Consider the following 70,841-nt stretch of genomic DNA (forward strand, 5'->3'; position numbering starts at 1 on the left):
AAAGTAACTAAGATTGGGAATTTTTAATGTATAGTTACTTTATAATTCATCATACTTTTAACGAGTATTTAAAGTCGTATCCTACCCGTTCGGCTAACGACCCTCCACCGATCAAGGAAGCGGTGGGTGAGAGTGGACACCCATTAAGTCACCATTTTATAGGCAACAACCTTATACCCCCCTTATAGACCGGCTTCGTGAATGAGGCCTACTAACGGTAAGAATGACATATTCTTATACATATCTATATAATAAAATTATAATAAAATTATAATAATAGTATAAGTGTTGATTTTTAAACCTTTTAAAAATCTAAGGTTTAATTTGGAATTAAAGTATTAGAGTGTAAGACTTTTCAAATTCCAAAACTTGAGAGCAAGATTTGAAACTATTCCAAGTCTCTTCAATTTGTAACTTATGAGTTTTAATGGTTCATAAAAATGAAGACTCTTCATTTTATGAAACCTCTTTAGTTCTTTAATCATAATTAAAAGAAGTGACTTTTGGTTATCCATAACTTGAGGACAAGTTATGGACACCATCATAGCCATTAAGATCATGAATTAAACACACATGGTGGTTACACATAATTCCTATGATCTTCTAAAAACTCATAAGAACACAAATTCATGTCAAGCAATTTCAAGAAATCATATAAACATATACAATACTTGAAAATTGATAAAAGTCATGTAAAATGGGTTAACATAATCATTATCATTTTGAAAAACAGATTTTACAAGTCCAAAACAGATTGGGATAATGATCTTAATCCATTTCCAGCAACAAAACTCGAAAAAACTGCCCAGCACGCTCCTACTCGCCGAGTGCACTATTCTACTCGGCGAGTAGAATGAATTTGTTCATGGACTCGGCGAGTCCTCCCCATGGACTCGGCGAGTCCAGTCGTCAGAATGCAGAATTTTCGGTTTTTAAGCAGTTTTGCATCAAGTATACAGAAAACAATCCTAGGCTCTGATACCACTTGTGGGTTTTTGAGCATTCTAACACTTCCTAAGTGTACATGCAACCCTAATAACCTTGAATCTATGTTTTCACTATATACATGCAAATTTCCTTTTCAAGGTTATTTCCTAACTAGCATGGCAAGGGGATTACATAAAACATAAAACTAGTAGAAATACATACCTTGTTGTTGCTTGGATTCCTTCAAGACTTTGTGAGCCTAGCACCCCAAATGTTGTGCCTCAAATGCTTCACACAACACCACAAGACTTGGAATAACTTGAGAGAATACTTCTAGCACTCAAAATCGGTTATGCCCTCTCTAGTAACACTATGTCCACTAGGTCACCATTTTGCTAGCCATAGGGTTCCTTTTATAGTGTTGTCACAATTAGGGTTTACACATGAATGCCCTTAATTGTCATGACTCTTGATTTCCCATGACCCATGGGTTTGTAACTCCCATGGACTATCCATGGAGCTCCATATGGTTATAACCAAACCCATAAACCATGGATCATTAATCCACCATAAAAGAATTGATGATTGTCATAATCAACCCTATATATTTAATTAGTCTCACTTTGATCACTGGATTAATACTAGATTAATACTTGACCAATACTAATTAAATAATACTATTATTAATATATTAGAACTTATAATATATTAATAATCATAAGTGCCTTATTCTCTCATTTAGCCTATCCAAGTATTGCAATGCCATGCAACCCAAATGGACCATGCCGGGTCGGGTCAAGTACATACCAAATAAAGTTATGGACTTAGACACTATATCCAACAAGATCGACGGACAAAGTGAGAGGACTATCCAAACTTTGGAAGATATGTTGCGAGCCTGTGTGATCGACTTTGGTAAGGCGTGGGATACCCACTTACCCCTGGTCGAATTCTCATACAACAACAGTTATCACACGAACATCAAGGCTGCTCCATTTGAAGCCCTCTACGGCCGAAAGTGCAGATCCCCTCTGTGCTGGGCTGAGGTGGGTGACGCACAACTAGCTAAAGGACGAGTTCCTGACAGCGCTCTCACAGGTCCGGAAATCATTCGGGAAACAACAGAGAAGATCATGCGGATTCGTGAACGATTGAAAGCCTCTAGAGACCGACAGAAAAGCTACGCAGACAAACGAAGGAAACCATTGGAATTCCAGGTGGGAGACCGAGTCCTTTTAAAAGTCTCACCCTGGAAGGGCTTAATACGCTTTGGAAAGCGTGGAAAGCTGAATCCAAGATACATAGGGCCTTTCGAGATTCTCGCTAGAATCGGCCCCGTAGCTTACAAACTCAACCTACCCCGCGAGCTCAGTAACGTACATCCTACCTTCCACGTCTCGAACTTGAAAAAGTGCCTATCCGATGAGACTCTTCTAATTCCACTCGACGAGATCGAGATCAACGAGAGCCTCAATTTCGTGGAAGAACCTGTAGAAATCATGGACCGAGAGGTTAAGCGAACGAAACAAAGCCGCATCCCAATCGTAAAGGTTCGCTGGAACGCCAAGCGAGGACCGGAATTCACATGGGAGCGCGAGGATAAAATGAAACTTAAATACCCTCATGTTTTTACTTAGTTAATTGTATTAACTCAGTTGCTTGAACTCTAATTTCGGGACGAAATTCCCTCTAACGGGGGGATGATGTGACAACCTGAAATTTCCAACCTGTACAAATCCTTCATTTTATCAAAATAGCATCGTTTTGCTATTTTATTATGAAGTTTTGGGTCTATATAAGTGTTTTAGGCTTAATTCAATCGAGATACGAGTCTTGGGAAGGGTTAGAGTGGGTAAAACATCACAAAATCGGGCCAAACACACCTTGCAAGGTGTGTGCGGCCAGCCAGCCGCACACAGCCGACCACACACCCTCCCAGCCTCACTCTCTAGCCTATATAAAGGACCCCAAGTCAACCTCACACCCTTTTCACACTCCTTGAAGCTGGAACATTTCTCTCTCAAGAGTTCTTCAAGTTTTCCTCTCCAATCATCAAAACAAGTAAGTAAACACCCTTAGATCTTTACTACACCACGTTAGAAAGTCTTTGCCTCGAGTTTGATCCATGAAATCATCATTTTAGATGATCTTCATGTGTGGACGGCCGCACACACATCACGTGTGACCGCACACACATCTTTTGGTCCTAAAATGGGCTTAAACACTCACCCAAAGCTTAGCATCGAACAAAACACCTCCTTAGGATCATCACAAAGCCTTGGAAAATCGATTTGGACACATTTGTAGGAGTGTGTACGGCCGCACACAGGCCTGGCCGTACACACCTGACCACACACGCCATGTGCAACCGCACACACCCTTTTAAAGGTCCAAAATGGCCCCAAACTCCCAATCCGGTTATGCAATGGTCTAAACACCTTCACTAGAACACCCCAAAGGCTTGGAACCACGTTTTTGACACACTCCATAGTGAGTGTGCGGCCGCACACAGGCTTGGCCACACACTCTGGCCGCACACACACAAAATCCATGTTTTTGTGGCCTTACACTCCAATATAGGACCATACACCCTTATGTGCAACCATATGGGTTGGTAACACTTAATTCTAAGTGTTTTCATGTCCTTAAGACATGTCCCTATCACCATTAGTGGTTATATCTACTAGTGTATTCATATAAATGTTGTTACATGGAAAATAGGACTCGTTTGTGCTCAAGATTTCAATTGACACCCGACGATCCTATATCGACCTTTCATTTGAGTTACTCACTGCAGGTGAGTTCATACCCCTAATTAACCTTTTTGAATGAATTTAAATGCTTTTATGGGGGGGAATACAAGTTGAACCATTCTAGTTATTGCTCTAACCACATGTGATTTACAACTAGAACAAACAAAAGGATTTCCTATTACTTTCAAATGGTTATCAAACTTATGGATTTTCAAGCATTTCAAACCTTCTATTAAAACTTTTAAAGGCTAAAAATGTTTTCAAACTCTTTTAACATGTCTTATTTTCAAACCCATATCTATGCTAATATATTTATATAAATAAGATTTGAAGGACTTAGGACAAATAGCTCACCCGATTTCATGTTCCTTGTTTGGTTGTGGACTTAGGGTATTCTGTTATTTGTCCGACTGTCGTTGAATTCTTAGTTATATATCGTATATATTGGTGTTGGCTATAAAAGTCTTCACTTCAGTTCCGTACCTTTGTATAGCAAAGGCTTGCAAACAAACATTACTATATAACTATAATCGGTATAGTTAAGGGTTACTACTCATTACTACTATTCCAATGACACTACCAGAGTCGGTACAGTTAAGAGTCAATACATGTTATATACTATACAAAGAGAACACTATACATTATACAAAGAGAATACTATACAAAGAAAATCTATATACTATTACAGAGAAAACATCATTATACAATGGCATACTATACAACATATGATTTCTCTAATTAGAATGTGACATACTGTCTCTCGATACGACACTTCATTGTGCTATCACCGTGTAACCAGAGTCTCCTGGAGGGAGAGCGGGCATTATGTGTATAGATCAATACGGGACAGACGCTCCCACATCCCGACTGCTAGCTACAGTCCGAGCCGACTAGGCCCAGGGGTGACAATATGTCACCATACTACGTGTGACCTGGAGGGTCATCAGTTTTTCATCCGTCAATCAGCATGGTTACATACGAGTTCACATTCAAACCTTAAATTAACTAATAAGTATTTTAAGGCAAAAATGGACTTTGCAAGGCGTACCGCCTGGAGTCTACATATATCTACTTTGGACTTTGCGAGGCGTACCGCCTGGAGTCTACATATATCTACTTTGGACTTTGCGAGGCGTACCGCCTGGAGTCTACATATATCTACTTTGGACTTTGCGAGGCGCACCGCCTGGAGTCTACATATATCTACTTTGGACTTTGCGAGGCGTACCGCCTGGAGTCTACATATATCTACTTTGGACTTTGCGAGGCGCACCGCCTGGAGTCTACATATATCTACTTAGACTTTTCGAGGCGTATTGTTCACTCAGTACCACCTGGAGTCTGTATTTTCATTACTTTGTGACTTTGTCACGTACTCGTTTCAGTAAACTATATTGTTATACTAATAGTTTTCACTGGGGGAAAAACCCTTACATTTACGAAAGAACAAACAAACAAGCAATTGGGTCTTGGTAGAAGACTACTTTTACTAGGAAACATAGGGTTTTCTAGGGAGTATACTATTTCCAAAACACTTGAAACCAATTACTACACTACATTGTTGCTAACATTTTTATACAAGCAATGGCACTAAATAATTATGAACTCACCAGCTTTATGATGATACTCGCTTTCAAAATAACTTGTATTCTCAGGTCATCAGTAGACAGGTACAGATGAAGCTTTTGAGAAGATGGAGCATACAAGACTCATCTTTTATTTTGATTATACTTTTGGTGTCTTACAAACTATACAAAACACGCTTGTATTACAATTATTATACTAATGCAATGGATGTTGTTGCTTGTCTTTACTATTATGCATTGTTATGATAGTGTACATGACGTCCTCCACCCCAGAAGGTTTCCGCCGTTCTCGGTTCTGGGGTGTGACAACCGAAAGAAGGGCAAATCAACTCAGCCCTCTTCCAAGAACCAACAGGTTGTGGCTGTTCGTGTTGCTACAACTCATGTTGCCCCGGTACCAGCAAAGCCATATACAGGGAGCCTACCCAAGTGCACTAAGTGCAATTTCCATCACAACGGCCCCTGCCGAGAACTGCACTGCACCAACTGCGACCGGAAGGGCCATACTGTCCGATTTTGCAAAGCACCACCCAAACCCATCACCCAGGTCCCCGGTACAGGAGTAAGCCAGGCCTGCTACGGGTGTGGCGAGACAGGTCACTTCAAAAGAAACTGTCCTAAAGCTGGGAATGCGGGAGGAGCAGGGAGACTACTTGCTATTGGCCACAATGAAGCAGTAGCAGACCCCACAGTAGTCACGGGTACGTTTCTGCTCGATAACTCATATGCATGTATCCTATTTGATAGTGGGGCAGAGAGGAGCTTCGTGAACCAAAAATTTAAACACTTACTTAATCAAGCACCGCAAGCACTAAAAGAAACCTTCGTCGTAGAAATGGCTAACGGAAAGACAGAGAGTTCTAGCGAGATTTACATAGGTTGTACCCTCACACTAGATAATCATTCATTTTCAATCGACCTCATACTCATGGCAATCAAGAGTTTCGACGTCATTGTGGGCATGGACTGGTTGACTCTTTATCGCACCGATATTCTGTGTTTCGAGAAAGTAGTCCGTCTAAACCTACCGAATAACGAAACCTTGTTGATCTACGGAGACAAACCCAATACAAATCTTTGTATCATCTCGTGCATGCAAGCCCAGAAATACCTACGAAAGGAATACCGTGCGTTCCTTGCTCATATAGTCGATGTGAACCAGAAAACAAAAGACCTAAAAAACCTCCCCGTAGTACGCGACTTCCCCGACGTTTTTCCAGAAGAACTACTGGGTTTACCTCCCCAACGTCAAGTCGAATTCAGGATCGACTTAGTTCCAGGGGCTATCCCCGTAGCCAAATCGCCCTATCGTCTAGCACCTGCAGAGATGCAAGAACTGTCCGGTCAACTTAACGAACTGCTCAGCAAGGGCTTTATAAGACCAAGCTTCTCATCCTGGGGAGCACCGGTCTTATTCGTGAAGAAGAAAGACGGATCGTTCCGTATGTGCATTGACTACAGAGAACTTAACAAGCTTACGGTCAAAAATCGTTACCCTCTTCCTCGCATAGACGATTTATTCGACCAGCTGCAAGGGGCGAGCTACTTTTCTAAGATTGATCTGAGATCCAGGTATCACCAGTTACGAGTGCTTGAGGAGGATGTTCCGAAGACAGCCTTCCGAACTCGTTACGGACACTACGAGTTTGTAGTGATGCCATTCGGATTGACTAATGCGCATGCAGTGTTCATGGACTTAATGAATAGGGTATGTCGTCCTTACTTGGATCAGTTCGTCATCGTTTTCATCGATGACATACTTATCTACTCTCGAAGTAAGGAGGAACATAGTGATCATCTACGACAAGTCCTAGGAACCTTACGATCGGAGAAGCTCTATGCGAAGTTCTCTAAATGCGAATTTTGGATCCGCATAGTCGAATTCTTAGGTCATGTGGTTAGCGAAGAAGGAATCCACGTGGACCCTTCCAAAATTAAAGCCATCGAGAACTAGTCAGCACCGAAGACGCCTACAGAAATTCGTCAATTTCTAGGCCTTGCTGGCTACTATCGCAGATTCATACAGAACTTCTCGCGAATTGCAAAACCTCTTACGACATTGACCCAGAAAGGTGTGGCCTTTGACTGGAAAGAGAAACAAGAGAAGGCGTTCCAAACACTGAAGCGAGCCTTATGCACCGTACTGATACTATCCCTCCCCGAAGGGATAGAAGACTCCGTAGTATATTGCGATGCATCCAACCAGGGGCTCGGCTGTGTTCTGATGCAACGAGGTAAGGTCATCGCCTATGCCTCAAGGCAGCTGAAGACACACGAGGTCAACTACACCATACACGATCTCGAATTAGGAGCAGTTGTGTTTGCCCTGAAGATCTAGAGACACTACCTGTATGGTACGAAAAGTACTATCTTTACAGACCACAAAAGCCTACAACATATATTCAACCAGAAGGAGCTCAATATGAGACAACGACGGTGGGTCAAACTACTCAATGACTAAGAATGCGAAATTCGTTATCATCTGGGTAAAGCCAACGTAGTAGCAGACGCCCTAAGTCGGAAAGAATATTCTGGTCGAAGAGTCAAGTCATTAGAAATGACTATCCATTCGCATCTGTCCACACAAATTAAGGAGGCTCAGCTCGAAGCCTTGAAACCTGAAAATGTGGCGGGTGAATCCCTGCGAGGGATGGATAAGAACTTGGAAGTCAAGGGTAGCGGAGCTTTATATCTCATGGACCGGACCTGGACACCGAGACACGGTGGCTTCAGAGACTTGGTCATGACCGAAGCGCACAACACTCGTTATTCCGTCCACCCAGGTTCAGATAAGATGTATCTGGATCTTAAAAAGTTATACTGGTGGCCTAGCATGAAAGCAGAGATCGCTACCTTCGTGAGTAAATGCCTTACTTGCGCCAAGGTCAAGGTTGAATAACAGAAACCCTCAGGTCTACTACAGCAACCAGAGATACCAGAGTGGAAGTGGGAACGGATCACAATGGACTTCATAACCAAGTTACCCAAGACAACGGGTGGACTTGATACCATTTGGGTCATCGTCGACAGATTGACCAAGTCCGCGTACTTCCTACCCATCAAAGAGACCGACAAGATGGAGAAGCTTACAAGAACATACATTAGGGAGATCGTACAACTGCATGGTGTTCCTATATCTATTATCTCCGATAGAGATAGTAGATTCACTTCGAGGTTCTGGCAGTCACTACAAAGCTCCTTAGGAACGAGGCTGGACATGAGTACAGCCTACCATCCACAGACCGACGGACAAAGTGAGAGAACTATCCAAACCTTGGAAGATATGTTGTGAGCCTGTGTGATCGACTTTGGGAAGGCATGGGATACTCATTTACCCCTTGCCGAGTTTTCCTACAACAACAGTTATCACACGAGCATAAAGGCTGCTCCATTTGAAGCCCTCTATGGTCGGAAGTGCAGATCCCCTATGTGCTGGGCTGAGGTGGGTGACACTCAGTTAGCTAAAGGATGAGTTCCTGACAGCACCCTCACGGGTCCGGAGATGATTCGGGAAACGACAGAGAAGATCGTTCAGATTCGTGAACGATTGAAAGCCTCTAGAGACCGACAGAAAAGCTACGCAGACAAAAGAAGGAAACCTTTGGAATTCCAGGTAGGAGCCCGAGTTCTTTTGAAAGTCTCACCCTGGAAAGGCTTGATACGCTTCGGAAAGCGTGGAAAGCTAAATCCAAGATACATAGGGCCTTTCGAGATTCTCGCTAGAATCGGCCCAGTAGCTTACAAACTCAACTTACCTTGCGAACTCAGTAACGCACATTCTACTTTCCACGTCTCAAACTTGAAAAAGTGTCTGTCCGACGAGACTCTTGTAATCCCACTCGACGAGATCAAGATCAACGAGAGCCTCAACTTCATGGAAGAACCTGTAGAGATCATGGACCGAGAGGTCAAGCAAACGAAGCAAAGCTGTATCCCGATAGTGAAGGTTCGCTGGAACGCCAAGCGAGGACCTGAATTCACTTGGGAGCGCGAGGATCAAATGAAACTGAAATATCCTTATCTTTTTACTTAGTTATTTGTAACTACTTATTTGCTTAAACTCCAATTTCGGGACGAAATTCCCTCTAACGGGGGGATGATGTGACAACTCGAAATTTCTATCTTGTACAACCATTCACTTCAACCTAAGTCAGACTTATTTCTGCTAACTGTTAGCACTGTTTAGAGCCTGTTTGAGTGTTCTAAAGCCTAGTACCTTCAAGAGGTAAATATAGGAAGTATACTCTAGAGTTCAATGTGCAACATTTAAGTCTCAAAACTCCAAGAGTTTGGAGTTTACGGCCATAAAATGGAGTTTACGGCCGTAAAATCTAAGGTATAAATATGACACTTAGTAATTTTTAGTCATTTTTACCATTTTCAAGCCTAGAAGTCATTCTCTCTCAAGTATCATCCGATTTTTCACTAAGATCTTCAACTTTGTAAGTGTTTCTTTCCTTGATTAGTTGATATCCTTCAATATCTAGTGATTGTACATGATTTCATCCATGAAATCTCTTCATTTTGATAGATCTTCAAGTGTTCTTCATTTCACAAAGAACACCAAGAACACACACTAGTGTTCTTGGACCTTAAACACCCTTACAAGCTTCTATATTGTAAGTACTCTTGCCTTAGCTCTTTATATGCTTGAATCACTTAGTTTACACCTAGAAAACATCAAGAAAACAAGATCAAAAGGTGTTTACGGCCAAGGCAATCTCCTTGGGCCGTAAACCCTAATTAAGGGTGCAAATGAGCCCTAATCCCTTCCAAAGCCTTGGAACCAAGTCTAGAATACTTCCAATAAGAGTATAGGACCTTAAACAACAAAAGAATCAAGAGCACATGGTGTTTACGGCCAAGGCAATCATCTTGGGCCGTAAACCCTAAAAAGTGGTGCATTTGTGCCACTATTCCTTCCTAAGGCTTAGACTTGATCATAGAACACTTCATTATGACTTGAAAGACCTTATAACACAACTTGGTACAAAATACCATGAGTTTACGGCCATAAACTCATGGGGAAATTACCCTTGGGCCGTAAACTCATGTGATGCATCCGTGTTGGCCATAAACTCTAATGAGAGGCCATACTTCCCTTAGATGCAACCCTTTGGTACTTCTAGCACTTGAATTAAAGTGTTTTCCATGTCCTAGGGTGTCTTCATTTGCTTAATTAGTTGTTAATTGACTAATTAGATACATATATGTGTCATTATATGTTAAATAGGATCTGTGTGTGTGCTCAAGTCCTCACTTGACACTTAGCATCCTATCCAGCACTTCCATCCAAACCACTCACTACAGGTGAGTTCATATCCCTTAATCAACCTTTGAAACGATTTTAAATACTTTTATGGGGGGAATACAAGTTGAAACATTCTAGTTATTATATTAATCACATGTGATTAATAACTAGAACGAACAAAAAGATTTTCTATTACTTTCAAATTGTTATCAAACTTATGGATTTCAAACACTTCAAAACATTTTATTAAACTCTTTTAAATGCTAAATCCTTATCAAACTCTTTTAAACTTATATTATTGTCAAACTTATGTCTATACAGATATATTTATATAAGTAAGATTTGAAGGACTTAGGACTGATAGCTCACTTTATTTCCTGTTCCTTGTTTGGTTGTGGACTTAGAGTATCCTGTTATTTGTCCAAATGGTGTTGATGTTGGGTTTTGAGCATTCTAACACTCCTATGGTGTACATGCAACCCTATAAACCTTGGATCTATGTTTTCTCTATTATACATGCAAATATTAACTATTCCAAGGTTTCATCCTAACTAGCATATTATGAAGCACCTATACTACAAAGTTCTAGTTAGATGACATACCTTTTGATGTAGCTTGATGTCTTCAAGCTTTAAGAGCTTAGCCCCAATAGTGTGCAAGCCTCAAATGGAATCACAAATCACCAAAACTCCTTGGAAGAACTTGAGAGAATATGTATACACACTAAAATCGGCCCACTCTTATTTTCACACACTTGTGCCAATTTTGTGAACCAAGGACCCCTTTATATATTATGGAGGATTAGGGTTACATCCATGTAAACCCTAATACCCATGACCTTTCATTTACATAGGATCCATGGGTTAAAAGCTCCATGGACCATCCATGAAATCTTAGCTCAACCTAAATGAACTTGGCCCATTCCATATATATAAGAGTCCATATTTAATTAGTTCTTTTTGATCACTTAATTAATTCTAAATTAATTCTTGATCAATACTAATTAAATAATATGATTCCATATTAATATATTAGAACTTATAATATATTAATATAAATCATAAATATACTATTCTCAAAAGACTATCCATATAAATTGTGCCGGTGAAGTGCAACCCAAATGGACCATGCCGGGTCGGGTCAAGTACATACCAAATATAGTTATGGACTTAGACATTAATACAACAGTCTCCCACTTGGATAAGTCTAAAACTATTATTGAGTATGACTTCAAAACCTAACTGGCAATCGTAGCTCTTAAAGCCGCTGTCGAACTCTGACCTTGTCAATGACTTGTCCATTAGATAAGGGATCATATATTCCTCCATTCTAGATATTATATGGACTGAGACATGGATTATAATCATTCTCTCTGTCCATTTGTTGTTTCCCAATTTTCGATTTATGATGACTGACTGATTGAACAAATCAAATCCGTCCTGGCTTGGCCAAGCACTCACATGTGTCATCGCTAAATCATCGAGGGGCCCACAGATATCGCTTTTATCCCGAAGGTAAAAGGAATGGATAAACTTCGACTCATATGGCTTGTTCTACTACTTGTTGAATCATACATAAAGGCACGTTTTATAACATCGAGTTACCAAATGCGTTTTCGTGCAATCAATGTATAACCAACTCATAGTAACAACTCATATCTCTAGGTTTGAAGAATATAAGATATTATCGTCTCATGATCACTCGTGATAAAATCCATGAAGTGATTCAAATGAGCGCGGGTTGAATCCAATACTCAGAACTTATGAGCACTCATGAGTGTTGTAGCACCACTTTGTCCACCAACTTGGACCTCTACAAACCAACCCATGACAGTCTTGAATCATATCTACTTCCAACATATGACCGACTATGGATGGTTTGAATAACTTAATCATTCAAGAAGAGCGACTTAGTTATTCTGGAAGTCAAAACATGCAAAGTGAAACACAAGAATAAATGAATCAAATATGGTATCAAACCCTATGAATATAAATAAACACTTTTATTTATCACCATACTGATTACTCATTATTCATTGTTTCGGTTTTATCAACTTTATACTTGAATTAAAAACACTAGTTGTCCCATGCTCCAAGCATGTACACTATGTTTTTCTTAAACAATAGCTTTGCCATACACCAAGTATGCACTCTATGTTTGTCTATGATCCTTACTTTATGAAATAAACCAATTGAACATAATTTCAATGATTCTAATTTCACACTCCCAAATCCTTATCGAAAAATGTGAGAATTTCAAATTCCTATCATTTATCGAAATCTGTTTAGATTTTAAACTTATATGCACTGACCCTCCTGTAATGAATATATACAAAGTCACAAAGACTTGTCAACAGTCATTATAAGGTATTCCAATGGAGATCAACTCCATGGAAACTAAGTCTCATATTCAAAGTACATTGCTTTGGACATGCTTCTTGCATTAAGTTTTCTAATCTTACATAGATAACTTCCACCTATGGAGACAACTCCATATTCTCATTTTGACTATCACTTCTGAATAAGAGATGCCTCTTTTCAGAATATGTCAATATGGTCCTTCCAAAATTAGCACTATACTTCCAACTGTCCCTGAGCAACCAATCTTTGGTAAACCTCAGATTGTCCTCGACAATTGCTTAATCATTTTAGTCATATCCAATTCTAGACCTTTTCCCTTCTTAATGCCTCTAGGCATTTGGAAAAATTTAGAAATGACAAATATTATAGCACATGCAATCGATCATGTACCCAAAGCAAATGGTACAAGATTCATGATGTCTCACATAAAGACATGATTCTAGACCAGTCTTTTGCTACAATATTTTTATTTGCCATGTTTTCAAAATTTGACTATGAAGAGGGATGCCGTAATCATAATCGAATTTTGAGAACGCAATATATAGAATTTCCTTAAGTAGAACCAATCCAACATGAAATTCATATATATATTCTTGACTAAAGATGATTAAGGTCTCAATCTAAGCCTTTAGAACTGAAATGAAGTATATCCTCTCCCTTAATTATAGCAAAACAACTTTTTCAATCCCTGCAGCCTCACGAATTGAAACTTTTGTTTTCTATAATTAACATTGCTAACTTGCAACACTAACAATAATTATCATGCTCCCACTAACATGATGATTATTAGCATAACACTTATGCTCCCACTAGCTTTGACATGTACTCAGAAAATAGCTGGACTTCTAGAAATCAATACTTTATTGACTTTCTTACCAAAGTTCAGATTTCTGATACGAGATGCTTTGATAAAACTTTATCAAAATCATACACCTTTCCTTAGATAGCATGCATGTGTGTCTAAACAATTTCAGAACTATGAAAAGGGATGTCGTAATCATAGTCTCAATTGTTTAGACCTTTTGCCATCTGCTTCAAATCTACTTGGTGGAAGTGTTTCTTCACCATCATTTTCATGAATCGGAGAGAAACCTTATGACCCTTAGATTTTATGGTGTATGTGTTCTTATCCATGTGAATCGTCAAAACCATAGTCACAAGACAAGGATAATGACAAATCCAAACTCATATGGACTGAACTTATGCAATCTTAACTTCTTGCCACCTGGCAGTACAGGGCCTGCCATTGCTTCCAAGTTGTTATGCAACCAATTGAGAACTTTCAGAACTCCTATGCAAAGCCAACTTTAACTGGAATGGGCACAGAATATGTCAACACGATATGTTATAAACCTCAAGTCGTGTGCTTATGAAGAACCTCAGGTTTTATTCTTGATTAGTTATTGAAATTCTTTTTAGGATCTTTAAGACTCCCACTATCCTCTTGACATATAAGACTATCTTGCCAAATATTCAAGAGATAGTGCGGATTCTTTATCAAGACAAACACTTCACACAATTGGCCTTAGTTGGTCTTTGTTTTATCCAAAACATCACAACTTACCAATTTCAAATGTACAAGAGTAGGACACTTTTACTCTTACATTTGACAAGTGTTTTAAACCTTTCTTTAAGATATGTCACTCAAGTTATAATCTTGGAGTATGACTCTAAGAATTGTTTTGGAACGAAGTATCACTCATCTTCCTGATCTAACCATTTCAACAATCCATGACTCCTCTTCTTAGTCATAAGAATGCACTAAGATGACCTTTAGAGGACTAATTGTGATATGATTTCTAAATCATTAAGATGATCACAAACATGATACTAAAGTACTCTCCCATCTTTTCAGATTTGAGAAACTTTTATCTTTCTGCCTAATTTGATTCTTCCCATTCGTTCTGCCATACATTGAGACTTTTCCAATGTTTCAGAATTATACTTAAACTTGTAAGTATAACCATATTTACTAAACTTTAGTAAATCAAATAGTCTTAACGAGCTTTGTGGTGGACATGACCAGTGCACAAGAATGTGTACTCGATCCCTTTAGTCCTTCACTTGACTCACACATACATGTGAACAAGTAATTAGTCTTGATTTTCCAATGCTTGAAAGTTCTCATTCATCATACTATTCAACTTGCATGATTCCAAGTTTCGGTCCAATTGAAACTTGGGTGATGAGGAACTTTCCTGATTTGGTAAATTTAGACACTACCACAAATGAAAGAATCAAATCCATTTTCCAATATTGCTGTCAGTGGAATCATATAAGCAACAATTTTCCACAAATGCCATTGTAAGGATACTTCAAATAAATAAAATTAAACAATTTTCTTTTATTTTAAAACTTTGCGGAAAAACTTATCCTTACAATCCACATGGAAACTTGTTGTTATCTATTCCTTAGCAATATATCATAACTTCTTAAGCAACTGCACAAAATTCTGATGCGATCGAAATCCACCTTCGCGATCAGAATCAGCATATACTTCCTTTAAGATTTCTCTCTATTCTTTGATTCTTAAAACATCAACATGTGACCCAGTCACATCATGTAATGAGGATCTCAGAATAGAACTTAACAGAGTTAGATAATGGGCTTTACCTGATGTAGAGTCAAACTTATTGACTTTAACATCCTTAGGTAAATTTGGCAGCTTTGCAATCAACGCCCCTTCCTTTGGCAAAATAAACATATGGACCCTTTGGTAATGGGACTATCTCAGACTTAGCCTTTCTTTTTACCATTTGGTCAACCGGGTTGACACTGTCCATAAAGTTTTTGGGAAGTTGATCTTCTAATCAAATTTGCTTTACTATCGTTCCAAATCATTGCTGATTCAGCAGCACCAAGCAAATAGATATGATCATTAAGGTTCATGTCATAGTCTGTTTCATAGTAGTCCCAAAGGAACTCACTATGTGACTTAGAAAGTGATTGAACATCCAACTTTCTCAAGACTTTGACACCCAACTCTCCCGTCTTGTCAATATGTGACTTCATCTCTAAGATGTGATCACACATAGACCTTGCTTGCCATTAGGGCTTGAGTGACCTTGAACTTGTGGGTTAGGGAGAATAATTGGAGGAGGTGGAGGAAGAGAAGTATGACTTCCATGAGCCAAACTCGGGAAGTCATATTCATTAGGAAAGCTTGATTTGGGAAGATCATTGTTGTCTAAACCAGACATCAACAATGGGAGAAATTCACGTAAAGTTGAATTAAGTCCTTAATATAACACCCAATATGATATATTAAGGCTAGGACCCAACAAACTATTTTATAACTTGGAAGAGGGATGCCATAATCCAAGCTATAAAATATTTGAAGGTAGGTGAATGACGATTCACCAATTTCCACCAAGATAAACAAAATGTATTATTAGGTTTTAATTGGTTTTGAAACTCCTAGATTCTTTTGAGATTCATTGAACTTTTCAAAGGCATGTTTTAATCTCGAGTGTGCCCTTCAGGTTTTGTGACTGGGATGCCGAGGATCACAAAACAAGGTGTGAATAACCATGCAAATATACTTGGTACCCTTAATATTTACCCCTCAATCGATGTGCCGGTTAACCACACATGCTCCACCGATACTATGATAAACATTAAGTTACCCTTTGCCTACCTTGTTAAATCAAGCTAGTGTGTCGGTTAACCACACACGCTCCACTAACTGACTTAAGCAAAGTGCAAAGTGTAATTTCATGGGTTAGCACCAAATTCACATTTTCCTAAGTAACTAAGATTGGGTATTATTAAGAGTTCAGTTACTTAGTATTTATCATTAATACTTTTAATGAAGGGAGAATTATAGTCCTTGTCCTAACCGTTCGGCTAACGACCCTCCATCGGTCAAGGAAGCGGTGGGTGAGAGTAGACACCCATTAAACTGCCACTTTATAGGCAGTAACCTTATACCCCCCTTATAGACCGGCTTCGTGAATGAGGCCTACTATTGGTAAGACGACTTGCTCTTATACATATAATATATTAAACTTTTAATATTATAATAGTATAAGGGTGTATTTTAGACATTTAAAATACTTGGTGGTTTAATCTATTAATTAAACTAAACTTTTAATTTAATTAAACTCAAACCATATCTTTATTTATGGATTTAATAATACTCTTTTAATTAAACACTTTAATTAACTATTAATAAAGTCCATAAGAGTTAATTTGAATTATTCAATAAAACATCATAATTCCAATTATTAAATTCAAAATTAAAACCATTTAATTAATTGTTTAAGTTATGAACCCAAGAGTTTTAGAATTCAATTCTTTTTTTTCATAAAAAGCTTTTTCCAAATTCCAAAACTTGAGGGCAAGTTTTGTAACTCTTGAAAACCTTTGGATTCCATAACTTATGGAGTTAAATACTTGTTTTATGATGAAACTTTTCATGTTCCATAACTTAAGAACAAGTTATGGAATTCTTTAAAACATTAACTCCAAATTTTGTAACTCCATAAAAACTTTAAATCAATTTTTTTTAAAAAAAAAAACTTTCATATCCATAACTTATGGAGGTTTCAAAACACTTAAGATCACAACTTTAAAAAAAAACTTTTGAGCTCCAAAATTTTATGACAAAATTTGTAACTCCTTAAAACATTTAGATCAAACTTTTAAAACTAATAAAATAATCATATCATTTTATCTTTTACTAAATTTGACCTAATTCAACTCATATAGCAAATGATTCAAATTTTACAAATAATTAGTTTTTCACACAACAAGTAATTATCTTAAAATTTGACAAACGTTATGTTTTTTTTTCCTTTTTTTTCAACTTGAAAATAAAACATTTGCATCAATATAACAGAAAACAACCCATGGCTCTGATACCACTGTTGGGTTTTGAGCATTCTAACACTCCTATGGTGTACATGCAACCCTATAAACCTTGGATCTATGTTTTCTCTATTATACATGCAAATATTAACTATTCCAAGGTTTCATCCTAACTAGCATATTATGAAGCACCTATACTACAAAGTGTTAGTTAGATGACATACCTTTTGATGTAGCTTGATGTCTTCAAGCTTTAAGAGCTTAGCCCCAATAGTGTGCAAGCCTCAAATGGAATCACAAATCACCAAAACACCTTGGAAGAACTTGAGAGAATATGTATGCACACTAAAATCGGCCCACTCTTATTTTCACACACTTGTGCCAATTTTGTGAGCCAAGGACCCCTTTATATATTATGGAGGATTAGGGTTACATCCATGTAAACCCTAATACCCATGACCTTTCATTTACATAGGATCCATGGGTTAAAAGCTCCATGGACCATCCATGAAAGCTTAGCCCAACCTAAATGAACTTGGCCCATTCCATATATATAAGAGTCCATATTTAATTAGTTCTTTTTGATCACTTAATTAATTCTAAATTAATTCTTGATCAATACTAATTAAATAATATGATTCCATATTAATATATTAGAACTTATAATATATTAAGATAAATCATAAATATACTATTCTCAAAAGACTATCCATATAAATTATGCCGGTGAAGTGCAACCCAAATGGACCATGTCGGGTCGGGTCAAGTACATACCAAATATAGTTATGGACTTAGACATTAATCCAACAGTTGAAACCTTAGTTATATATATCATATATATGTGTTTAGATATAAAAGCTTTTACTTCAGTTCAGTACCTTTGGGTAGCAAAGGCATACAAACAACATTACTAGTAAACTATAATACGTATAGTTTAAGAGATTACTACTCACTATTATTAGTACAACGAAGCATACAAGAGTCTGTACATTTACAAGTCATTACAAACATACTATAACGAAATACAATACATACTAGTCACTATACAAGAGAATATACTATACACTAGTACAGAGAGAACATTACTACACTATGACTTACTATACAAACATTAGAATACGATAACTAGAATGTGACACACTATTTTCGGATACAACAAAACCGTGTTGTATCATTTAGTAACCAGAGTCTCCTGGAGGGAGAGCGGGCATTGTGTGTATAGATCTATACGGGACAGACACTCCCACACCCCGACTGCTAGCTACAGTCCCAGCCGATAAGGCCAAGGGGTGACAAAATGTCGCCTCACTACATATGACACCGGAGGGTCATCAATTATTCAGTCGTCGATCAGTATGGTTACATACGAGTTCACATTTAAGCCTTTAATTAACCAAATAAAGATTTAAGACTACTTTAGACTCCCCGAGGGGTATTATACATTTAATACTACCTGGAGTCTGAGTTTTATCACTTTATAGCCAACAGTGTTACTGCTGAGGTAAAACATTATTTTCCCTATTACAGTTACTTTGTGATCTTCTCACATATTCATAAATGTTTAAACTATATTTAGGTAATAATAGTCATACTTGGGAAAATACACACTTTTACACGAAACAAACATACAGAACATTGATGCCTTGGTAGAAGGCCACTTTTAGTAGAAAATATAGGATTTTCTAGGAGATACAATTATTCACTACAAACATTTACATTGAAAACTTACAAACATTTTCTTCAAACTTACAAACATTTTCATACAAGCAATGACACTAAATACTTATGAACTCACCAGCTTTAATGCTAATAAACTCCTTCAAAATAACTTGTATTCTCAGGTCATTAGTAGACAGGTACCGATGAATCTTTTGAGAAGATGGAGCACATTCAAGACTCATCTTTTATTTTGATTCATATTTTTGGTGTCTTATAAATTATACAGAACACGCTTGTATTAAAATTATTCTATTAATGCAATGGATGTTGTTGCTTGTTTACTATTATGCATTGTTATGATACTGTACATGACGTCCTCCGCCCCAGAATGTTTCCGCAATTCCGGTTTTAGGGTGTGACAGATTCCTTCATATCTTCATAAAGTTATCAAGAACATTCATAAGGATCTTCAAATCTCCTTATTTTCACCAAGAACACCAAGAGCACCCAAGAACACGTTCAAATAATTCCTAGAATTTTTGTGAGTATTTCTTACATAATTTAGTGTTGTCTAACACTTTAAATTATTATTTAAATTATTTCATTAATTTAAATACGATATCGTGTATAAATATTATTAGGATACGGCTACTTTCACGTATTCTAACCCGAGGATCCTTTGCAATCACTTCGCGTCCGAACTAGCACATACATTCGAGGTGAGTTCATACCCCTACGTTTTCACTATTTTTCAATGTTTTTAGAGGGGGGGGGGGAATACAAGTAAAACACAAGAACTCTTGTGTTAACATTTAAATGATTTCAAACGATTTCGAACCATGCCAAGCTATTTCAACTGATTCAAACTATTTTGAACTGTTTCAAATTACTTCAATTATTTTATACGTTTGTTTTCCAAAAATACATGTTTATATATATATGCTTATATATATATATATATATATATATATATATATATATATATATATATATATATATATATATGTATATATATATATATAAAGCTTGTTAGATAAAACTTTAACCCTTTTATAACATGTCGAGCAAAAGGGTATTTTCACAAACCTTTTATTTTCGCTTTATATACACTGTTAAATTGCAAGGGCTTTCAATTCATTACAGAACATACACATAAACTATAATAGGTATAGTTTGGGAAGCACTACACTATTGTACTAAATTCAATAACACTAAACAAAAACAAGTATATATAAACTATAATAGGTATAGTTTGGGAAGCACTACACTATTGTACTAAATTCAAGAACACTATAAAGAAACAAGTATATAAACTATAATAGGTATAGTCTATGGAACACTACTCTATCTCGCTATTTCAAGGATACACTATTTCGCTAGTTCAATGATACACTACTAAGATATTTATTTAAGTATAATTATTTTGCAATACAAGTACATTACTAAAGGGAATGCATACAATTTTTCAAGTACAAAAGAACACTAGTACACTATACGTAAACTAGTTAATACAGGGTTGTGAGGCACTACTTCGTTGTACCCATCAGGGTACAGGTTAAAGTCCTATAAATTATAACCAGAGTTTCCTTGAGGAAGAGCGTGAATTTGTCTACAGATCTATACGGGACTGAGAATCCCGCACCTCAACTGTTAGCGACAGTTAGGCTAGCAGGCCTGGGGTCACGAATGGTATCTCATTCCGACACTTGAAGAACGTCGTGCAGGCCACTATTCATTTTAGCATGGTTATAAGAAACTCACAATAGTATCAACTAAAACGTTTAGTTCACGGGAAATACATAGCTTTAAATGGTTTTATTTTAATAATAGAGCTACACTACACTACTTTTCTAGCACTATGAACTTACATTTTAGAAAGGACCTTTAATGTTAATTCTATGATTCATTAGTTTATACATTAGGGTTATATATAAATAATATCCGACAGGTAGTAGAATGTGTGAAGTCCACTTTACTTCATGTTCCTTGTTTGGTTGTGGGCTTAGAGCATAATCACCCAGTCTAATACCTATTCGATCTTGGTTATATATGACTTGTATACGCTAAGTAGTCATAGGGGGAAACAGGTATGAGTTAAGTCACTATATATAAGAACAATACACTATTTTCTAACACAGAACATATATTTCTGCGGAAAACATATATCTATGTAGTTTTATTAAATAATAAAACTACAAGTATACTATTTCAGAGTACATTAACATGCATACATTTTGGTTTTAAGGTCTAAGACTATAACTCATTTTACTAAAGAAAATATTGGATTTTCTGGGGGAACACACTAAGGTTTTCAAGGAACAAAGTACATACTTTTTAAATCAAATGCTTATGAACTCACCAACTTAAATGTTGATACACTTTCAAAATCACTTGTATTCTCAGGAAAACTAGTAGACAGGTACACGCACAGGTTTCGAGAAGACGGAGCATAGTAGCTTCAAGTCTTTGTTTTGTTATTTACATTTGGAGTCAATCATATGTGAATCGAATACAATGTAAACTCTATATTATTAATACAATGGTTGTTGTTGCTTTGATTACTATTATACAATTGTTGTGATAATGTACATGACGTCCTCCGCCCCCGAACGATTCCGCCGTCTCGGTTTGGGGGTGTGAGAGATTGGTATCAGAGCATTATTTATAGTGAATTAAGTATATCAACTCATAAAAGATATACAACTATAAATACAATGGGATAAAAACACTCTGATCAAGAGAAATACTTTTAAAATATAACAGTATTTTTATAAAAGTATACATACATGCATATACATATATATATATATATATATATATATATATATATGCACTAGAACAAGTATCACAAGAGGAACAAAACAAAACTATTTAGATGTTGGACACTACAGTCAAACCTAGACAGTTATGTAATCATATCTGGGATAAATATAGTTTGATCAACTATATTTATTTGAGATATGACCAACATGTGTTTGGGAGTGATAGTGATGTAGCAATAAGTCTAAAACTTACCAACTCTACATACAAAGGAACACTAGAACCAAACATAAAGTTTAAAATACTATAGGAGTGTTTTATGATACTATACAATAACAACAAGTCTAAAAACTTATCAACTTCGTATACCCAGAAGATCTAGAATCAAACATACAATTAAAATACTATAGGAGTATTTTAGGCACTATAAATAACTTATGTGAAAACTAAAAGACCCCTACTAGTAGACCTATAATTGCGGAGTATATCCTCCCAAGGTTGTGTATAATGGAGATTTTATAGACTTAGAATGTGTGATCTTCGCTCTACTACCTGTTCCTTGTTTGGTTGTGGTCTTAGAGTAGGATCACTTATTCGAAGGTCTATTCGATCTTGATTATATATAACTTGTATACATTGCGTGATTATAGGAGGACCCGGTAAGGATCACCATAAAAATTTCAACAGAAATGTTTTTATTAATCTCATAGATTCTTTAGACACCCCTATTCTCGCAAAAACAACATAGATAAATATAGCCACTCCACTACAACAGCCAAAAGAAGGGGTTCATGAAGAAGATTCCGAGAAGGGACCAGCCAAAGAGAAAGGCGTTGGAAAGATCATTAATGAACTTTACCCTGTCGGGAGCAGACATGCGAGGCCCGATCAGACATTCGTGGTCTGACCTTCCATTACGAAGTAATGGAGATCAGTAACCAAGCCCGAAGCAAGAGGGGACGAAGATTCAACACAGCTACGAGGAACAAGAACACCATATGGATACCAGGAGATAACAAATCATTACAACTGAAACTAGGGCAATCATAGCAAGGACAGAGAGCAGAGGAAACCACTCGCGAGAAGTGCGAGGTGGCAGAGCACCTTATGCATCACACTAATAACTAATAATCTAATATAACCTAGTGAGTTAGTGATTACACTACTCATACTATGTGTTAGGCTTATCGCCTCTTTCGTCACAACTAGCAACAGTAAATCAGGATACAGAACTTCATTTAAAAGGTGGTTACTATTAAAAATGCATAAGTTTATTGTACATAGACCTCTGTTATGACTTGTATACACTAAGTAGTCATAGGGGGAAACAGGTATGAGTCAAGTCACTATATACAAGAACGGTACACTATTTTCTAACACATAACATATATTTCTGGGGAAAAAATATATCTATATATTTTTATTAAATAATAAAACTACAAGTATACTATTTCAGAGTACATTAACATGCATACATTTTGGTTTTAAGGTCTAAGACTACAACTCATTTTACTAAAGAAAAATATTGGATTTTCTGGAGGAACACACTAAGGTTTTCAAGGAACAAAGTACATACTTTTTAAATCAAACGCTTATGAACTCACCAACTTAAATGTTGATACCCTTTCAAAATCACTTGTATTCTTAGGAAAACTAGTAGACATGTACACGCATAGGTTTCGAGAAGACAGAGCATAGTAGCTTCAAGTCTTTGTTTTGCTATTTACTTTTGGAGTCAATCATATGTGAATCGAATACAATGTAAACTCTATATTATTAATATAATGGTTGTTGTTGCTTTGATTACTATTATACAATTGTTGTGATACTATACATGACGTCCTCCGCCCCCAATGTTTTTGCCGTCTCGGTTTGGGGGTGTGACACTGACCCACGTGTTCGAAGACTTGAAAAGTTCAAGGCCACTCAAGCCCTATTGGCAAGCAAACACGAAGATGGAAAGCTTGTATGTGCTCACGTCTTGGACATAAAGTTGCATATTGACAGGCTGGGAATATTGGGTGTCATGTTCCGCACCTTAGGAATGGATAGCAACATAGTTTTCATTTGTAATTGCATTGTAAGGACAAGTTTTTCCGCACCTTTTATAAATAAAGAAAAATTTTGTTTTTATCTTATTTTATGTTTCCTTGCAATGACATTTGTGAAAATTGTTGTTTATATGTGTTTCTATTAATAGCAATGTTGAAAATGGTTTGATTCTTAACTATATCAATTGTGGTAGTGTCGTAATTTTCTAAGTAAGGAAAAATTCTCATCGCCCAAGTTTCAATTGGACAGAAACCTGGAATCATATTACTTGAATCATGTGATGTATGAAAATCTTGATACTTGGGAAATTGGGACTAATTCCTTGTTTACATAAGTATGTAAGTCAAGTGAAAGATAAAAGGATCTAGTACACATTGATGTGAACTGGTCAGATCCACCACAAAGAATGATAAAGGCTATTCGTCATGATTTACTAATGGTTCAGTAAATATGGTTATGCTTACAAGGTTAAGTGTAATTCTGATACATTGAAAAGATTCAAAGTATAGCAGAACAAATAAGAAGAATCAAATTAGGCAGAAAGATAAAAAAAAAAGTTTCTCCAATCTGAAAGGAAAGGAGAATATACTTTAGTATCATGTTTTATGTTCATCCTATTGATTATGGAACCATGTCACAATTGATCCTCTAAGGACACCTTGGTGCATTTGTATGGCTAAGAAGAGGAATCGTGAATTGTTGAAATGGTTAAATCAAATAGATAAATCATACTTCGTTCCAATACCAAGTCTTAGAGTCATACTTCAAGATTGTACATTGAGTGATACATCTTAAGTAGGTTTATAATGCCTCATGAAATGTGGAGTAGAAATGTTTCTTATTCTTGCACATTTGAAATTGGTAGTTGTGATGTTTTGGATAAAACAAAGATCAACTAAGACCAATTACATGAAGTGTTGTCTTGATAAGATCTCACACTAACTCTTGAATATTTGTTTGTCAAGGAATGTTTCTTGACAAGAGAATCTTATATGTCAAGAGTTCAGTGGGAGTCTTAATGGTTCTGAATAGTTTCAAGAACTAATCAAGAATAAACCTATTTTTTTATCACTAGCACACAACTTGAAGTTTATATCCTATCGTGTTGACATATTCTTATTTCTATGCCTATTCCAGTTAATTTAACTATACATGTGAGTTCTCATTTGATTGCATAAGGCAAATCACCTTAATCAATGGAAAGTACATTGATCTATAGGGGTGAGCTGCTCAATAACATGGAAGCAATGGTAGGACCCTTGTGCTACCAGATGGCAAGAAATTAAGATTAAATAAGTTCAGTCCTTATGAGTTTGGATTTGTCATAAAACCTTGTCTTATGATAGTGGTTGGGAATGACAGATTTATATAGATAGGAACACATACACCATAAAATCTAAGTGGCATAAGGTTTCTCTCCGGTTCATGAAAATGATTGTGAGGAAACACTTTCACTAAGTAGATTTTAAAGGATTAGAGTTAGCAGTTGTGATAACTGCATTCTCAAATTTGATTATGATTACGGCATCCCTCTTCATAGTTCGAATTGTGAGAAATGGCAAATAGTTTAAACATTCGGGACTTATTGATGTAAGTTCTAAAATAGTTTAGACACACAAATGAGTTATCTAAGGAAAGGTGTATGAGTGTGAGAAGCCAAGATAAAGTTTTATCGAAGCATCTTATATCAGAAATCTAAACTTTGGAAAGAATGTCAATAAGTATTGATTTCTAGAAGTCCAGCTGATTTCTAGGTACATGTCAAGGCTAGTGGGAGCATAAGTGTTGTGCTAGAGTAAGCAAAATTGTTATGCTAGAAAGAGTATAATTGTTAAGCTAGTGGGAGCGCAGCTATTATACTAAGTATTGCAAGGTTGTAATACTATTCATAGGAAACAAATGTTACAAATTTGCAAAGTTGCAAGTTTGGATATTGTTTCGCTATAGTAAGTCATAGGGAGAAAATACTCATACTTCATTTCAAATATAAAAGTTTAGATTGAAATTTTAATTTAGTCATGGACATATGTGAACCCCTGGAGTTCCAAGTTGGAGTTCCAAGTCGGAGACAAGGTGATGCTCAAAGTATCTCCTTGGAAAGGAGCTATAAGATCCGGGAAGCATGGTAAACTAAATCTGAGGTACATAGGATCATTCGAAACCCTTGAAAGGATAGATCCAATTGCGTATCAACTTAGGCTACCCCAAGAGCTTAATAATGTGCACAACGTCTTCCATGTGTCAAATCTTAAGAAGTGCCTTTCCGACGATACGCTCGTCATTCCACTTGATGAAATTCAGATTAACCCTGAACTGAACTTCATCGAACAGCCAGTCGAAATAATGGACAAAGAGGTCAAACGACTCAAGAAAAGTTGGATTCCCATTGTCAAGGTGTGATGGAACTCTAAGCGAGGACCAGATTATACATGGGAACGAGAGGACTAAATGAAGGACAAGTACCCTCACTTGTTCGAAGGAAGCCCGACAACAAGATAAAATTTCAGGACGAAATTTACTAAATAGGGGGAGACTGTGACAAATATAATTTGCAAAAAAAAGCCCTTAAGTTTACAAATTTGTTGCAAAAATACCCTTAAATCTATACTAGATTATTTTTACTTCTAGACCAGATTGTTGGATTTGGGATCTTAATAATGGTATGAAATATGTTGTTAAGGATTCTCGAATTCATATTGATGAACACTGAGTGAGATCGTTTCCTATAACTATAAAGACGAATAAAATAAAATCCTTCCTAGTAAGGTTAGTATATTTCGATGGAGAGATGTTTTGGACCGTTTCCCTACCAAAATAAACTTGTCTAGCCATGGTATTGACATTTTGTGTTCCTTATGCTTGATTTGTAAAAACTCTACACACGATATTCGATATGTGCTCATCAAATGTGAAGTAGTGTCTCAAATTTTTCTCAAGATAAGTCGTTGGTGTGATAAATACTTATCTAATTTTATTCTTATTAATGATTTACCTGGTCTTTTGGATTCATTACACTTGTTCATGGATCGTAAAGCCGTTTTGGAGGTGATCATAGTCTCTACGTGTTGGTTAGTTTGGAATTTCAAATATAGAAGTGTCTTTGATACATATAAATTGAGAAATGATAGAATGTTTGATGACATAGTTTCGATTGCTTTTAGATTGGATAGTTCATATGAAGCATAAGTTCCAAGTTAAATGGAACGATTGACATCATAATAAAATATAAAAAAAATAATAAACTAAATTCGGAAAATATAGAAAAAAAAAACATACTTAGGGTAAAAACGTAAAAAAATTTGTAAACCTAAGGGTTTTTTTATAAGTAATATTTCATGGTAACCTTGAAACCTGCTATTACAGATAAAAGGGTAAGATATGAAAATTTTTGAAAACTTGGTGACATAAACGAACATAAAATCGTCACGTGAACAAAACCGATAAACTTGACAAACTGAAGAACTTTTATGTCAATAACCCTCCTTAAAATATCAAACTTATGAAATTATTTAAAACTGAAACTTGAATTTATTGACTATTCTCAAATAGCCTGTGAAGGGGTGTTTCAATTTAAGATGGGCAAATGGAGTTGTGTTTCAATTTAACATGTGCAAATGGAGTTAACGAGGAATTTCACAAGGGTAACAACTAACAAGGGATTTCGGGTGTTGAGGTGTACACGGGAACGGGGAAACATGGGATTTTGGGGGTTGCCATTTGGGCAGGAAAAGGGAGGATTTGGGGGTGGGAACGGTATTACCTCATTGGGCCCCATTGATATACTAAATGAAGGTCCACACAATTCTCATATTAACAAATTGCACTCTTCTTGGCCCATATTTGCAGCAAAGTATTTGATCAAAAACACAAAGCCCATTTGCAAGCTTGAATCAGCTGTCGGGTTTATTAAGATTAACGTCTCGTTCCCGAGTTTAACAAAAGAAAAGAAGAGAAGAGAAAAGAAAGTCATCAGAGAAAAGAAGAGAAAGGAAAGGAAAACAAAATTTTCTTTCATATTCCCGAGTTTGAGAGAAGTGGAAGGAAAATGAATCATTTTGTTCTTTCTTTCCAAATCCTCCCAAATCGGAAGGAAAGTTAGGAGGGAAAGTAATTCTCTCATTTCTCTCCACCTCTTTCCACTTCCCTCCTTTAATGAAACTCGGGAACACCAATTTTTTTTTATTTTCTTCTCATTTCCTTTCTTTTCTCTCGTTAAGTTGAACTTGGGAACGGGGTGTAAATCATCGTAATGCAGTAGAAGTAAAAACTAAAAAGGTTAAACCTTAAACTAGAATCATGTCATCCAAAATATGTTATTTGAAAGAAAGATCCATGTTTAAGAACTATACCTTAAAAAAACACTCCGTATGTAATAGATTTGTAAATATCAACACAGATACCCTCTGTCCATACATATCCAGTTATCCACACACACAGTTTTTGGATGTAGCTGCCAATAGGGTTTTGTACTATTTATTTCTAGGAATAAAAGGGACTCTAAAAAGAATACTTGAAAACTAAAGAAGCTCGGTTTCAATAGAACAACAAAACTGTATACCGATGCAAAGAATGAATCAAACGTTTAATCTACAAATCATTACGATGCAAAAAACGAGACATCTTGGACTCTATATAGAAAAGAAAAAAAAAAAAGTTTATAATAATAATAATAATAGGATGGGATGGGATGGGATGAGATGAACTACGTGAACAAAGTGACAACATCTTTACGATACCCTCGAACAATCAAAAGCCTTGGAATATTCTCCACCAACAGATCCATATACTCCATATAAAAATAGGAGGGGTGGTTGACAGGTGGCGGGGGAAGACTGACCAGCACCACAGCCGCCATCCTCGAATACTTCATAATTGTGGAGTTGAGTTTCAAAGTGGTGTACAAGAACTTCTCCACTTGTTGCTCATTGACCACCATAAACTGTTGTTTCTCTTCTTCCTTAATCTGCGCTAAGTAGTCCTTAATCCGGGCTTGTGCGGCCACAAAGGCCTCAACGGAGTCGTCCTGCGCGTGATCATCGCCGTGGTCCCACGTCTTCATGGAAACAACAATGACCTCGGCTTGCATACGAAGATCGTAAAGAAACTTTCTGACATCGGCTTTCAGCTCTTCGGCATCGGAATCCTCTTCCGCGATACAAAAGACTTGAATTTTACAGCTTTCAAACATTTCCTTGGTGAGAAGGAGCTGAGATAAAAGAAGCATAAGACCACCGTCTCTAACGATCCAATACAAGTCGATGGTCCCATACTGTCTCTGATACTCGTTGGGCCATTCGTCAAGCCCTTTCACGATCACAACCGCTTTGTTGGCGACAATGCAGTCGTTAATGATGCCGACAAAAGTGGAGGGTATTTCGGTCAAATTCTCACGGCGCCATATCTCGGGGTAACGTAAGACGACGATGTTGGGTTTGAGATTTCCAAGGCCCATGGTTTGGACGATGCCTCGGAAGCCGTCGGACATGCTGGGGGCCACCACGATTTCTGCAACGCCTTCGCAGCGTTTGTATTCGATGTATGTCGCCAGGTTTTTGCAAGCGGTTTTCGCGTCTTCTGCACACTCGTGGTAGTCCCCGTCTAGGATGTCCACGAATATGGACATTCCTCTGCCCTTTTTTTTCATGCAGTTGGCAAAATCCGCCAGTTTTGGATGACATGGCACGTTTTCTGGTAGTTTGCCCCATGGTCTGCAGAAGATCAGGGGGATTGGGTACCAGTTCTTTGGATGAACGTTGCTTGCTGCAAAAAACAAAACATGGACTCATTACTTTTTTCCACTTTCTACGACTCACTTACATCCCAGTTTGGCCTGTTTTCTTTCATCTTGTTAAAACTCAAAATATTTTTTTTAGATAAAATCATTTAGTAAAGTAAATAGTATCACTCACAGAATAAAACTTGGCAACTGAAGATGATATTAGGAAAACAATCCAAAACTGAAACTGACTGTAACAACTGGAGTCCAGTTTTTTAGGACCAACAGCCAAGTTTCAGTTCCTTTTATCTTGACGGTTGTTTTGTCAAAAAAGCTTTAAATTTTTGTAATTTAGTAAATAGTATCATATTCATATGTGTATGATTTACCTCTTTATATAAACAAATTACAATTACAAAATTTTCCTTCATTCGGACGGGACTTACTAAGTTATGTTTGTAGTTTGTACATAAAAAGTTGATGGTATTTTCATGGTCATACTAATAATAACTAGTATATAAAAAGTATTATATTTGGTCCAAAAAAAAAAGAAAGAAAGAAACTGACCTCCCAAAGATCGAAGACTGCGAAGAGCCAGTTGAAAATAAGCACTCTTGAAACCATCTCCCCAGTCGCCAGCTTTTCCCTTGATGCTGACATAATAGTATATGAGGCTAGCAAGCGCAAGGGACACGACAGTGAAGGACCAAGAAATCAAAAACATGATAACAATACAAAGAGACGCTCCAAGAAGAGAGAGACTCCAATGATGAAACTTCCAGCGAGGACGCCAGCTAGGCGCATCCAAGAGGTCGAGAAGAAAACAGGACAAGTTAACACCGGCATAACACAGGAGATAAAACATAGTAATGGTGGGGGAGATAAGATCAAGATTCCCAATGACAACACACGCGATGCAGAGAAAAGCGGTGAAGAAGGTGGCAATATGAGGCTCGCTGCCTTCTGCGACCTTGAAGTAATTAAGAACAGGTAGAATGTCATCATTGGCTATGGCTGCAAGGAGGCGTGGGGCACCAGTGAGGCTCTGTAAAGCAGCACCGAGAGTGGAAAGGATGATTCCGATGTATATGATGGATGAAGAAGGCCATGCGATTGTGGCTGTTAGTAATCTGTCTGTGAAGAGCTTTTCTCTTGTGGCTACAGATCCCAAAAGGAACACCGAAATGAAGTAGAGAGCTGTGGTTGTTAGTGTCGCCGCTAATGTTCCGATTGGAATCGAACGTTGCGTGTCTTTTAATGAGGCTGACCGGTTTGAACCAGCCATGATTCCCGTTACAGCAGGAAAGAACAGACCTACCAATGCACTGACAAACAAATCCACAAATTATTACTTATTTTTAATGCTTCATTCCATTCTAATCTAATTCTTTGTTTTGCTTTTTCCCTTAGTTTTCATTTCATTATCATCATTTACACTCACTAAATTACAAATTTGGTTCCCATACTATACTCAATAACTCAATATCCTCCTTAAGTTTGTTTTTGTTGCGGATTTGGTCCCTCTGCTTTACCCAAAATCCATGTTTGGTCTTTTTTAAGATTTGCATTTTGCTGCCCGAGGGATTAAATGTGTAACGAAATGCAAACTTCAAAAGTTGGATCAAACTTGTGATTTTGAGTAAAGCACAGGGACCATATCTGTAACTTAGTCTTATTTTAAACGAAAATAATGCTATTTTTATCGACTCTTTTGGGTTTAATAAACTTTTAGTATTATTTTTGTAAATAATAGTCTGTGAACTATAAACTTATAACGAAATAATGTAAATTATATATTTATCTTTATCTATTACATGAAAATTCATGCCAACGAAACATGGTCATGTAATGTAAATATGTAATTACTCATTCCATCCAACCAAATCCTTAATTTGGAATATAATAAGTATCAAGTATCAAATATGTATGGATAAAAGGCATTGCTTCCAAAACTTACTTGAAGTGCCAGTGTATTTCTCCAGCAGGATCAGGTATTCCAGCATTGTTTGTTGTTTGATAACTAGAACTCCAATTGTCTCTGAAAGATTTCAAACTTAAGCCCGTGACTCCAACTATTTAAAAGGATGGTAAAAAAAAATGGTCAGTTAACTTGTCATACTCATAGTCATACATACTAAGAAAAGAAGATAGAAAAAATAATTCATAATTCATAATCATTTAATCATACCTGCTGGATGATCCTCCCTTGCTGCAAATATCCCAATGAATATACAGAGGAGGGAAAACAGAACAGGTATAAGAAAGGCTGGTGCAACCTTGTTGATCATTTTAACGCCTCCAAAAACTATAAATACTAAAACAATAGTAACAATAATCCCATAGACTTGTAGATCATGTAAACTTGGAGTTGTTATAGGTTCCGCTACTGCTGTCCCATTTACTTGTGTAATAGTCTCTGAAACACAATCACTCAGTCACGCTTGTTATAACTTACAAAAAACTTAAAAACCAATATTTATTATATATTTATATTTATACCTCTAAAAAGTCCAGCCTTTGGCACAGCATTCAAAAACGTCTCCACTGCTCCCAAGACATACCTACCAATATTTTGTTATTACAATTTACAAACAAAAAAAAAACAGTTAAAATTTTAAAAGTTACACTCACATAGATCCAGCAACCGCATTCCCTAAAAAGAAACATAGTCCTATGCTGACTCCAACTTCAGGACCCAAAGCACGACCAATGAGATAGTATGGTCCCCCACCCTAAAAATTAATTAAACAAAACAGAGTAATATTATTGTTTGTTTGTAAATTGTAATCATTAGGTTTAGGGTTTAGGGTTGAGAAGAAAAGTAATATACCTTCATTGCACCATTTGTTGCGATTGCACTCAATGAAACTGCAGTCAAGAAAGTACATAAGCCACATAAGGCGACTACTGCTAGGGACCCACCTATGCCTGCCATGCCAACAATCCTGCATTTTTAATTTTAGGTATTGTAAGTAAATCCTTTTCAATATCATATTCATGGGATGAATGATAATTAAGACATACCAGGAAAACCTGATGTAGTAGATAATTCCCAATATGTTCTGCAAGCATGGGATAAAGACTCCCATCATCGTCCCTGATTTCACAACACTGCTACTCTGTATCTGGAAGTCCAAATCTTGTCAAAAACTAATTGCTATTATATTCATAATACATGCTAATTGCTAAGCTGAGACTGCCATTATTTTACAACAGTACAAGGGTAAAACGGTCATTTACTCTCAGAAACAGCTTACACTCTTTACACTTCCTCCATACAGACATAGTACAGGCATCATTTATCAATTCAGCACTTAGAAAAAAAACAGGGACTAAGTTAGGAGTGTGAAACCTTCAAGAAGACTAAAAGATATTTATTTGAGTAAAAAGTTTCATATAATATGAACTTGAATACACCAATAAGAGGGATGTATGCTTTTTTTATTACAGAAAAACAAGTAAAACAATTATATTCAAAGACTAAAAAATAAACCTTGTATAAGCCATAACTAATCTACAACCAAATATATGGTAAGATACAGAGATTTGAATATGGAAAAGTCATTAAGAAGTATATGGGTTGACTGAAAGAATCATTTCAAGATTCGTTGCTTAATGGAGTATGAACTAAAACATGTGCAAGTTTCATGCAGCATTTCAAACTTGAAACCAAAAAAAATATAGCAAAACGATAAATTGATTAGAAATAAAATAAGGTATGTTTAATAAAGTTCAAGTACCAGAGGATGCTGTGCAGCATTAGAGCCATCGTCACGACCTCTAGGACTTGAAGGTACAGGCATCGGCTCCCCTGTCATACTGAAATATAGGAAACTCATGACATCACATCACATCACATCACTTTTGTAACTTACAACTACAAATGATAATATACAGATTACTAAACTAAAACACCAACACCAACATTACTCAAAAAGAGAGAATACAAGAGCTTTGAAAGAAGAAAGACGCCACATAAGAATCATTTTTCAAACAATTCATGAATGGTTTATTGGTGACAACAAAACAATTACTACTTCTTTTAGATTTCAATATTAACCTGTCCTAAATTAGGGATAAAAAGGCTTGTTGTTCATATAATCCATAGTTATAAAGTTTTAAGGAAATAAGGAAGAAGCAATATTTACCTTTTGAGACCAAGAATGTTAACAAGAGAATCAAAACCAAATAATTCCAATTTAGACTCTTTGTGTTCACCATTGACTCCTCGATCATCGGATATTGACTCTTCTTTTGCAACTGCACCCGAATTTGGCTGAAAGCTTGTTTTTACTTTGCTGGCACAAGTAAATCAGTTTTCAAGATATTAGCAGCAGACATGAGCTCAAATTTTGATACCCTTGTATTTTATACAAAATATAATTCTGCTTCATGATCAACTACATTGCTGAATTATGATGCAGAGTAACAAACTTAGCATAAACAAATGCCCATATCTCAGTTTCAACATAATGATGTGATGAATCCAAGTGGTTTTCATTAGTACATGCTTTAAGTAAACCTTGTTAAAATTATAATGGCAATCCTATACTACTCCTTCAGCACCAAAAGAGGAGCTACACAGTGACTTAGGAAATTATATGGGTTATGTTTCGTCTAAATTGTTGTCAATCTAAGGTTTAAACTACTTAAGGGAAAAATTCATAACCATAATGAACTTTATAGCATGTATAACAAACTGATAGACATTGTTTTAGAAGCACTAACCATATCAAGTTTGTAAATCAAAAGAATACAAACCACCATTTTCAACTTCATTACAAGGAATATACAAGCAACACTTTTGACCTAATTCCTTCCTACCAACATCGCCTATTACAGCATTACAAATTACGAATAAAATAGTTGCGTAACAACTGGTTTAGGGCAACATCAAAATTATCCACCTAAATCGGCACATTTACCAACACATCAAAGCAGAAGTGCGGCAGTAGCTACTAATAATACACATTTGTTGTTACAGAACTTCAATTTGGTGTCTTTCTTCCATTTTCTAGCCTACTCATTTTGATCATTCCAAGAACTATTTGTCTATTTGATTGATAATAAAAAGTAAAGCAATTAACTGATCTTTAAAAGAAAGGGGGAAAAGGCGAAGAGGGTAAGAAGATAAAAAGGAAACTAACTAACTTTAAGGGATTCGACGAAGATCCGTGATCGAAGGAGGACATCTCGAGCACGACGGGATCATTATCATGCGCAACGACGGGGCCGTACTTACGACCCACTCGTGGCGCCGACGATGGTAATTCGTTGTCGTCGGAGCTCTCAATCTCTTCATTCCTCATTTAGCCTCACCGATCTATGAGTATCCTTCACAAACCGATATTTGTATCTATATACTTGGGGAGATCCAATCTATTGCGAGAGAGAGAAAAGGCGCAGACTCCGTGCGTATATCTATTTGGAGAGAGAAACAGAGTGGACGGGTTGCTAGTATTTGAATCGAGTAAGAAAACAGGAAAATTCTCTTCTTTCCATATACTATTCTACTATATAAAATTGTAGGTCAATTTTCTGCTTTCTGATTTTTTACTAAATCTAGAAAACAAGTATTTAGGACCTGAAATCCATCACCAGCTCATAAGAGAAAGAAAAAGATACGACTAGTTATATTTAAGTACAGCCTTTATTGATTTTAAACTAGTTTAAATATGTCCGTGCTTGCTTTGTAACGGGGCGGATTTTATTTATTTATTGGTGCATCGTTTTTGTTAGCACTTGATGGGGAAGATTTACAGGTTGGATACAAATTGAGATTACGTGAAATAGCAACCAATTCTATCTTTTAACAATAATATCATTTTATTTACATTTCTTTACACATAGACCTATAAAGTACGTTGCTACTAATGTAATGTAATGTCTTACTTGAAATAGCTTGAAACATGTTGTGTGAAACTACTTTCAGCAGGAAAAGCGAAATTTGCGTTCCATCTGCAACTATTCCAGCTTGTTCATTTCTATCTCTACATTTTGTCTAAGAAGCAGTGTATGGTTTGCAAATTTGAACCATTAATCGTCCAATAGTATATTATGAGATGTTATGATGAAAGAAACAAAAACTAAGTGAATAGTAAATAATGTAATGCAATTGAGTACCTGTGGAAAGAAAACAATTTGGAAATATCGATTCGAGTGCTCAATCCACTTTTACTCAGTTGGATTTCTCCCAAATAAGCTTCAATTTGCATCTCTTGCTCATGCAGATGGTTTGTTGTGAAGATTTAAGTGAAAATGGATTTCATATCCTTTTTCGGTTCAGCCAAAATTCATACCAACAAAAATGACATTTCACACAGCCCAATTATGCAAAAAGATTGCTTAAATATGATTGGCCCACATTCCAAATGACTTGGATTTTTTATCAAGTCATTATCATGATTCCAAAAGATTTCACAACTTTATAACCCCAAAAACTAGAAAAAAAAAATAGAAACATAGTGATAAAATTATTCATTAGTCAGTAGTATTTTTTTCATTCCATTATGGAATAGAATGAAAAATTATAAAAAGATTATGGACAAAAAAAAAATTTTAAGAATACATTATTCAGTTTACATGTTAATTTCACTTTCTAAAAATTAACTATAGATATATTTTTATTAAAATCTTATTTGTGTTTATCGGCTTTTATTATTTTAATTTTTTTAGTTTTGTAGACAATAAATAATGAGGGTTTTAATCCCTTACATTGCAGCGAAAGGGGCCATTTATGTAATTTTGTTACACAGAAAAAATTTATCTACGTTTATCTTACACAGAGGGATCATTTATGTAACTTTGTCTTACACAAGGACCATTTATGTAACTGTCTCTTATATAGGGACCATTGCTATAACTTTTTATTATATAAGGACCATTGTTGTAAATTCATCTATTTCTTAGGTAAGGATCATTTCTATAAATTTGTCTTAGATGGGATTGTCTCTGTAACTTTGTTACAAAAGGACCATTTATGTAACTTTTTCTCACATAGGGACAAATTCTGTCACTTTGTCTAAAAGACAACGACCATTTATGTATTTTTTTTTCTTTGACAAGGACCGTTTCTGTCATTTTGTCTATTTGACAACTACTTTGACCAAAATTTCAACTCACTTTTCCCACAAGGATCGTTTATGTCATTTGAAAACTATAGGGACCAAATGAACAATTCACTAAAAAAGAAAAAAAAAATATCATTTCTCGATTTGCCCTATTGACAAAACTGTAAGATTGGTCCCTGTGGTATTCAAAAAACTTTAGATGGGGTCCAAAAAATTTTCCACTTGCATAGAATGTCCAAAATCAACGTTTTTCCGTGTTTTTAGTCCATAGTAAACTTGAAATTACATTTTTACCCTTTTAATTTCTTTTCTTCTTTTTTTATTTTTGTTCTAATGCCTTGTTAATTTAAAAATAAAAGAAAAAGAAAAAGGGCCCACCCACCCCAATGCTCTCTCTCTCTCTCTCTCTCTCTCTCTCTCTCTCTCTCTCTCTCTCTCTCTCTCTCTCTCTCTCTCTCTCTCTCTCTCCATACAGATGATATACTCCTGACTATCAAAGATTCCTTATATCACTCTTCAAATCCCTAAATTCATTTTGCTCTTGTTGAAGCCCATTTACTTTCATTCCCTAAAATCTGCAGGTGTTTCGCTTCACCATTTTTTGATCTGTAGTACACTGCTACAGGCTGTGGCGATGACCTTTCATCTCCGGTGCTCAACCTTCCCGATCAAAAGAAAGGATATTCATTTGGAATTCCGGCTCCGACTATTACCTCACCTCCCCTGCATCAACAGCGGTACGGAAATTTGATTTACATCAATCAATACAAATAACTAGAGGGTTCTTATCTTCCAACTGTTTATCCTTGTTCTACGGCTGGTTGATGAAAAGAATGAAGAAAGAGCAACTATTAATCTCCATTACCAGAGTGTACCAAAAGTAGTGGAGAAACAAGATGAATCGGTGGAATATGAGGTTCATGTGGTGGATAAAGAAGTTGTTGACAATCAACAAACCCCTTTTCCGATTCAAACATAGAGATCCAATTTAAACCACTTTTTGATTCAAACATAGAGATCCAATTTCACTGCAGTTACTTGATCGAATGAAGATCTATTCAAAACAGGAATCAAATGATTTAGCTTCAAAGTTGAAAGAATGGGGAATTGAATGATGTAAGAAGAAATGGACATGACAGATTACTTAGTAAAGTTGCAACCCACGAACCTAAAGTATGGTTGATGCCTACCAAGTGTTTGATCTTTTGTCTAAATGCTCTTTCCATGCTGTTACATTTCTAGTCACCTGGAAGCTCCCATGGATCGAACATGTAAAGATTCGATTTCAGTGATGTGTGTCGGTGTATTTTGACAAATATGTTCATGAGTGCTTATATGTGTCATGTGTCTGGAATAGATGTGTGGATATGGAATTTTGATTAAGAAAAAAGAGATGAAGAAGATGAAGTGTTCTTGGGTGAAAAGAAAAAGAATGTGGGTATACGGTGGAGAGAGAGAGAGAGAGAGAGAGAGAGAGAGAGAGAGAGAAGGGGGGCTTAACGGTAGGGGTTGAGTGGGGGTCTATCTTTTTTGTTTTTTTATTTTTATTTCATAAAGTATTAAAGTAAATAAGAAAGGAAAATACAAAACTGAAATTAAAAGGGTAAATCGGTAATTTCAAATTTTTTTGGACCAAAAACCCAGAATAACCTTGATTTTGGACCTTTGGTGCAAGCCGGAAACTTTTTGGACCCCATCCAAAGATTTTTGCAAACCACAAGGACCAAATTTGCAGTTTTGTCTGCCCTATTTAAAATAGTGGTAAAGGTTATATAGTATAATAATATAATTATAGTTAGAAATATATTTAGAATATTGTTAAATTATACATTCTACTTTTCGACTATATGAAATTCATAACTATTTTTGTGAAACGTAAGTAATTCATGAAAAGGTAAATAATAAAGCTTACCGGACAATGTTGTGCATTTTTGAAACTTCCCCGATTATGTCTTTAGAACCTTTCTTACATTGTAACATCTGGACTTTCAAGATGCATTAATATGTGTTTATCTTTGAGATTGAGGGAGTGACTCGACGAGTTGTGAGTTCAACTCGTCGAGTAGGGTCGGGTTGGCCACGTAGAATTAATGAATGGACTCGACGAGTCAGAGAGTTGACTCGCCGAGTAGGTGTTGGGCAGAGAAACCCTAATTTCCCGGGGTTGGGGCCCATATAAGGGAACTTATAGCCCCATTTGCGCCTCACCAGTTACCCTACACCCCTGAGAGCAAACCCTAATCGCCATTAGAGCTAGAGAGTGAGTGAGGAGCTAATTTGAGTGGTTTTGTGCATCCTTTGAAGGAGATTTGGAGAGCTTGGTGTGTTTGATCAAGGAGGGGCTGTAGATCCATAGTTCCTCAGTGGTGAGCTTCAGTGCAAAGGTAAAAAGCTCCTATCTTGACCTTTCCTTTGTGAGATCTTAGTTTAGGGAGATTTTGAGGGTTTTCTCCCATCTATTCTTGGCAATGAGTTATTTGAGCATATCATGAGGTTGAAACCTCAGATTTGGACTGTAGAAGGACTTGAGAGTCCAAAGATCCAAGATTTATTGAGCTAGAATCTAGCTTTTGTGCATCTAGCCCTTGTGGGAGCATATATTGGCATTATGAGTCTTATATGCCATGTTTAAACGTAAAGCTTGCAGCTTTACGTGACAATCGACCCTTAGGATGGTAGATCTAGTGTTTGGAGTGATGGATCTGCCTTAAATCGTCTAAATAAGGAATCTGATCAAAGGGACTCGCCGAGTCCATGGCCTGACTCGACGAGTCGGTGAGGGTTTGTCCTGATGGGTTTGATTGTGCGATAATTCAGCGAGTTGGGGGTCAACTCGACGAGTTGAGCTGGACTTTCTTGAGACTTCTGAGGAAACGAGGGGACTCGACGAGTCGCAAGAGTGCACTCGACGAGTCGGGTCAAACATGGACTGTTGATTCGAGTTTGACTTCTGTTGAATTTAGGGTTTGGTCAACATGAGTAATGGAGACCATGGAGGGGTAAAATGGTCTTTTACCCAATTCGAGAGTTAGAGAGAGAAGAATAACATGTGGTTACTTAGAGTCAAGAATCGAGTATTAATTAGAGATATTTACCCTATGTGTTAGGCAGTGGCTAGTTCGAGATTCGAGTTCGAGGATATTTGCTTGCTTGCTCGCAAGGTGAGTCTTCTCGCTATACTTTACCTAGATTGGTATCTATGTGTGACCAGAGGACCTTATGTGTTTTATTTGAGTATTGTGATATTACTGCATTATGTCTGTGTGATTTATGTTATGTGTTATTCAGAGTTTACAGAGTTAGGACCGGAGGGTCCACAGAGTTAGGACCGGAGGGTCCATCAGAGTTGTGGGACTGGAGGGTCCCACTGAGACACATTGACCGGAGGGTCTTACAGAGTTATAACCTCGAGTGGCTAATGTATTGTATGTGGTATATTGGGGAACTCACTAAGCTTCGTGCTTACCGTGTTATGTGTTATGTGTTTCAGGTTTCTCTCAGGATCGCGGGAAGGCACCGGCTTGATTGTACACACCAGTGAAAGAGTTATATTTTGAAGATCCTGGATTTTTAATCAAACAATTATGGAGTTGCAAATTATCAATTTAAATAAATGAGCTTTTTTTAAAAAGTGTTGTGAGAATTATGTGATTTTTAAATGAAAAATTTGTCTTGAAATTTACGGTGTTACAAGTTGGTATCAGAGCCTTGGTTTGAGGGATTCGGATGCACCTTCGGGTAAGTCTGAACTCAAACTGAGGATTTGAGAAAAGTTTTATATAAATTACGTGCATAATTACTTTCATATTACACATAGATATGAAGTATTTTATATAAATTACGTGCTATGTGTGCATATTATCTGTATACTTGCTATTTATGCTGGATGAACGATTTTATACAAGTTTTATATGATTTAAACTGTATATGGATTTATATCTACATAATATGTTGGGTAAAACATGGGTAGATGAAATATGAGTTGGATGATGAGTTGAGAGGTGATATAGACCATGAGGTAAGGGTGAGAGGTGGACGATGTGAGAAGCCTTTTTCCCAAATGATGTCCCCGTCATCTAGCAGAGTATGGATGACAACCACGGACTATTCGAGACAGTCCAGTGGAACACTAGCAGGCTCGCAACCTGTAGGTGTTGTGAACGATGTGTTCACCCGGTGTACTCTAAACCCTGGCGATCATGCAGACTTGGTGCCTAAACCTTGGCGATCATGCAGACTTGGTGCCAAAACCCTGGCGACTATGCGGACTTAGTGCCTGTTGTATAAACCCTGGCGACTATGCAGACTTAGTGCCTAAACCCTGGCGACTATGCGGACTTAGTGCCTGTTGTATAAATCCTGGCGACTATGCAGACTTAGTGCCTAAACCCCGGTGACGATGGACTTCGTGCCGATTCCTTAGGATGATCCTTAGGAATGAATGAACGAGGAATAGTTGATTCTTAGTAAAGAAGATAATGGGGATGGGTAATTGGGTTGATTGTTTGATGTTTAAACATAATAATTATATTATTGTGGGTTGAAAACCCTATGTACTCACCAGGTTTCCCAACCTGACCCACTCCAGCTTATTTCTATCACAGGTGTCGATATGAAGTTACATTACACTGAGAGATTTAAAAGAGATGTAGATTACTAGTGTAAACGAATGTAAGTTCTGTTTATGCTTATGTTTCTGTATTGACAATGACATCCCAAGGTTTTGAAAATGAATAAAAATACATTTCTTCGGAAATGCTTTGATAACGTATTTATCATGTTTTTCTGGGAACAAATTCCGCAACATTTTTATTAAAAGAGGTACTCTGATTTTTATAAAGCATAAACAAAATCGGTCTTTTCTGGCAGTGAAAATGGGGATGTCACAGCGGTTCGCTTTGATGGTTCTTTAAAAACTCGCATATCCTTTCTTTCCCATGGGCCAGCTGTTATCCTACCCAAGAGCATATAAACATGTGTTTGCGTCTAGAGATCATAATTCAAGCTCTCTTCATCATCATTCTCTCTCAAAGTGTTTAGCGTTTTCTTACTGTGATAGATTAGTGTTTGTAACATCCCAATATCAGGTATTTTTATTATTTCTTGTATCTTTATCAAAAGTTGCACAGTTGGTCCCTTAAGGAAAAAGGCTTGCGGTTGTGGTTGTACGCACGGCGTACTTAAGAGTACGCACAGCATACTCATGCAACATGGAATCGCGGATGATCAGCTAGTACGCTGGGCGTACTAGCTCGGACTCCAAACCCTAATCTTAAGGGTTGCTCCATATTTAAACAACATTATGTCCCCATTTGTGTTGGATTAGTGTCTAAGCCCGTAACTATATTTGGTAAGTACTTGACCTGGTTGTGCATGGTCCTTTTGGGTTGCCTTCACCAGAGCAACTTGACAGGGTGATTTATGAAGAGAGAGGTTATTATGATTTATTAATATATTATATGAATAATATATTAAAGGAGAAATCATATAGTTTAATTAATATTAGACAAGAATTACTTGAGAATTAATTTTGTGGCTAAAAGACATTAATTAAATTACGGGGACTTAAACTGTCAAATGTGTGATAGTTGAGTATTGCGCTGAGAAGGCTTATGGACTAAGGCTTGGACGAAATTAGGGATGTGTCCATCCTAATTTCGGCCATAAGGCCCTATTCCAGAAGTTTCCTTGGATTGCTTAAGGCCTAAGCTGTCCATTAGGGTTTTGACTGAAACCCTAGTAGCTCCAGTATAAATAAGACCCCAAGGCATCCAATTTTCGGCCACTTGAAACCCTAGAGAGTTCCATAGCCAAAAGTATGCCTCCCCCCTCTCTCCAATATCATCCTCTTGCTTGTGTGGTGTTTGTAAGCCATTAGAGGAGTGACACTTGTGACTCTAAGCTCCAAGATAAGAAGATTCAAGCCATTGAATAAGAGGTAATAATCTAGATCTGATTTCTTATGTTGATTTCAAAATATATATGCTAGATCTAGGGTTTATAAGTCTTGGATGAATTGCATGTACAATAGAGAAACCTAGATCCAAGCATTAGGGTTTGCATGAGCATATAGGATGTTCTTTTGGCTCAAATCCATCAATTTGATCATCCTTATCAGCCACCATACCCTCCCTAAACCCTAATTCCGAGTTTGAGTTGCTTGTGTGAGTTTTCAAGCTTATTGAGTGTTTTTGGTGCATCTAGTTGAAGAAGGAGACTAGAGAAGAAGGAGTGGGTGCTAGCAAGATTGTAGATCCAAAAACCTTTCCTCTTTGTGCATCATTTTCAGGTATAAAGTTTATACCTTGATAAGTTTTCCATTAGATCTATATGGTTGAAGTTTTATGACCTTTTGTCCCCAAGATTGGACCTTTATGAGTTTGGAGCACTCCAGGGGCTTGTAGTTGTCCTTTCATGCATTATAGGACTTGTAGAATCATAAAAATGATTGCTTGATCAATTCATATGGCTCATACATGAGCAGCGTAGCTTAGAATGTGTTGGAAGTTTAAGTTTGTTGCATTGGGACTTTTCTAGCCATAAAAGGCTTAAATTTGATGACTTTATGGAATACAACATCTTAGAATGGTCAGACATGTGGTTGGGTTAGTTGTCTTAAGGAATTAAGACACAAAGTGGGTGAAAGTGGAAGCAGACGGAGTACGTCGTGCATACTCTTGGCTACCCCTCGCGTAGCCAGTTTCGACCCCCACTATACGATGTTTGAGCTGTACGCCCCACGTAAGAAGAGGTACACCCAGCGTACTCACTGGGTAGTTGACTTTTTTTGACTTTTGACATTGGGTCAAGATTTAGGGTTTTGGGCCATGGGAAGGGCAAAATGGTCTTTTCACCCTTAGAGGACTTAGTTGTGAGATTGGTCTGGCTAGTTGAGTTTTGGACCTTAATTACTAATTAGGGTTAATTATTTCGTTGATTAGGTGGAGTCTAGTTCCGGCAGTTCGGGTGTGAGGTTTACTTGTCGTCTGTATCAGGTGAGTCTCCTCACTTATTCTTACTTGTGTGGTAGAATAATTGTATCTGTGATGACCAACTGGGTCTAGCTGTTATTATTATGTTGTGCTGTTATTATGTGACTAAGACTGTTCATAGTCTCCAAGGTTGCTGATAACCCACATGGCATACTGTTAGCCCACTGGGACTGCTGATAGTCCCCAGGATTGCTGATAACCCATAGTTGTTTATTTATGTTGTGATGTATGTTGTATCTTGGGGAACTCACTAAGTTTCGTGCTTACAGTTGTTGATTTATATGTGGCAGGTACTTTTGAGGACTGCGGGAAGGCGAATATCTGATTGTACACACTCGCTGGGGGATTTACTACTGGGACAGTTTATGAACTCTGATATTTTGTGAAAGTGGTTGTTTGGGTAATTATATGGTTGATAACTTGGTTTGAGAAACTTATTTTGGTAAATTAAGAATGAAAAAAATTGGTCTAAAATTTGAGGTGTTACAATGTTTGTGAGTGGTTCTCACCTCGAGAATCATACGTCTCTTTGTTCTTCTAATCATTAGGTTACAAAAACTTTTATCTCATGTTTTTTGGTTTATTGTAATCATTAAGCTACCAAAATTGTTTTGATTTGTAAACATTTGAGAAATAACGTTTTAAGGATTTCTGGTATTGAGCCGACACTCATACAGGTGTTACTGGGATAAAAACTGTATTTTTTTTCATGGGAATGACATTGACAGTGAAATTGCAAATATGCATTTACTAGCCAACAAAGGCAGTAATGGCTGGTAATTATTATCCATGATCATACATGCATACATATATTCCATAGAGAAAACAACAAAGGTACCACTTGAGGAATTTTATTTTCTGGATTAAAAGTAAAAACGAACATGAAATAAGTTAGAAGATATGGAAACAAAAAACATGTGGTGCTATAGTATCATTATAAGTCGACTTCTTTCACATTCATGGGCCCGTACATTATTAGTTTTAATTTTCTTTTACAAATCTGGTTAGTGAGTCAAGTTGTTAAAGATTTGCTTTCTTCTTTACGAGTTGTTTGTTATTAGAAACTAATTTATAATTTGTAGGAATCACAGTTATAAAATTAATTAAATATTCATAGTAAAAGTTTATAATTATTAACCAATTATTTTAAATAAATTATTAATTAAGAGATACCAAAATTTTAAGTTAGTTATAACTTCAAATTTAACATATAATTACAAAAAATAAAACTTTCTATAAAAAGTTTAAAATCGATTATTCAAAACCTTAACGTCAGTAATTGTGATAGTGATTTGTTTAATATATCTCTCTGACACGTGACATAATATTAATGCGGAGTTGTATTAAAGTGACACATGACAAAAGAAGATTAAAGTTATTTTTTTATTAGTATAGAGAAGATTTGAATGATATGATTATAATAAAATCTTGTATTATAAATTAGTAACTCTTTCTAAATCAATCGTTTGCTTTTACATATTATAAACATGCTTTAAAAAAATAGAAAAACCTAAAAAGTCGAAAATTAATTTAGTAGAACTCAAAAACTGAAAGATATCGAACATAATCAGTTTTCTCAAAGTAAAAAACCAAATAGGTTCGTTTTAATAAAAAACCGAGCCGCTCTAAAAGCCTTGCTCACACCCTACATAACAACATTTTTACATGCAAACAATGAAACATATTGGCATATAGTTTGTCACCACACATAAAACAATACTGGTTTTAAGTTTGGAAATTGTATAACTATTCCCTCAAAAGTAAAATGGAGAACATGAAAATAACCTACGAGCAACTGTATCTTCTATATTTTACAAGCACACTAAAAGTTGTTATCAAGACACCAAAATAGGCGGGGACCTGTGGGGAACCTTATGTTTGAGCATTGAGATCTTATTAACCATTATACGATTGTTTTTTCATATATTTAGCTATCGCTCTCAGCCAGAAATTAATGTATCTGGACTTAATTTTGGTCTCACCATCAACCACAAGATGCAAATGAACAAGTTTGACGCAATTGATAACAAACTACTAAAATATTAAGTGTACCCAAACTAGCATATTACGAAGTTTCATATTTAGTTATCAAAATAATAAATGGGTGTATTGGTAACAATGTTTTGAGAGTTTTTAGTAGTTGTTAAAAAAAACTTGAACTAAAGAAAAGGGTTCGGATTTAATGTTTTTATTTTTTAACAAAAAACTTTTAATCAAAAAGCTACTTCAAAAAAACTTTTTAGGGCTTTTTGCTATTATATTTCATGTTTTATGTAATTTACATATTATAAAAGCTTAAACTACTTTTGTCAAACATTTTTATACAAATAAAAACTACGGTTTCCAACTACCAAGTACTTTTGCCAAACATACCCCACCTCAATGGCATATTAAATATAACATTCAAAAATGAATTCGAAAAGTACTTGCAAACACACTGGACAAAGCCAAACGGATTCTATAATAATATAATTAGCCACTTCTAATGATTATATGTTTTGCTCATAGCAGGAAAGATGACACTAGGTGAGGGCATTCACTTCTTTTGTACACACAAGAGATTAAAAGCAAGCCATCTTCCACCTTTTTGGGTGGAAATAAAAATTGCAATTGTTATCACATTGACATCGGTCCCATTCCAGTCTAGTCACTCAAGACAATTGAGTTTGTTATGTTATGTCGTATCACGTATGTAACAAACAAAACTTTCAAATAATAAGAGAAAATCATATTACCAGAAGGCTATCTTGGGACATGACAAGGAAAAGTACAAGTATCAAGTTGTTGATCCATAGACTATTAACCAAATTGGTCACATTATCTTATCTTTGCACATGTATCCAGCCCAAGCTTTGTTATTTTCTCTATGTTCATTTCCACCTGTCACCAAGTCGAACTGCAACATCATAACAGAATAAATACCTTTTTTTCTTCTTTTCTTTTTTAATTATCGTTCTCCAAATCACAAAACTGATTAAGAAACTAAGCTCTCTAAAACAGGGACTGAAAATGAAGGTAAAGTTTTTAACTCTATTGACATTGCCTCTTGAATGCTACTGCTACATGTTTGCCTCTGTTTCTTTTCAGCTACTAGATTGGATGCAGCACAAGTTTCACCAGACCAGCAATGAGCACCTAATAACAGAATTTGCTCCAAGTAAGTCATGACATGTATCATCAGTTATCACATGTTTTATAAACGTATCATTTTACCCATTCCTTAATTAATGAACAGGGAACTCATGTGCATCACTTACGGATTTACAATACTATCCTAAATCACAGTACTGTTATTCTAAGGCTCAAAGCAATAAACAAAGAGAGAAGCATTTTCGTAAATCATTTGCATGCATAGAGAGTGCTAGATCAGATAAAGAGCAGAATGAACAGGAACCATCTGGTGAAGTAGAAGTACTCTTCCATGGATTCTTGGCAATTGGGACTCTTGCTATTACTGAACCAGAAACACCAACATTCGCCACCTCTGTTGAGAATATTACATGGAAAGAAACTGAAGCAACTGAGAATGAACTGAATGTTATCAATGGTGAGTTAGAAAAGGTGCTAAGAACTGAAGGAAGCGAAAAGAAGGAAGCTGATAGAGCAGTTGTTTGTCCACTACAGACTTATCTGTTTGGTTCTGTGATTGGATTGCCTGAAACAACTACGAGAAAGAAAGAACATAGAGCATCACTTGGAGAGCTCTTTCAGAGAAGTAAAATGGAAGAAAAAGAAACTGTTGGACCTAAAAACAATGATGGAGAAAAGAGAAAGGAGAAATCTGCTGTCCATTTGATGAAAAAGATACTAAAAGGAAGAACCCTATATCCTGGTTCAGCTCATAAAAAACCAGGCAAGGTAAGTATGTGCATGCACTTGACTTTTGTCTTCTAGTAAATGTATAGTTTAGCTCCACATTAATCTACCCTTTTAGTAAAAAGGGTAAATAATTAGTCGAGTGTATATATCCTTAATTGCATGGTTTTTTAATGTGGGGCTTTTTACAGCTCCAACGTATGTTCCATAGGAAAGTTCACCCTGAAAGTACTGGTGCACCTAAGTCTGACCATCTCACATTATTTCCTCTGGTGGATACTTCCAAAAAAGGTGAAAATTTTTGCACCAGTGATTCAGATGGGAACAGGGAATGCTGGATCAAATCAGACACAGAGTGTAAGTATACAAACATGAACCTCTGTCTTAATTCATTTATTATTATGATGATATGATTTTTATCATTGCTATTAATTTGTTTTTATATCATTATTATATATTATAGAATGTAGCAGTAGTTGATAACTTATGTAAGACCATGTCAGTAGGTAGGTAGGTAGGTTATCAACTACTTCCACATTCGGAAACAACAACGATACAAAAAGTTATTTAGCAATTAAGATGGAAAAGATTTTCAAGTTGATAAGCAGCCTAGAATATTATTATTATTATCTGACTCATGATCGCTATTTCTTGAGTAGACCTGGTGCTTGAAGTAAAAGGGAAAAAAGATGGCAAGTGATGTAGCACTATGTTGAATTGGGGCTGGAAGAAGTATGTTATATATGCAACGTCTACATTAATTGAATATATGAATTCCTATAATAATTTTTGAGTGTTATGTCGGTTGAAGAGAATAAAAGGGCACCTTCACCTTGTGATTGGATGCATGAGCGTGCCTAAAACTTATAAATCTTTGTATCCCTTCAGACATTTGTGTATTAGTGATCATATACCTGCAATATTTTATTCAGTTTTAATGAAATCCTATACCTTTCAGCTATAAATAGGAATACTTCAAAAAATTACAAAGAAACTTGTACATCTACAGATCACTACAACGATGAATTAATATTTGGTATGGGATATTCTTAAATCACATATATACTAGTAACATTTTAAATAATTAATCTTCACAATCTGTAAACTGAAAAGAGGGGACGTTTGGGCCTTAAGCAGTTATGGTCCTTATGAATAGAGTCGTATAATAAAGGTGCCCCAACAGTAACACTCCAAAGTCTAATAGCCTATATGCAAATTTGATTGAGGGCCTAGGTAGAATTGAAACTAATTTTAACCGTATTTTGCATCACTGTACTTTCAAAATAAGATGGATTAATAAGAATTCATTTATACTGAAAATAGTGGTAACTGACTTGTTAGAAGCCTACATGGATAAATGGCCGTGTTACCGTTTTCTTATAGAATCATACATGTACTTTTTTATCAACTGTTTAAATTCGGGAGTTTTTATTCATGGATCTGCTTATCTTGCCTTCCATCTTAATCGGTGCTCTTTTTTACAAAGTCTAATAAAATTACAATTGTTTTTAGAAAAGGGAAAATTAGAGTTTTTATGTTTCTTTTTTTCACATATCGCATTATATTCTACAGGTTTCTCTTATAAGGAGAAATAACAGAGCTGTAGTTAATAGATGATGCTTTTACATTATATTCTACAGGTTTCTCTTATAAGGAGAAATAACAGAGCTGTAGTTAATAGATGATGCTTTTACGATTTTTGTCCGAAAGTAAAGGAAACACTCCCGAAAAAAGTACACAGCTGCACATAAAAATTTACAGAAATGATGCAAGGGAAAAAACAATATACAGGTGGAGGTGGAACAACTTATACAAAACGTAAATAGAAAATGACAAAATAAATCCAGAAAAAAAGATATTAGCTGTAGAATGCTGAAAGTAGAAAGGAAAATGTGGTTTTTAAACAACAACAACAACATCAAGAAGTACGACTTCTATTATCCTATTAGACTTCAACAACATGATACAGAGGGAAGTGCACTACAAACTAAATTTTAACATAGATAGTTTCATGGAGGTTGCAAATACAGGATATGTAAAAAAAAATGGGATCGTATCAAGATAAGAATAATCTATTCGTTTCTATGTTCAATACTTTATAACCAAAGCCATATATATGAGCATTTATAACACCTACAAAGATGACAAGACCATACATATGTTTACAGGATCCTTGTAATCTTGTTGACCTCAGTTGCCAAAATGAACCTCAGAAGAGGAAGAAAAATTCTTCAATCAATAATCAATTTTAAAAAATTAGGCAAGTTATTAATAGAAGTTACTATTACTTCATATCATTAAACTGAATTACATTATATGATGCTTCCAAAATATAAAAATGTATCAAAGATGCAAAGCTTTTTACATGGACAAAAGCTAACTAAAATATAAGAAAAACCATCATCTTTTGTAATTTACCTATTCCAGGAGGGGCAACACCAAAATAACTAAATTGTTGTGGGTTCGGATAATTAAGTAATTTATTCTATTTTTTGAGTAGTAGTAGTAAACCGATGAGTAATCTATAACACACATCTAGTCATTTACTAACCTAACCTCCTTAGAAACATAAAGATAATAGTTACAACTGGGGATTCAAAAGTTGTGCCTTCCAAAGATTTGAGCTTTCCTGAATATCCACAACGCAATCCTGAAAATTAAACAAAAATTGGAATAAATTTCAATGATAAGTTAAAACAAAACCTGGTGAAGAGGGAAAGATTACAACTAATCCTCTTTCATGAATCAAAATTTGCCCAATCTTTCTGAATAGAACTCGCATGCTTCTTGTGGAGGAGCAATGATGGTTAAACAGAAGCTTGTAACCAATAATTTTACAAAAAAGCAGCATATAAACGTAGATGATAGAAAGTGATCATTAACTATTGCAACACCTCTAATGCATAGATAAAATCACCCTAGTTGCTTTGTACGAATTTCTGAGAAATCATGAGATGAAGGAAGAAGGAAAGAGAGACGCCTGTTTGCCAAAAATTAGGGCTTTTTAGCTTCATAGTTGTGAGGAGGGAAGCAATCACGTGAAGAGAAGAAAGAAGGGGCTAATGTAGTGGGGAGGAAAGGCGCAAGAAAGAAATCTGCTGTTGTTTTTCACCAAAAATCATCATCTGTGAGGTCTGAAACCCACTTGAATGCAAGAACTTGATTGCTGTTGTTTTGGATGCTTGTGTTTCTTCTGATTTCGTCGGTACCAATCTTGTCAAAATCGGTACAACGAGAGGAGCGGTGGAGCTGAATCGCATTTTTAGGATCGCTTTTCAACACACCTATTGGTTTTTTTTTGAAAAGATAACAAGTAAAAAAAATGTTTGGTAAACTCAAAAAAAAATTTCAGAATAGTTTTTCATTAACCTTTAAAAAACATTTTTAATAAGTACGTAAAACTTGGCTTTTTGCAACTGTTCAACCAAAATAACTTCAAAAAATACTTTTTAACTTATTGACTTTTTCACCATAAAAGTTTATCCAAATATTTTTTAAAAAACTCATTTTATCACCACTATAAGCAAATAAACACTTTTCTCTAGAAACACTTTTAGAGTTCAAAAAATACTTCCAAACAATATCATTGTGTAGAGAAAGGGGAGAGACGAAGAGCGGGTAAAGGGAACTACTGAGAGGAAGAGAAGCGCGAGATGGTAAATGGAACGGTGGTATGCAGTTGAGTAGAATAGCAAGTCCTGTCCACTGAATTGTCTAAATAATCGACTCAACAAAAAAAAAAAAAAAACCAAAGGCCTTTGGCCTAACGGTAATGAGTGTCTCTCAAATGAGAGGTCACGAGTTAGTCTCACTAGGAGGCATAAGTGGTGTTTAGGATTAAATTAGGAATATGATAGTTTGTCGTTTAAAAAAAAAACCTTAGACCATGCGGTATGGGTCGCTACAACTGCGTTAACGCTGATGTGGTGCACCCGAAATGTCGGCATAACGTCGGAAACACCATCCCCGACTCCCGTTAATGTAAGTCTCGTTGTAACGACGATGGATGACAACGCCTCGTTTCTTCTCTCCTCTTTCTCTGCTTTTTTTTCTCTCAACGCCGTTACGGCATCTTGAACACCATCCCCTAATCTCGTTGTGGGGAGAAGATGGTGATGGGCATCGTTGTGGGTGGGTATGGGTGTTGCCCATACCCAATACTCTTAAATATCCAAATCCATATTACATGTGGAGGAGAGAATATCAATTTGGAATCGGAGCGGGTAGACGTAGATGCTGGAGCGATCAATGGTGGTTAAGAAAAGGAAAATATTGATAAATGAAGGGGTTGTTTGGGAGTCTTTTTTTTTGGACTTATAACTTTTTTTCAAAAAGAAGTTTTAAAAATGTGTTTAGATAACTTTTGAGGAAGACAAATATCAAAAAACCAAAAGTCACCAACTCGGTGGAGACCAGATGTCCTTCCTTCCCTACCTATCCACAGTTTTATTTAAGAAAACAAAGGAAAGGAAATTGCAGCATTTTTTAAGACCACTGGGTGTGGACAAACGCTCACAATCGTTTTTGTGACGTGACATAGAAAAAACGCCGTTACCACGAGAAACACCGCCCCCTTCCCGTTATGTAATGCTTCGTTGAGACGACAACGATTGATAACACATGTTTTTTTTTCTTTTCTCTATTTCACCATTGAAAAACAATAATAATTTTTTTTTAAAATTATTTATCTATTATCTTTAATTTTAATCACCACTTTTCTCTCTACTTCATAAACTTTCAATAATTCCAACACAAATGGATACGTTCGATGATGGTGATGAAGATGATATGTTTGTCTCTATGATGTACGAGTATTGCACGAACATGCTTCTACAACAAAATTCAGCTCCTCTATTAAACAAATGTCTGTTGTTAAACAGAGATCGTGAAAAGGGCACAGACGTCTAGTTCACGATTATTTTGCGGATGCTTGTGTCTACCAGCCACACAATTTCAAAAGAATGTTTCATTTACGGAAAAATGTTTTTGTTCGGATAGCCAACGCCTTGGAAAGCAGATATTGTTTCTTTCAAATATAACTTTTACATAATTTAAATACATTGTTTCTTTTAAATATAACTTTTACATAATTTAAATACATTGTTTTACATATTAAATATACGTTTAGGTATTAATCTTTCCAAATGAGATATGATGCTAGAGGTAAGCGTGGATTCACAGGGTTGCAGAAATGTGTTGTCGCAATTAAGCTTATGGCAATGGGAGAGTCGCCTGATTCGATTGACGATTATATGAGAATGTTTGAGAGAACGGCAAGAGAAACTTTGTATAGATTGGCAAAAGGTGTTGTCGAAACCTTCATTGATGTTTATTCGGGAAAACATTTGTTGAAGGATATACAACAACTATATGCGACGTATGAGGAAAGACACCGTTTGTCGGGTATGTTTGGAAGCATTGATTGCACACACTGGAAATGGAGAAATTGTGTCGTAGCGTGGAAATGCCAGTACGCAAGTGGTCATCATGGAACACCTTCGTTGGTATTAAAGGTTGTTGCTTCCTAAGATTTGTGGATTTGGCATGCTTTTTTCGAGGTTGCGGGTTCAAACAACGATGTGAACGTTCTTGGTCAGTCACCAATATTTGATGATATTTTGTCAGGAAAGGCACCGGATGCTCATTTCATAGTGAATGAAATAAATATAAGTTTGGGTATTACCTTAAGGATCAAATATATCCAACGTATTCCATATTTGTGAAGGCATTTCGACATCCAGTGGAACCAAGAGACGAATTTTTCAAGAGAAAACAAGAAGGAGCATGTAGGGATGTGGAACGTGCTTTTGGAGTTCTAAAGTCGAAATGACACATAGTTGAACATGTGGCACGACCATATCAGTTGGACGTTCTATAAGATATTATGTATGCATGTATCATAATGCATAACATGGTGGTTGTAGATAAAGGACGAAATATTGCAGAGTATTCGGCTTCGGAGCCCAGACACATGCAATTTCAACCCGGGGAAAGCGGAATATTTACATAGGGACGTTGATATTCAAGACACACGAAAACACAAGAAACTTCGGAAGACTTGACTGATTTTATGTACAATGGAAATGAAAATAATAAATTAGGGGTAAAAATGTAATTTTTTGTTGTTTTTAAATGTTATTTTTTTGTTGTAATGTTTTTTTTTAGATTTTTAAATGTTATATATAATTAAAAAAGTAGGTTATATTTAAATAACATGTTATATTATATTCATTTTGCTTTTATAAATATAAAAAATTAAATATAAAAAATGATGACATAGAGTGTTATAGCATGTTGTTCATTTTCTCTATTTGGTGTTATAATACCATATTGACATCACATGTGAGGTGACAACTTTTAGGTGTGATAGCACCCATTAACTAGTTGTCCACACCCACTAGTCTAAAAATCATTGTTAAGTTTAGTTATTGGAAGGGAGGAAAGAGGAAAAAAAGATTTATACTATTTCTCTTATAAATTTGTCATCCTAAATCGGAAGGAATTAGAATGAAAAGACATCCCCTTTCTTTTCTTTCTCTTTCTTTCCTGTAGTGAAATCAGGAGCGGATCGTTAGTGGAAGGGACAAGTATATCACAATACGCTGCCAAAATTGTAAGCATAAAGTGATAAGTAGTAGCCTAAACACTTGCAACCTAATCCATGTAAAAGAAGTAAATAGACCCTCCGACTCGATAGAAGAAAATGGATTCACTTTTGTTTTTATTGATTTGGAGCTTTAAAAAATCCAAATAAATCATCAAAATTCCACAAAAATTCTAGAATATTCCTCTAATCACTTTCCTTAAACTCTAAACATGGGGCTTTATATATATATATATATATATATATATATATATATATATATATATATATATATATATATATAAAGCTTGAAGAGAAGTGTTAAGAGCAAATTAAATTAAGGAGGCATTTGGTTTCCAAGTTTGCAATGAAAGGTGTTGGTAAATAAATAAATAAAAAGTACCTTAAGGATTTTCAGTTTGGGGTTGGCATGTTGGGTGGCGCTAAGGTTGTCTACATAGTGTCAATATGGTGTTGAGTGAGTGTCATGAGGATGAGTCTCTTGCAATGCCTACAGTGGATTGTAGAAGACATGGTGGTTTGTAGAGGTCCTTGTGGGTCTCTTCCATTTCATGAGGATGGGTCTCTTGCAATGCATACAGTGGATTGTAGTGGTCTGTTCTTTGATAAAGGGTTATGTGGGTTGATCAAGGACATGGTGGTTTATAGAGGTCCTTTCTTTGGGTACTCAATGACAAACTGCTTCATTACCCATTAGGTTTGGTGGTTTGGGACTTGGGTATGTACTCAGTGACATAGGGTTTCTCCTCCGATTTTGTTGTTGGAAAGAGTATCCAAGATCATTAACTATTGGTATATTTCTAATAATAGCAGGGTCCTTTTGGGTTGCCCTCATGACCCAAATTGAGTACAATAAATAAAGGAGAAATTAGTTTATTAATTACTATGGTCTAATGATTAATTAGAAACTATTTGGGAATTAAATTAATTCAGTGGGTTGAATATTAATTAATTAATAGTCGATTAATTGGAATATTTTTGAATTCCTTCTAAGGATAGGGTGAACAAAATTTAGGGATGTTCCATATGTGATTGGAGTAGATTTAGGCCTAAGCAACTATATCATATAAATAGGGTGCTAGGGATCACACCCTAATTGCTCATTCCTTTGGGTTGAATCTTCATCTATCTTCTCCATCTATTATTGGATGGATTTCTCACTCTCTCTTGGATTTGTAGAAAGAGTTCTTTTCCTAGTTATTTTATTCCATTATTTGGTGTTCTTGGGTGTGAACCAAAAGAGGGATTCTGGTTTGGATCCTTACATCCAAACAATGTGGCAACTAATGAAGTTGTTGCCTATAACAAACACTACGATGAGTCGAAAAAGGTTGTTTGCCTCATGTTAGCGACCATGTCTTTTGAGCTCCAAAAGAGCTTTGAAAACTGGGGTACTTTAACATGAATGAGAAGCTCAAGGAAAAGTTTCAAGAGCAAGCCAGAAAAGAATGATACAAGATCCTTAAATCCCTCATGGCATGTAAACTACAAGAGGAAACATAAGTATGTACACACATTCAAAATATGAATTGGTACATAGACATATTAGGAAATCTTGGTGTCGAGTTGCTAAAAGGAGTTGAACATTGGCATGGTCTTGAACTCGCTTTCTAGTTTGTATCAACAATTCATTTTAAACTACAATATTAACAACCTCGACAATACCTTGATGGAGCTACATGTCATGCTAAGACTGTTGAAGAAAGCATGAAGAAAGTTCATGGCTTTCACCTTACTGCTCTTGTATTGGCCATTCATCATGGTGTGGAAACAAGGGATTACGCGTATTTTCCAGCAGTATTACATTGCAAAACAAGAGTTTTTCTCAGGTATTTTCCAAGTTGAAGTTATTCCTAAGGAGGGATCCTTCCCAAGTTCACTGAGTTAGGACCAATCAAGGATCCTACCCGATGAACTCTTAAAACAAGGATCTTCCCGTATCATACTAAAGGACTTATCCTAAGTCTAAGGTTACAGAGCCTAAGGATACTCAGGTTCTATCTGTCTCTTAAAATTAATTTTTCCTACATCATGATTAAGATCTTAACTATTTTTAAGATCCCAAGTTAATTACTAACTGTTTCAGGGTATTCAGATCTTAAGAGTTCTTACTCTTTAGGATCCTATTACGTGGGGATCCTCAGAAGATATAAAATCATAACAAACATATAAGTCAACCACGCAGATAGAAATCTAAAACAACCATACATAAACGAAGAAGTTGTACATCAGTTCCATAAGAAACAAACATTATTTTATACAAAATCATGCAAAATATTCCTATCTAACAGGCCTAGACCGTAGCCTAGTCATCATCGCATGGGCTCTTCTTTTTCTCATCTGCCTTTGGGTGTTTCCCCTCAGGATCCTCGCTAGTTTTGACATAGTCGCCCTTTAATTCAACAAGGGCTACACGCCACCCACCCAGATTCCAGGATCCTGCGTTGGCCACATCTTCAGCTAGTTTGATCTTGGCCTCCCAAAAAACCATGGATGTGCTAGCTTTCACTTCGGCGATCACCTCCGCCATCTCTGCATCGTGCTCCTCCTCTTTCTTGGCCTTCACCTTCCACATTTTTTCTTGTTCCATTAAAGCTTCTTCATCATTTTCAGCTCGGATCCTCAAGTCTGTAGAGACGCGATCAAAGACCTGGAGCGAGAGTTACATTAGAAAGAGTGAAAGGAAAAGCGTAAGAAACAAAAGCAACACTAACACCTACAGCTTGAGAAAAGGAGACCGGCCTCTGAAGTGCATCCTCAGCTCTAAGATTTTCCAAGTTCAAATTCATGGCTTCAAGAGTTTTCCTCTTTCGGGATCCCAGAGTTTTCATAGTCAGATCAATGTGGGCCTTTTTTGGGACAAGGGAGGAGTTTGTTTTCTCTTTATTCACAAATATCTAGCCACTTGACATAACCGTATCAAGGTCAGATAGGGAGAAATGAGCACTGACACGTATGGCTTTGGATCCTGCGAAAACCAAAGAAATCTTAATAATTTCTCAAAGACTAAAGATGAAGGTGCTCAAGGATCCCTAGTGGTAGCCATAGGGATGATATCAGTTGAGCTTTCTTGATGACTAGAAGGATCGAGCTTGAATGTCCTAACAGCCTCGGGCAGATCAAGGAAGTCCCTGATCCTATCATCGGTATCTTCAACGGGGGGAACTAATTCGTCAAACTTGAAAGCTGCAAAAAATTAAACAAAATAAGAAGTGTGAGTATTGGGATCGTCAATATGAAAATAAGGAACCCTACCCTTTTCAACCCATGATTGAGGTAAAAGATCTCCACCAGGAATCGAGTCAAGTTTTACGAAAACGTATCTTCCTTTCCAAGCACGATCGTTATGCTTGGATTTTAGAACAAGAGGTGATCTGTCGGTTTTAACTTTCAACAAAAAGAGAAAGTTTCCAAAGGTATAAAGGTCGTAAACATAAGCTAATTCATTTAGACCAATGTTGAGACCCATGGAGCGATTCATATTTTTGATCCAATAAAGGATCCTCCAAACCGATGGCATGGCTTGAATATATGAAATCTTGGTGAGTTCAAAAAATTCAGAAATAATCCTGGAATAGGGATATTCAAGGCCTAAGGTAAAGGGATGCTCAGGAAAACAAACCCAAATAGAAGAAATAAAATTGGGTTGGATATTAACATCGAAAGGCTTGAAGATAATATTAGCGGGAAAAGTTCTACTCGAACTCAGAACTTCAATGCTATCGTCATCAAAGGTACAAGTTTCCTCATAGGAAAGGAGCTTTTGATCTACGAAATCATCATCAGGTATAGCTATGATGTTTGCACGATAACGTTTCTTTTCCATTTTTAAGAAAAAGAAAACTAAGAAGGAAGAAGGACAAAATGAGTAAAAATACTACCTTCGATGATGTTTGATGAACTTCCGGAAGAAAGGTTAAGAGTAAGATGAAATTGAAGAGCTCCATACCCTACTTATATAAGAATCAATGAGAGGTAAAAAGGTTATTTGACCCTTCCCAACGACTAGAAATCCACCCGTTGAGGTTCAAATTACCCATCCGTTAGAAATTCTTAATTCAATTTTTACTTAAAAATTATACCTCTAAATATTTAAAACACTAACGGTTATATTTCACAGGTATAATTTGGAGGCAATTGTTAAGGGCATGATCCTTGACTTATATTCAGGATCCTCAAATACTTCAGAAGCCTCAGGATCCTTAAACATATTCAGGGATCCTGACTATTATCACTTAGATTTCTAACACTTGTAACGACTATATTCTCTTTATATTTCTCACATGTGCAAAACGAGTCAACATACGACCCATTCTCAACAGAGAGTCATCTCAACCAGGCAAAAGACCCGGAATACCATGTTACATCCCAAAATTCAAGACCAAAAATTTCGTTTTAATTAAGTTATTATGTAAAACCATCAGTATAAAAACATTCATATTAATATCTCATGTCAAAACCAAAGTGTCAGTAATCAAACATGTTATCATAAAATAATATCAGAGTGTAATCCCAAAGATCTCATGTGCGGAAAACATAGTGTGACGCGCTGCGATCAAGCTGACTCCTTTCCTTTGAAAACGAGTACCTGAAACCAAAACTGTAAACCGTAAGCACGAAGCTTAGTGAGTTCCCCTATCATACCACACACCATACAATAACATACTGTCAGGAAATTCTGGGGTGCCTGACTACCCAGGTCAAGCCATTCTGGGGTGCTTGACTTACCTAGGTCAAGCCATTCTGGGGTGCTTAACTTACCCAGGTCAAGCCATTCTGGGGTGCTTGACATACCCGTCGGTCTATTTCGCCCGACTACCGGGGACTATTTCACCCCTACCACTACCATATAACACACATATACTGCCAGGCAATTTTGGGGTGCCTGACTACCCAGGTCAAGCCATTCTGGGGTGCTTGACTTACCCGTCGGTCCTTACGACCGACATACGAGAACTATTTCACCTCCTATTACTACAACATAATATCATAACATAAGCATACTGTCTGGCAATTCTGGGGTGCACGAACAACCCTTCGGTCCTAACGACCGAACTTGGGGACTATTCTCCCCCTACTACCACTATCACATATAACATATCATGCTAGCACATAAACATATCAGGTAGTAGCAAACCTAGATGAATATAACAAAGACAATCATCTAACATACAACTCCTACTGGTGGGTCGACATTGTGGCCGTAGACCCACCGCTACTGGAAGGTAACTCACCTCACACTGCTGAAGTCTCGTAGACACAATCCCACACTGCTGAAGTCCCGCAGACTCAACCCCAACTGCTGGATGACAGATTCCCGAACTGTCAATCACAAAAATAACACCCAATTAATAATTGGGTTCCACTACATAACCATGAGTGCATTCTTTGGATAATTACTACATTACCCCAAGCTTGGCTTTATGCAAGCCCAAGGCCCAATCCATAGGCCCAAAGTCAACTAGGAAATCAAAGCCCAACATATGGCCCAATTTTCCAAATTGGGCCCAAGCCTTTACATGTCTTATTCAAAGGCCCAACCAAAAAGTCCAGTCCAACATTTGGTATTCTAATGACCCAATATCTTATAATCATAAAGGTCCGATCTATGGCCCAATTTTCTAAATTGGGCCCAAACCCCTTACATGGGCCTTACCCTAGGCCCATTAAATTATTCTAGTTCAATTGCTTGCTCTTGGATAACCCGTTATTATCCCAATCATTTAGGCCCAATAGAAAGGCCCAACTTAAGGCCTAAGTGAAATTAGGGTTTCACATAAAGTGAAATTACAATTTACAATGCCTTAACCAAGAATAAACACACACACTAACTACATAAAGTGAAATTAGGGTTTCACATAAAGTGAAATTACAATTTACAATGCCTTAACCAAGAATAAACACACACACTAACTACATCAACACACACACATAGTGGCTTATGGTGGCAGCCACCACCTCACGGTGGTGGTGGTAGTGGCCGTTCTCGTTTTCCGACCAAGCAAACCACACCACACGCATACAACAGAAAAGCACACACGAAAATTAGCACACTAAAGCAGCATACACACCCGCTTGCGAACTACGAACTCAGCCACATCGGCGGCAGGCGACGGTTTTGGCGATGGCAGCCACCACCTCACGGTGGGGGCGGTGGTTTCACTTTGGTCCCCGATCAAACAGCCACACCAATGAAGGAGTGACTACACCACCCACACCAATACATCCTTGCTCGGAGATAAATACAACCATCCACCTCACGGTGGCGTACGGAGAAGACAACGACATTGGAAGGCGGCCACAGTAACATCTAATGGCGGTAATGAGCGTTGAAGGGCAGTAGCGGACATGGAGGTGGTGTAATACCGCGAACGACCACAGTGTCAGCAGAAGAAGAAGAATGTGGCGACCTTACGGCGGTACACACATTGCCGACAGCAGCGGCTGTTGAAGGAGAAGGAAGACGGTCCTCGGAGTCGGTTCCTCGACGGTGGTTGCTTGGTGACCGCAAGCTGATCGGAAAATGTGGGGAAAAGGGGTGGTGGCGGCTGGAGGGGCAAGGAACAAGGGTGGCGATAGGGCAGCGGCGGAGGGAGTGAGAGTGGTGAAGATGGCGGTTGTATCCCTTCTTTAGGGTTAGGGTTTGGACGGGAGCTTAATACCCGTGCCTCTCCAAACTTATTTCCATAATAACAGAATCGGCCCCTCCCTCCCTCTTTTCTTTCATAATGAGTCCATAAGTTACCAAATATACCCTGATTCCTCAAATCCTTTTCAAATTCAGCCCATAAATTACTAAACAGCCCTCGACATTAAAATCCATTGCAATTTAGGTACAATAATTACTAAACAGCCCCTTAGCCTCCAAATATCTTCAAATGAAGTCCTAGAAATTACCATTTAGTCTCTGCCTTCAATAATACTTACAAATTAAGTCCGGATTTTACACTTTAATCCTCGCCTTCTAAAAATTATGACAGTTAACTCCTCAAGACCCACACCTTGCTATAAAATTATAAACTGTAGGGCTACTATTCATTCATTAATTCGTTTATTTATTTATTAAATAAACGGGGTGTTACAACTCTCCCCCACTTAAATTAGATTTCGTCCTCAAATCGTTCCTTACCATTCCTCACACACCTAACCACTTCTAGTAACATGGTCACCATCCTGGGCACACCCTAGCCCTCCTAGGGTAGCCGTGACCAACCTTCCGCAAAAGCCCTAAAATCCGTAGGTGAACGACTTCCTCGCAACAAGATAACATTTACTCGGTCTGCAGTCTGTTATCTCGAGACGATCCGAACCCCGACAGACCATTCATACTGAATCATTATCATTGAATCCAGTCAGTTTATCCCTCAACAGGCTACTCAACTTCTGATAGCTCGAGGTTCCCACTATAAAACAGGGTCACATACCCAATTATTCTTGCAGACCACAAATACTTGGCCAAGGCTCAGATACTCCCGCTGTGAGTGATTTGTCACTCTCCAAATCATCTAGCTATTCCGTCCATACTCGCAACCTGAAACACAAATGCTAACACTGCCCAATGCTGAAACTGCTTGAACACTGAACTGCCTGAAGCAGTATGCTGCTACATAGCTGCTTCCCAAAATCTATCGAGACCTTCCTGGTCTCAATTCATCCGTCGGTTATCTGAATTTACCGGGTTCCAGTCCGGTCGCCAAGATAAAAGGGCTCCCACACAGTCGTCTCACACGACTTCTGAACGAAATCCTTCTCAGGAACTAGTTGCCACTAGTTATCATGTCACTGAGGCTCTAATAACCTTTTGATTTAAATGATCGGTTCCATGCATCAAATCCTGATGTCACCAAATCCGAGGCTAAAAGTGATTGCTACATGACCAACGGTAGACTTATATCACAAACGACCTTAAGCGATTCCTTGCTTCCTTGATCTCATAACTGTAGTGGCGTTCCTACAGTCTTATCACTGGCTCAACCAGATTTAATACGTCTGGGTAATTCCAAAACCCAATCCGTGGATTTCCATATCCTCACTGTTACACCCGAACTAGTGGGTACTACTGTTCCATCCGTGTCCTAACAACGCACTCATGCTATCTACCAACCTAGTGAATGCTACGGCTACACCCGCAGACTTACAACACTCTATTACTATCTGGATGCTAGTGAATGCAACGGTTACACCCGCAGACTTACAACACTATAATACTATCTAACTGCTAGTGGATGTTACGGCTACACCCGCAGACTTACAACACTCTAATACTATCTGACTGCTAGTGAATGCTACGGCTACACCCGCAGACTTACAACACTCTAACACTATCTGGCTGCTAGTGGATGCTACGGCTACACCCACAGACTTACAACACTCTATCCTATCTGGCTGCTAGTGAATGCTACGGCTACACCCTCAGACTTACTACACTCCTCACACTATCTGCCAACCTGGTGAATGCTACGGCTACACCCGCAGAATTACGACACCTTCCATGCTAACTGACTGATAGTGAATGCTACGGCTACCCCCGTAGTCCTACAACACTTTCCATACTGGGTCGAACACGCACTCGACCTAACACGCAATTGAACTTGAGTCCTAACTGGAGCTCTACCCTGGTTCTTGAAACCTGTTGTCTGAGAGTCTCGAAGGCTGTCTGCTGCTCAGGCCCCCAACGAAAGGCCACTGACTTCTTGGTCAGTCGGGTCAAAGGGTCCGCAATCTCAAAGAAGTCTCGTATAAATCTCCGGTAATAATCCGCTAGGTCTAGGAAACTCCGAATCTCGGATGGAGATATCATCATCTCCCATTGCATCACGACCTCTATCTTGGCCGGATCGACCACAATACCCTTCTGGTTGACAAGCTGCCTAAGAGATTGCACCTCGCGCAACCAGAACTCACATTTGGAGAACTTTACAAAAGTCTCTCCCCACTTAGATTCGACTAAGTCTTCACGGTACGTGAGAATTGAAGGATTCCGAATCCTTCTTACTTCCTAATAGTCCACTGATGACAACCTGTCTTACCCATGCTAGCGATCACTTACCAGTTAAACCTTAAGATCGCCCATCCTCTGAAATCTTGAAGAGTACTCTTGAATCTGGTACAGTCTGACACCTCAGACCATCTCCCATGCTGTCCACTGAAGACCTTAATCTTCACTCTGGCTGACGAATCCTCGTTCCCACTTCCAATCTCACAGCACCACTGAACTCTAACCAAACATAGCCCACGTGAGAAATGCAATTCTCTTGAACATCCAATGACCGAACACTTATGCATCTAAAACCCGCAACTGACATTACCCTCTTCATGCTACCAGTTCTGTCCTAGCAACGGTAGTGCCTTGAACTCCAAAGTTCATCCATGGACAATTGTCGACCACACCTGAACAATGAGAGAACCCCTGAACGCTGACCTCACTGGAGAACTATCACTCTAACCCTGACCGAGGATCTTCCAAACAATACTCCTGCACAGATACCGACAAAGATTCAGAATGATAACGGTACACGCAGAACCCGCTCCGCAAGGTACGTCCCTCTGTGGGTTCGTCAAGGACCTTTCGGCATGCAGGATGGCATATATGATCCTTGATAACCCAAACACTAGCAGAAAACTGACCCGAGATCTAACTCATCCAAACTCACTCACAATTGCAAAGCGATACGTATTCCCAAGATCCATTTAGTAACAGTAGAAGATGACCTACCCGTAACATCTGGAGGAATCCCGATCACATTCTGTTGACATAACCAACCCTGCCACACCTGTAGCAGCCTAAACCCTTGGAGTGACAAAGTCCCATGTGAACTTTCCCGCACGTGCTGCACTGACTCAGGCCCTGCTGGCCTTTCTCCCGATGATCCGAAATCATGGGTCTCTTCCCGGGACCCTCTACTATACTCACCTAGCACGAACCTCTCTTCTCAAAGTGCTCCAAATCGATCTCGCATCTGCAACCTCTTGGAAATATGTCCTTCAGGGTCTGACACCCTGTCACGCTCACTAGCTCACTTACCCATGGCTAAGATGCAATAACTGGAACATCCTTTGTCCCCAAACCGGGTCACTAACTCTTCCCTGAAGCTTCTCAGATTCTCCAAGACTCTCACTGATTCGAGTATGGATCCTGTGCTTTCAGTAGTACGGGCCCAATACTACCTTCCACACCTATCCATACTTTCCTCAACAATCCTCCCGAATCCTCCAAGTCACTTTCTCAAACTGGTACACCTAAGTTTCACTGAACTTCACTACTAACCCAGTGAACATATCCTAGGCTTTCCTAGGTTCCCGTACCCACCCAGTCCTCAGCTACTGAAAGATTCCCGGTAATGTCAACTAGCTACCTCATGAATATAGCCACATGCAACAGAGATCAGATAATCCTTCGAGTAATAGACCCATCCCTAGAACGGTTGGACTCAGACAAGAGTTGCGCAATAGGGTCAGATCTATCACTCTGAGATTATTCGGCCTGTGTCCCATGTGACTTAGCATATTCACTTAATAGTTAGCTCACATTACTAAGAGTCCCACAAAGCACAAAGCAAACAACATTCAAACAATGGAAAATCTAACCATCATATTCCAAACAAATCATTCTATCCTCTAATCAGGAATCTGTACATGCAATTCAAAGGCTCATACAATCAGGCATAACCTAAACATGCTATCCTATTACTGACTAATCAGTACTAGCATGCAATTCTACAAGCACATACAATAGGCATATAAGGCATCCTCCTAGATCCTCAGCCCTAATCAAGCATGTAATTCTCATAATCATATCATATCATACCATAACATAACATGTATGGGTATCTTGGGGAAAACTTACTTGAGCTCGGCTGATTGCACGCATCACACACTTTGTTCTTTTCAAAGTTCTTTTCTCTTTTCAAATTCTTTTCAAACTCCTTTTTATAAAATGGTTTTACTTTTGAAAATTTTCATACCAAGTCCTTAGTTTGAGTTCAGACACACCCGAGAGTGTGTCCGAATCCCTCAAACCAAGGCTCTGATACCAACTTGTAACATCCCAAAATTCAAGACCAAAAATTCCGTTTTAATTAAGTTATTATGTAAAACCATCAGTATAAAAACATTCATATTAATATCTCATGTCAAAACCAAAGTGTCAGTAATCAAACATGTTATCATAAAATAATATCAGAGTGTAATCCTAAAGATCTCATGTGCAGAAAACATAGTGTGATGCACTCCGATCAAGCCGGCTCCTTTCCTTTGAAAACGAGTACCTGAAACCAAAACTGTAAACCGTAAGCACGAAGCTTAGTGAGTTCCCCCATCATACCACACACCATACAATAACATACTGTCAGGCAATTCTGGCGTGCCTGACTACCCAGGTCAAGCCATTCTGGGGTGCTTGACTTACACAGGTCAAGCCATTCTGGGGTGCTTGACATACCCGTCGGTCTATTTCGCTCGACTTCCGGGGTCTATTTCACCCCTACCACTACCATATAACACACATATACTGCCAGGTAATTCTGGGGTGCCTGACTACCCAGGTCAAGCCATTCTCGGGTGCTTGACTTACCCGTCGGTCCTTACGACCGACATACGAGAACTATTTCACCTCTTATTACTACCACATAATATCATAACATAAGCATACTGTCAAGCAATTCTGGGGTGCCCGACCTACCCTTCGGTCCTAACGACCGAACTTGGGGACTATTCTCCCCCTACTACCACTATCACATATAACATATCATGCTAGCACATAAACATATCAGGTAGTAGCAAACCTAGATGAATATAACAAAGACAATCATCTAACATACAACTCCTACTGGTGGGCCGACATTGTGGCCGTAGACCCACCGCTACTGGAAAGTAACTCACCTCACACTGCTGAAGTCCCATAGACACAATCCCACACTGCTGAAGTCCCGCAGACTCAACCCCAACTGCTGGATGACAGATTCCCGAACTGTCAATCACAAAAATAACACCCAATTAATAATCGGGTTCCACTACATAACCATGAGTGCATTCTTTGGATAATTACTACATTACCCCAAGCTTGGCTTTATGCAAGCCCAAGGCCCAATCCATAGGCCCAAAGTCAATTAGGAAATCAAAGCCCAACATATGGCCCAATTTTCCAAATTGGGCCCAAGCCTTTACATGTCTTATTCAAAGGACCAACCAAAAAGTCCAGTCCAACATTTGGTATTCTAATGACCAATATCTCATAATCATAAAGGTCCGATCTATGGCCCAATTTTCCAAATTGGGCCCAAACCCCTTACATGGGCCTTACCCTAGGCCCATTAAATTATTCTAGTTCAATTGCTTGCTCTTGGATGACCCATTATTATCCCAATCATTTAGGCCCAATAGAAAGGCCCAACTTAAGGCCTAAGTGAAATTAGGGTTTCACATAAAGTGAAATTACAATTTACAATTCCTTAACCAAGAATAAACACACACACTAACTACATCAACACACACAGATGGTGGCTTATGGTGGCAGCCACCACCTCACGGTGGTGGTGGTGGTGGCCGTTCTCGTTTTCCGACCAAGCAAACCACACCATACGCATACAACAGAAAAGCACACACGAAAATTAGCACATTACAGCAGCATACACACCCGCTTGCGAACTACGAACTCAGCCACATCGGCGGCAGGCAACGGTTTTGGCGATGGCAGCCACCACCTCACGGTGGTGGCGGTGGTTTCACTTTGGTTCCCGATCAAACAGCCACACCAACGAAGGAGTGACTACACCACCCACACCAACACATCCTTGCTCGGAGATAAATACAACCATCCACCTCACGGTGGTGTACGGAGAAGACAACTACATTGGAAGGCGGCCAGAGCAACATTTAATGGCGGTAATGAGCGTTGAAGGGCAGTGGTGGACATGGAGGTGGTGTAATACCGTGAACGACCACAGTGCAACCCAAATGATTTTATATTAATATATTAATTATAGATCAACACTTATTAAATAATATGATTTTATATTAATATATTAGAACTTATAATATATTAATAAATCATAACTTATACTATTCTCAAAAGATTATCCGTAAATTGTTCGGGTGAAGTGCAACCCAAATGGACCATGCCGGGTCGGGTCAAGTACATACCAAATATAGTTATGGACTTAGACACTATATCCAACAGTCTCCCACTTGGATAAGTCTAATAACTATAGTTGCAAGTATGACTTCAGGAACCGATCAAAGATGACTCTCCCATAAAGATTCATGAGAGAGAAGGAGCTAGTAGGGTTTGAGCCAGAAGCATTGTTATTGGAAGACATCTGAAAAGAAGAGGGAATAGATTAGATTAGATATAGAGATAGTCCTTAACAAAACACCCAAATGTAATATTAAGTCTAGGACCCAACACAATATTTTATAACTTAGAAGAGGGATGCCGTAATCTAAGCTATAAGATATTTGAAGGTAGGTGAATGACGATTCACCAATTTCCACCATGAAAAACGAAATATTTAATTAGGTTTTAATTGGTTTAGAAACTCCTAGATTCTTTGAGATTCATTGAACTTTCTTCAATGGCATGTTTCAATCTCGAGTGTGCCTTTCATGTTTTGTGACTGGGATGCCGAGGATCACAAAACAAGGTGTGAAGTAACCATGCAAATTACTTGGTACCCTTAATGTATTACCCCTCAATCGATGTGCCGGTTAACCACACACGCTCCATCGATACTATGATAAACATTAAGTCACCCTTTACCTACCTTGTTAAGTTCAAGTTAGTGTGCCGGTTAACCACACACGCTCCACTAACGACTTAAACAAAGTGTAAAGTGTAATTTCATGGATTAGCACCTTATTCACATTTTCCTAAAATAACTAGGATTGGGAATTCAATAAAGTTTAGTTACTTTAGTATTATCATTATACTTTTAATGAGAATTTATAAGTCCTTGTCCTACCCGTTCGGCTAACGACCCTCCACCGATCAAGGAAGCGGTGGGTGAGAGTGGACACCCATTAAGTTGCCATTTTATAGGCAACAACCTTATACCCCCCTTATAGACCGACTTCGTGAATGAGGCGTACTAGGGGTAAGACGACTTGATCTTATACATATATAAATATTATTAAACTTATAACATTATAAAGTATAAGGGTTGAATTTTAACTTTTAAAATTCTAGGGGTTGGAACTAAAGTTTTTAATATGACTTTACATGTTCCAAAACTTGAGGGCAAGTTTTGTAAACTTTCAAAACTTTTCATTTCTCATAACTTATGAGTTAATGGTTATTAAAAATGAAGACTCTTCATTTTTTGTAACATATGTGTTCTTTTAATGGTTATTTATAAATGTGACTTTTGCTTATCCATAACTTAAGAACTAGTTATGGACTCCATTAAAACACATAAAGATCAAGAATTAATCTAATCAATTATTAGCACATAATTTCTATGATCTTCTAAACTCATATGTTTATGAATGTTCATATCAAAAATTTCAAGAATCGTAAGTACATATACAAAACTTGAAATTTTGATACGAGCTTTTGAACAAAACTTCGATTTTCAAGTTTTTTTTTGCATCAAGTATCAAATAAACAAACCAGGCTCTGATACCACTGATGGGTTTTCAGAGCATTCTAACACTCCTATGGTGTACATGCAACCCTAGAAACCTTGGATCTATGTTTGACTAAGATACATGCAAATAATTATTTTTCCAAGGTTCTTATCCTAACTAGCATGACATGGGGTACTTGAATCAAATAAAGCTAGTAGAATTACTTACCTTGTAGTTGTAGTTGATTGCTTGGAGTTTGAGAGCCAAGCACCAATAGTGTGGATGCCTCAAATGGAAGTCACAAAACACCACAAACTTGGATACTTGAGAGAATAGTCACAACCTTTCTTGAAATCGGCCCTCTTAGTTTTCTCACATCAACTAGTGCAATTTCAAGAACCAAGGCCTCCTTTATATAGTGTGGTGGATTAGGGTTACATCTATGTAAACCCTAATACCCATGTCTTTTCATTTCCATGAGATCCATGGGTTAAAGCTCCATGGAGTATCCATGGACTTTCCATGCAAGCCTAGCCCATTCCAAATAAGCATTAGCCCACACTATATAAATACAAGAGCCCATATTTAATTAGTCGTACTTTTGATCTCTAAATTAATTCTAAATTAATTATAGATCAACACTAATTAAATAATATGATTTTATATTAATATATTAGAACTTATAATATATTAATAAATCATAACTTATACTATTCTCAAAAGATTATCCGTAAATTGTTCGGGTGAAGTGCAACCCAAATGGACCATGCCGGGTCGGGTCAAGTACATACCAAATATAGTTATGGACTTAGACACTATATCCAACAGTCTCCCACTTGGATAAGTCTAATAACTATAGTTGCAAGTATGACTTCAGGAACCGATCAACAATCGTAGCTCTTTAAACCCTGTTGAACTATGAAGCGCCATTTTAGATAAGTGATCATATAATCCTCTGTTCTAGATATCAGCCGGACAAATACATGGAACATGGTCTTGCTTATTGTCCAGCATTTGTTTCCCGATTTCCGATTTGTTTGACATAGAACTTAACTGAACACATCAATTTAGTTCTGACCGGGCCCGATACATAGGTCAAAACAAAATCATTGAGGGGCCCAGATATCGCTTCTAATCCTAGAAGGAACAGATGAACTTCGACTCATATGTTTGCTCTACTACTTGTTGAATTACACACAAAAGCACGGTTTATAACATCGAGTTACCAATGCGTTTTCGTGAAATCAATGCATAACCAACTCATAGGCAACAAATCATATCTCTAGGTTTGAAGACTTATATGATATTACCGTCTCACGATCACTCGAGATAAATTCCATTAAGTGATACAAATGAGCGTGGGTTGAATCCAATACTCAGAACTTATGAGCACTCATGAGTGCTGTAGCCCCACTTTGTCTAACATCTTAGACCTCTACAAGCCAACCCATGACAATATTGATTCATATCTACTTCCAACATATGACCGACTGTGGAGAGTTTGAATAATATGATATAAACCATAACATAATTATTCTGGAAGTCAAAACATGCAAAAAGAAATAATAGTAAACGAGTGACAAGAGATAGCAACACTTTACTCATAAATAACAGCTTTTATTTATCATCAAATGTCAATTCCATTTTACAAATTTCAAGATTATCTAACTACTAAAACTAATATCATCCTTCAGCCCAATGCTCCGAGCATGCTGGAGATGCTTAGCCCGAGTCAGTCCCTTCGTGAGGGGATCTGCTGGGTTCTCATCCGATGATACCCTCTTTGCCACGAGGATTCCTTCTTCTATTCGATGTCTAATGAAGTGATATTTTCTGTCAATGTGTCTGGATCTCCCATGATCTCTTGGTTCCTTGGCTAAGGCAACCGCACTATTGCTGTCACAGAAAATCTCCATTGGCTCCT

The 70,841-nt window shown here is 37.2% G+C and overlaps 3 protein-coding genes and 1 long non-coding RNA gene across 6 annotated transcripts; 2 read left to right on the forward strand and 2 right to left on the reverse strand.

The window, feature by feature from the left end:
* Window positions 1-28,507: 28,507 nt before the first annotated feature.
* On the reverse strand, window positions 28,508-35,390 carry LOC145129643 (cation-chloride cotransporter 1-like). Its single transcript, XM_079064418.1, has 11 exons — window positions 35,025-35,390; window positions 34,022-34,171; window positions 33,614-33,692; window positions 32,898-32,998; window positions 32,704-32,818; window positions 32,505-32,605; window positions 32,373-32,434; window positions 32,062-32,289; window positions 31,831-31,945; window positions 30,441-31,198; window positions 28,508-29,917 (listed from the first exon to the last, which is right to left on the reverse strand). The coding sequence occupies exons 1-11, from the start codon at window positions 35,180-35,182 to the stop codon at window positions 28,860-28,862; spliced, it is 2,925 nt and encodes a 974-aa protein (XP_078920544.1). The 5' UTR covers window positions 35,183-35,390; the 3' UTR covers window positions 28,508-28,859.
* Window positions 35,391-46,471: 11,081 nt separating this feature from the next.
* On the reverse strand, window positions 46,472-51,036 carry LOC145133091 (uncharacterized). Of its 2 annotated transcripts, none has more exons than XR_013718390.1 (3): window positions 50,477-51,036; window positions 46,965-50,401; window positions 46,472-46,815 (listed from the first exon to the last, which is right to left on the reverse strand). It is a non-coding gene; the product is annotated as an uncharacterized LOC145133091 (long non-coding RNA). The 2 variants fall into 2 exon arrangements; XR_013718389.1 differs by lacking the exon at window positions 46,472-46,815 and having other exon boundaries at window positions 46,893-47,070; window positions 48,584-50,401.
* On the forward strand, window positions 46,826-48,694 carry LOC145133090 (protein LAZY 1-like). Of its 2 annotated transcripts, XM_079068028.1 has the most exons (5): window positions 46,826-46,950; window positions 47,023-47,092; window positions 47,171-47,793; window positions 47,943-48,108; window positions 48,411-48,694. In XM_079068028.1, exons 1-5 carry the CDS (start codon window positions 46,945-46,947, stop codon window positions 48,449-48,451), a joined length of 906 nt encoding a protein of 301 aa, XP_078924154.1. In that variant the 5' UTR covers window positions 46,826-46,944; the 3' UTR covers window positions 48,452-48,694. The 2 variants fall into 2 exon arrangements, with proteins under 2 accessions (XP_078924154.1, XP_078924153.1); XM_079068027.1 differs by lacking the exon at window positions 46,826-46,950 and having other exon boundaries at window positions 46,962-47,092.
* Window positions 51,037-52,895: 1,859 nt separating the features above from the next.
* Window positions 52,896-53,279, forward strand: LOC145131746 (uncharacterized). The gene has a single exon (XM_079066402.1). It carries the CDS (start codon window positions 52,896-52,898, stop codon window positions 53,277-53,279), a length of 384 nt encoding a protein of 127 aa, XP_078922528.1.
* Window positions 53,280-70,841: the final 17,562 nt, after the last annotated feature.

The sequence above is a fragment of the Lactuca virosa genome, chromosome 8 (genome assembly GCF_052849685.1).
Source record: "Lactuca virosa cultivar CGN04683 chromosome 8, Lactuca_virosa_CGN04683_v6, whole genome shotgun sequence".
NCBI lineage: Eukaryota > Viridiplantae > Streptophyta > Magnoliopsida > Asterales > Asteraceae > Lactuca > Lactuca virosa.

What these genes read in the sequence shown, in the direction of transcription:
- LOC145129643 (XM_079064418.1), bottom strand. Translation starts at nt 35,182, where the DNA reads ATGAGGAATGAAGAGATTGAGAGCTCCGACGACAACGAATTACCATCG. An exon ending in AAGGGAGGATCATCCAGCAG is followed by an intron (nt 31,946 to 32,061) that starts GTATGATTAAAT and finishes CCTTTTAAATAG; the next exon opens with TTGGAGTCACGGGCTTAAGT. An exon ending in CAGTCTTCGATCTTTGGGAG is followed by an intron (nt 29,918 to 30,440) that starts GTCAGTTTCTTT and finishes TGTTTTTTGCAG; the next exon opens with CAAGCAACGTTCATCCAAAG.
- LOC145133090 (XM_079068027.1), top strand. Translation starts at nt 46,999, where the DNA reads ATGTTTGCCTCTGTTTCTTTTCAGCTACTAGATTGGATGCAGCACAAG. An exon ending in AATAACAGAATTTGCTCCAA is followed by an intron (nt 47,093 to 47,170) that starts GTAAGTCATGAC and finishes ATTAATGAACAG; the next exon opens with GGAACTCATGTGCATCACTT. An exon ending in CTCATAAAAAACCAGGCAAG is followed by an intron (nt 47,794 to 47,942) that starts GTAAGTATGTGC and finishes GGCTTTTTACAG; the next exon opens with CTCCAACGTATGTTCCATAG.
- LOC145131746 (XM_079066402.1), top strand. Translation starts at nt 52,896, where the DNA reads ATGAGATATGATGCTAGAGGTAAGCGTGGATTCACAGGGTTGCAGAAA.